General features: G+C 35.3%; 7 protein-coding genes and 2 pseudogenes across 10 annotated transcripts; 4 read left to right on the top strand and 5 right to left on the bottom strand.

Moving 5' to 3' along the window:
* Positions 1 to 2,790: 2,790 nt before the first annotated feature.
* On the top strand, positions 2,791 to 7,266 carry LOC125222771 (aldehyde dehydrogenase-like). The gene is made up of 10 exons (XM_048125566.2): positions 2,791 to 3,080; positions 4,534 to 4,602; positions 4,698 to 4,794; positions 4,957 to 5,163; positions 5,458 to 5,573; positions 5,769 to 5,873; positions 6,062 to 6,234; positions 6,337 to 6,427; positions 6,517 to 6,666; positions 6,927 to 7,266. Exons 1-10 carry the CDS (start codon positions 2,814 to 2,816, stop codon positions 7,158 to 7,160), a joined length of 1,509 nt encoding a protein of 502 aa, XP_047981523.1. The 5' UTR covers positions 2,791 to 2,813; the 3' UTR covers positions 7,161 to 7,266.
* Positions 7,174 to 7,919, bottom strand: LOC148933775 (pyridoxal 5'-phosphate synthase subunit PDX1.3-like). The gene is made up of 2 exons (XM_089061457.1): positions 7,611 to 7,919; positions 7,174 to 7,212 (listed from the first exon to the last, which is right to left on the bottom strand). The coding sequence occupies exons 1-2, from the start codon at positions 7,917 to 7,919 to the stop codon at positions 7,174 to 7,176; spliced, it is 348 nt and encodes a 115-aa protein (XP_088917583.1).
* A 14,090-nt stretch (positions 7,920 to 22,009) lies between these two features.
* LOC125220705 (aldehyde dehydrogenase-like) lies at positions 22,010 to 27,237 on the top strand. The gene is made up of 10 exons (XM_089057985.1): positions 22,010 to 22,241; positions 24,157 to 24,225; positions 24,327 to 24,423; positions 24,572 to 24,775; positions 25,060 to 25,175; positions 25,333 to 25,437; positions 25,621 to 25,793; positions 25,909 to 25,999; positions 26,089 to 26,238; positions 26,823 to 27,237. Exons 1-10 carry the CDS (start codon positions 22,044 to 22,046, stop codon positions 27,054 to 27,056), a joined length of 1,437 nt encoding a protein of 478 aa, XP_088914111.1. The 5' UTR covers positions 22,010 to 22,043; the 3' UTR covers positions 27,057 to 27,237.
* A 1,393-nt stretch (positions 27,238 to 28,630) lies between these two features.
* LOC125222054 (SWI/SNF complex subunit SWI3C-like) lies at positions 28,631 to 34,297 on the top strand. Of its 2 annotated transcripts, XM_048124458.2 has the most exons (8): positions 28,631 to 28,878; positions 29,402 to 29,974; positions 30,688 to 31,223; positions 31,541 to 31,892; positions 31,977 to 32,050; positions 32,640 to 32,745; positions 32,837 to 33,000; positions 33,423 to 34,297. In XM_048124458.2, exons 1-8 carry the CDS (start codon positions 28,863 to 28,865, stop codon positions 33,909 to 33,911), a joined length of 2,310 nt encoding a protein of 769 aa, XP_047980415.1. In that variant the 5' UTR covers positions 28,631 to 28,862; the 3' UTR covers positions 33,912 to 34,297. The 2 variants fall into 2 exon arrangements, with proteins under 2 accessions (XP_047980415.1, XP_047980414.1); XM_048124457.2 differs by lacking the exon at positions 28,631 to 28,878 and having other exon boundaries at positions 29,365 to 29,974.
* Positions 34,298 to 36,224: 1,927 nt separating this feature from the next.
* On the bottom strand, positions 36,225 to 39,396 carry LOC125220751 (putative late blight resistance protein homolog R1B-16; annotated as a pseudogene). Its single transcript, XR_016134378.1, has 2 exons — positions 36,683 to 39,396; positions 36,225 to 36,510 (listed from the first exon to the last, which is right to left on the bottom strand). The product of XR_016134378.1 is annotated as a putative late blight resistance protein homolog R1B-16 (transcript).
* A 1,163-nt stretch (positions 39,397 to 40,559) lies between these two features.
* On the bottom strand, positions 40,560 to 42,357 carry LOC125219210 (mediator-associated protein). The gene is made up of 4 exons (XM_048121123.1): positions 42,074 to 42,357; positions 41,385 to 41,463; positions 41,212 to 41,295; positions 40,560 to 41,130 (listed from the first exon to the last, which is right to left on the bottom strand). Exons 1-4 carry the CDS (start codon positions 42,200 to 42,202, stop codon positions 40,757 to 40,759), a joined length of 666 nt encoding a protein of 221 aa, XP_047977080.1. The 5' UTR covers positions 42,203 to 42,357; the 3' UTR covers positions 40,560 to 40,756.
* Positions 42,358 to 46,994: 4,637 nt separating this feature from the next.
* On the bottom strand, positions 46,995 to 49,664 carry LOC148933774 (uncharacterized; annotated as a pseudogene).
* A 3,461-nt stretch (positions 49,665 to 53,125) lies between these two features.
* LOC125218878 (Pentatricopeptide repeat (PPR) superfamily protein) lies at positions 53,126 to 55,350 on the bottom strand. 2 transcript variants are annotated; one of them, XM_048120667.2, is made up of 2 exons: positions 53,706 to 55,350; positions 53,126 to 53,488 (listed from the first exon to the last, which is right to left on the bottom strand). In XM_048120667.2, the coding sequence occupies exon 1, from the start codon at positions 55,303 to 55,305 to the stop codon at positions 53,929 to 53,931; it is 1,377 nt and encodes a 458-aa protein (XP_047976624.1). In that variant the 5' UTR covers positions 55,306 to 55,350; the 3' UTR covers positions 53,126 to 53,488; positions 53,706 to 53,928. The 2 variants fall into 2 exon arrangements, with proteins under 2 accessions (XP_047976624.1, XP_047976626.1); XM_048120669.2 differs by having other exon boundaries at positions 53,724 to 55,350.
* Positions 55,351 to 63,985: 8,635 nt separating this feature from the next.
* LOC125218269 (amino acid permease 3-like) lies at positions 63,986 to 66,385 on the top strand. Its single transcript, XM_048119905.2, has 6 exons — positions 63,986 to 64,269; positions 64,517 to 64,750; positions 64,845 to 64,938; positions 65,023 to 65,237; positions 65,315 to 65,454; positions 65,545 to 66,385. Exons 1-6 carry the CDS (start codon positions 64,161 to 64,163, stop codon positions 66,205 to 66,207), a joined length of 1,455 nt encoding a protein of 484 aa, XP_047975862.2. The 5' UTR covers positions 63,986 to 64,160; the 3' UTR covers positions 66,208 to 66,385.
* Positions 66,386 to 70,992: the final 4,607 nt, after the last annotated feature.

Here is a 70,992-nt window from a genome sequence, read left to right as displayed (position 1 = left end):
ATATTCAGCAAGGTAAAAGGAATTTTATTTTTTTTCCAAAAGGAACATATAATGTTATTTCTAATGTCCTAAACAGATAATGCAATGACATAGACACACGAAGTTTATATGCGATATTCAAATCTTCTGGATGGACCATTGAGTCGCAAAAGTGGACAGGCCTTTGGTTTTTGGGGAGGCAAAGAAAAAATTCCAACGATCACAACAATACTACCAAAAGTAGCTAAATATTTTTCAGATTTTTACATGCACAGTGTACATTAATCATCTCTAATTTCGATCACTTTAAATCATTAAATTCTTCTCTGGTGTTGAGTCTTCCTTGAAGGAAGAATAGCCAAACTTAATTTTGTGCTCTCGGTTGGGCAATGTTTCTTGAGGCATGTCTCCCTTCTAATCAGTGGCGTATCCAGAATTTTCAATTTGGAGATGCAAAAATAATTACATAGACTTAAAATTTCAAAATGTAACTAATCTTTTTTATTTTCTTTGTTATGCTTTTTCAATTATTTTTTTAAAATAAAGTCTTTGTCTTTATTTTTTTTATCAAAAAATTTCATTTTAAATAAAAATAAACTATTTTATAGTATCATGTAAAAAATAAAATTGAATTAGATATGATATGGATTAAAACAAAGTTAATTTGGAGAAGAGAAAGTCTAAGTAAAAATTAAGAGTAGGAAAGAGCTCAAAAGTCTCAAACTCGAGTTTATAGGCTGAAGAAAGAAGCAACTTACCACTGGGCTACCGACAAATTTTGTAAAAATTGGACTACACATTGTATTAATGCACAAAAATTTTCGGGTGCAACTTGTTCCAATGTATATATGCCAGTGCTTCTAATGAGTTCTCTTTCTCTATGAGTTTAATAGGCGATAAAACAAAGTTAGAAACCGAGAACCAAATTGATATATTAATCTCCAACCATAAATTGACGATCTAGTGTTAATTAAGTGTTGTCGATGTCACGTGAATTTCGTACTTTTTATACTAATGGAGTACTGGTTAACACTCAAACAATTAATGGCTCACTATTTAAAATCAATATTTATGGCAACCCATATTTCAATCTATAATGAAAGTTAGGTCGAAATAAAATATGCCAACACATGATATATATCAATTAAATTTTTGTTCACATAATTGAGCATCAATAATTAATTTTCTTGTAACCACCGACGACATGGTGTCAAATAAATTTCATGCGGTGCATAATTCATACAAATATTAACACAATTAATGTTTTACCGTTCGTGAGAATCATGACAAACATTAAAGTTAGAATCCTAGCTAGAAATATATATGTTGAAGTTGTATTAAGCATTTTGTCGAACACTTTGAGTCTTTGACCATTGTTGATATTAGCTCAACCCATTTGCCAAGATTTTTCAGAGAATATTAATGTAGATCATACGAACTAAAAAATAAATGTATAATAATTAATTAAAATGACAATTGTGTATATGATCTAATAAAAAATAAATCGTTTTAAATGAATTTGCTAAAAAAATTGTTGGCCCTTGTTATATCCATACTATATTAACAAACAATTACCGATGACTGATTGTGATATCTTATGACAAGAACATGTGACACATAAATATGGGAATTTAAAGCCGCATTAAAAATTTGTTTTATTAAGAGTTTGTTGAATTCTTGTAGTTGTAGCCCAATTACGAATTACCCATGCTATAAGGAAATATCAATGTATGGTTGAAAGCAACCCAACACTTATCACTTGGTCTTACCATATCATCTATTCATCTTGGAGTTTTATCATGTCTTGTAATGTAGAATAGTATTTTTAAAAAAAAATGGATACTCATAAATATATGATAAAATATGCTTGATTGAGATGTTTAAGTTATATAGAGTATATAATTATAATTTCAATATCCAAATATTTCTAAAAGTTCATTAATGTGATTAAAAAGTAAATATATAGAGAGATTCAAATGAAAATCTTCAATATCATCACATCCCCTTAATTAATTTGTGACCCGTTTCTTAATTTACGTGTTCAATTTTTATTGAACATAATTATAATTAATTTGTGGCCCGTTTCTTAATTTACGTGTTCAATTGTTATTGATACATAATTAATGGAACACTCTTATCATCAATAGAAAACCAATCAAACATGAAACAACAAAGCCAAAAACGAATATTGCTTCTACAAAGGACTTTGGTCCCACATTTGGTTCCTGTCAACTTGTTAGTAGTATTAACTTTTATATTGGTCGATTTCAACTGTTTTGCAGCGATGATCAATTACTACCATACTATGTATGGATATTCAAGTTATAAATTTATCAATTTTCCATTGTAGGAACTAGAAAATTCCTATCCCTATATCTATAGGCCTCTATAATTTCACATGTATTCTTTTCATTGTTCATGTTTTCAACGAAACAACATCGTTATTCTTTTATAAACAGACGTTTAACGTGGTAGGAGTAACGTCGTGGTATGATACCTCGGTTGGCATATCAGATATAATTTCACCATAATTTTCGCTCGGAGATAATTGCAAACTTCATAATTTTTTCAGCCGAATATTAAATTTAACAAGAAACAGATCGCTCATATGTCATGATTTATTCAACAATTAACCCTTATGGAAATTAAATTAAGAAATTAGGAAAGAGGATAGATCACGAGTGTGTGAAATGTTACACACAATGACACAATTGACATAAATGAACATGCATAGACCTAAGTAGTACTAGTATAATAAATAAAAAGTGGAGGAATAAATTACAAGACGACATGAATTACTATAAAAGGATAGCATATGGAAAAGCTACGCCCTTATGCTTCCACCTTGTGGGAAAATCGCATTAACATCGATCATATCCTCTGCTTTTGGAGAGACAGAGAGAGAGAGAATGGCTGTGGGAGCGGAGGCGGCGGTGAGGGAGCTGAGAGCCACCTACGCCACCGGAAAAACGAAGAGTTTCGAGTGGCGGTTTTCACAGCTGAAAGCTATACAGAAGATTGTCTCTCTTCACAACGAGGAAATAGTCGAAGCTTTGCGATCTGATCTCCAAAAACCGGAATTTGAAGCAGTTATTCATGAGGTAGGATTCATATTCATGCTCATGTTCATGTTCATCATGTTTGTTTGTTCTTATATTGTTAATCTTGATTGAATTAAATATAACCAAATTTGGTTTGAATAAGTTTAAAATTCTATGAATTTTAAAGGTTGTATTGCTCTAGATGAATTCTTTAATATGCAACTATATAGCCGGTTCGGTTTTGAACCGGAAATTGCGGTTACGTTTCTAAGGGGGAGTGGGACCGTAACCGGACCGCCAACATATTTGATCGGCGGTTGTTAGTTAATTTTTTTAGTTGCGGTTACTATTGGCTAGTTTTTACTGATGCTTTGAAAATATTGGAATCGAAACTGGAGCGAGAGAACCGATAAGACAGTTTCAATTCGAACTGAGGAAAGGGCAATTCCACTTTAAAAAATTGTAATTGCGGTTATTAATGTTTATTTCTAGTTTGGGCCAAAATCGGCTATTAACAATATTGGAGTCTAGACTGGACGTATGGTTGAAGATTCTCATAATGGTGATTATACTTCTACTTTCATTTACTAAAAAACTTCAATACTTTAACCCTATAGATGACTATATGTTTTTATACAGAGATTTAAAATTAATGGGATTTTAAAAGATTTAGGATGTTAGTGAAGAAAAGTTCATAGTTGAAAAATAATTAGGAGATAAGTACTATATATACTCTCTCAAGGTATCACCCAACCTAATTAAACACCACTTCACAATATTAAAATAATATTTACATCACCACCATCCTAGTTTTTGGGACAGTTTTACCATTTGCTAAAGAATGATAAAAGCAATATAATCAAGCAAGATGCATGTGACATAATGTGGCTCACACATGATAATTGATGTGTATATATATATTGTATTTGTGGTATCATTTCTTTCTCAAAATATTTTTTACTCCTTCACCGCCTATAGCTCTATACTTTTTCTAGAATTACAACCACCTATATTTATTGTTACTAGGTAGACAATGATGTTTTTCAATAATTTCTCTGCGTACATATCGAGATGATAAAATTGATATTTATGTTATCTACTTGTAGATTTCAATAATACTCCGTGTTAAAATTGATGATTTATGATGATGACAATTGACAAGAACCATGTGGAGTCCATGCCAAATTTCATGTGTTAGTTATTTCCTCTACAGGACTCATTTAAAGAGAGATTTTTTCATATTTTTATTTTTGTAAATTTATCATTTTATAATTTTATACTATATAATTAGAACTTGGTATAGTATTATAGGCCTCAAGTTCCGGATATTATCATTTTTGTTGTGATTATATTTGTTCAAAAAATAAATGGGAGGATTATATTTGTATTCGTGGCCTCAATAATTTAATTATATATTCGTGGCATTAAGGAGTAACTATACTTGAAAAAAGTCTTTGTTTCTTCATGTCTCTATATTCGTGGCATCAATAATTTAATTATATTTATGATGTAGATTTCTGCAGTGTCAGCATCATGCAAATTGGCGTTGAAGGAATTACATCGATGGATGAAGCCACAAAAGGTAACATTTAACACACTTAATAATCAATAAATCATCAATTTTCTTTATATTTTATTTTTTATTTTTTCATCTTTGAAATATTTGTACTTTTGCAGGTGAAAACATCGCTAATTTCTTTCCCTTCGTCAGCCAAAATCGTCCCAGAACCTTTCGGCGTAGTGTTAGTTATATCGGCTTGGAACTTTCCATTTCGTAAGTCTGAATCCAAATCCGAATCTTGACCCGTCTTATAATTAATGGTTTTTACGGTCTCAAACGAGACTCTTTTTATTTTATTTGACGCGTCACTTAATTAATTACTACTCCTAATTACCCGTACGTTTCATTCCATTCTCATTTCATTCCTTTGGTAAGTTCTATCACTTGATCCGGTGGTCGGAGCCATTGCTGCCGGCAATGCTGTCGTCTTGAAGCCGTCGGAGAGTTCCCCCGCCACGTCATCGCTGCTCGCGAAGCTCGTGGGCAAGTACATGGACGCATCAGCGGTGAAAGTGGTGGAGGGGGCAGTGGCCGAAACCACTGCTTTGCTAGAACAAAAATGGGATAAGATATTGTACACAGGTAATGCTTGCTAAAATCTCCTAGTCTCATATTTTTTTCATTTATCTCACTTGCGTATAAAATGATGCCTTTTGGTGATATTCAAAACGTCGTTGTTTAATTAAATAAGAAAAAAGTATCTTATAGAAACGGTGTTGTTTGAGCATCATCAAGAGACATTATTTTATACACGAATTTGATAATTAAGAAAATTACTATACAATCAGAGTATTATATTTCAAACCTAATGAGTCCAACTAAAGTCGACTAAATTTCGTGATTTGTTAATTTTAAACTTATCCCGCAAATTTCCAGGAGGTGGCAAGGTGGGGCGTATCGTGCTAAGTGCCGCGGCAAAGCATCTTACACCAGTGATTTTGGAGCTTGGTGGGAAATGTCCAGTCGTAGTTGATTCCACAGTCAACTTAAAGGTACGTTAATAATCCTCCGAAAATTAATTGTTCTACTTTTATTTGATTTGACACAAGTTTTAAGAAATCGAAAAGATAGTCAGTAGAAAATAAAGTTGTGGAATGTAAATCTATTTTTTTACTAAAAAATAAGTAATAAAAATGAAAAGGTAAATTTCTTATAATAATGTAAATTTCTATACTTTGCTTGAAAAGGTAGCTGCAAGAAGAATAATTGGAGGCAAATGGTGCGCCAACAGTGGCCAAACCTGCATTGCCCCAGACTACATAATCACTACACAAGACTTCGTTCCTCAACTGGTAATTACTAATCTCATCAAACCCTAATTTCTTACACAAATTTCTATATTCCGTCTATTAAAAATTACTTCAACTACATTTTCTTTTTTCCACTCACAATTTATCAATTTTGCACTAAAACTTGTTATCCCTAAATTCTTTAATTTTTAGGGAACGGAAAAAGTATTAATTGTCATTGATATATTTAGGTAAATTCTCTATCGGCTCAATTGGATAAGTTCTTTGGAAAAGAACCTCTTCGGTCGAAGGAATTGTCAAGTATCGTCAACATCCACCATTTTAACCGCTTGTTAAAATTACTAGATGACAACGATATTTCTAAGAAGATCGTTCGGGGAGGTGAACGTGATCAATCCAGTCTGTAAGTTTTTTAAATTTAACCTAAAACCGAGCACTCAACCTTACCAACTGATGTGCGCTTCGTATCACAACCAAATCCTCATGCATGTTGTTTATTTTTCAGCAAGATTGCTCCCACGATTGTATCGGGCATCTCAACCGATTCTCTCCTCATGGATGAAGAAATTTTCGGTCCTATACTTCCCATAATTACGGTAAAACATGTCATTTTATTCGATTCCCTCTTAATTAAAGTAGAATAGTACATGATGATACTGAATATTGCATATCTTGGAAAATGAAGGTTGATAAGATTGAGGAGTGTGTTGGTGTGATCAATGCTAAAGAGAAGCCACTTGCTGCATATCTCTTTACAAATGACAAGAAATTGGAGGACAAGTTCGTTGGAAACATTTCAAGTGGTGCTATGATCATCAATGACACCGTTCTTCACGTAAGTGATTTATTCCTTGTATTTAAGGGTCGACGCAGAAAAAAATAATAGTATGGGCTCCCATTAAGCCTATTTGCTAATGTTCATCTCTCATATATCTATCATTTACAGTCTGTTCATAAAGGAAACGACGATTAAATTTTTTGTTATGGGACAGTTGCGAATAAATTTTAAATCATAATTTTTCTAAGTGATTTTTGAAGTTGTTAATATAGACTCGAGTTTGACCAAACTTTCATGATTTTACATTTCGATTGCAGTTTTTTGAGGCAGGATTACCGTTCGGAGGCGTAGGCGGGAGTGGGATGGGAGCATATCATGGGAAGTTCTCATTTGATGCTTTCAGCCACAAGAAGGCTCTTCTAAAACGGGGTTTTGTCCTTGATATATCGGCAAGGTACCCACCGTACACTCCAGGAAAACGCCGTTTTCTCCGTGCGGTTATACAGGGCAATCTTCTTGACATTATTCGATCATTATCTACTTGTTGGTAAAACTCTTCCATTTTTAGCTCAGGCTAAGAATGGCTACTACATTATTCTGATTCTGAAACACACATATCAGATATTTTATCGATTTATGATAAATCTAATTATCTCATGATTGATTAACGTGACAAAAAAAATAAGAAAAAAAATTAGTTATCTGGACACATTGCTACATAGTGTGTGACATCCCTAACCAGAGACATGCATCATTTTGCATATTGATATATATTTTTTTAATTATCATTGCATATTTATTATTTGTTGTATAATAAATATTATATATATATATATATATAGGTTCATGATCAATTGAGATTTTTTAGGGTAATTGAGAAATGAGATGCAATATCAGCCACTCATTTTTATTAAATGAGTGGTCCAGATTTTGCCACACAAATAATATTTTTAGATTAATTTATTATGAAAGGGCAGAATGGTAATATCATTATAATTTGCCAATCTCGCCGGCTCACATTCCCCAAACCCCTTGATTTCCCCCTGCGTCCGGATCATGGCGGAGCCCTCTCTTACCCACTGCAGCGCCTCCCCCAAATCGCGGCAGCCGCACACAAACTTCACTCCGAAATTGTGCTTGTTCATGAAGTGATTCTCGTCGGCGATCCTCAATTCCTCGCTCTCGTCGATGTAATCGACCCCAATCTGCTCCAGAATCTGCGCCTCCACGAAATGGCCGACGCGCGCCTTCGCCATTACAGGAATTGACAACGCCTGCTTGATCTCCTTGATCAGCGAGGGATCCGCCATGCGTGAGATCCCGCGGCGCGTCGGAGTAGGATTGGAGACGACGCCGCAGTTGTGAATTATAAGTGCGATCACGATCATGAAACGCCTTCGACGAGTTGGTGATTGATCGATTTAATCGCTCGATTATCCTGTAAGCAGTTATTTTGTGATTGTGATTGTTGGATATGTTGTAAAATCTACTGGAAATTCAATTGGAATACGAAGATTTTGATTTGATTTGATTGCTTATTGCATCTAATCGGTAAATTTGGAGGCGATTGCTCTGTTAATTAGGCTTTTGTTGTTTTGCATTTTGGATGAATTTCAAAGTTTAGTATGATCTCACGGCTCAATTGATGAATTTCCCGTATGTTATTTTCCCCTCAACATTGATCTCTGCTGCCTAATTGATAAATTTCAATGTTTAGGAATTTGTAATTGTTTTAGGATAATGAGAACTGAAAATGAGCAATAGTTTGCTGGAGAAAGATGTGGAGAGTCATGTTGTGGAAGGTGTGGGAGTTGTGGATGAGATGGAGCTGTGGGTGATGGTGAGAAGGGTTGAGTTTAGGTTGTATTTTTTGTGTATTTGTTCGGAGCCATGCTGGGTTTGGTGTTTGTCAATATTTGTAGATTTAAATTTGCGTGTGTTTAATTGTACGATGAAATTTGTGAAATATATGGATGCAGTTTTTAATTCGATTATGTTGCTGGAATTTTTGAGTTGTGTAGATAAGGTGTTTGTGATATTGCCTAAAATAGTATTGTTGACATAAATTATATAAGTTGTTGACATGAAAATGTTTATTTTTTACATGAATTATATAGCTCGTTGACATAATAACGTTTGTGTTGACATGAATTATATAGATCGTTGGTATAAATTTTATGAAAAATGTTGTTGACATAAATTTTATGTAAAACATTATTGTTGACATGAATTATAAGTAAAACATTGTTGTTGACATAAATAATATACGTCGTTGACATGAAAATATTTGTTGTTGACATAATAGTTGACATAAATAAAGTTGTTGTTGACATCGTAGTTGACATAAATAAAGTTTGTTGTTGACATTGTAGTTGACATAAATAATGTTTGTTGTTGACATTCGATATTCTCGCTATTGATATGTGAATTATAAGTGTTATTTGTTAGTTGTTGACATTTTAATACGAGTTGTTGACATTCGATATTCTCGCTATTGATATGTGAATTATAAGTGTTATTTGTTAGTTGTTGACATTTTAATACGAGTTGTTGACATTCGATATTCTCGATATTGACATGTGAATAGTAAGTGTTATTTGTTAGTTGTTGACATTTTAATACGAGTTGTTGACATTCGATATTCTCGGTATTGATATGTGAATTGTAAGTGTTGTTTTTTAGTTGTTGACATTTTAATACGTGTTGTTGACATTCGATATTCTCGGTATTGATATGTGAATTGTAAGTGTTATTTGTTAGTTGTTGACATTTTAATACGAGTTGTTGACATTCGATATTCTCGGTATTGATATGTGAATTACAAGTGTTATTTTATTGAATGTTGAAGATTTGAATATTTGATGATTTGAATATTGAAGAGATTTGAAGATTTGAATGTTGAAGATTTGAAGATTCGAAGATTTGAACATTTGAATGTTGAAGATTTGAAGATTTGAAGATATGAATGTTGAAGATTTGAAGATTTGAAGATATGAATGTTGAAGATTTGAAGATTTGAATGTTGAAGATTTGAAGATTTGAAGATATTAATGTTGAAGATTTGAAGAATATGAATATTGAAGATTTGAAGATTTGAATGTTGAAGATTTGAAGATATGAATGTTGAAAATTTGAAGATTTGAATATTTGAATGTTGAAGATTTGAAGACTTTGTAGCTAGAATTTTAGAGAGGAATTTAGAAAATGATTTCAAACACAATTTAATGAAAAGACAATTATACCCCCTTGTTGACATAATGTAGTATTTGTTGACATTTTATTAATCTTGTGGATTAGTGGCCCATATTGCATCTCATTTCTCAATTTAGCTAAATAATCTCAACCTAACAAGACCCTATATATATATATATATATATATATATATATAGGGATGTATTCAAATACTTTTCATATTTTTTGTCCTTTTTCCTTCTTAATCCTAGCCCACGATTTTGTCATCTGACGGTTAGATTAATGTCACGTGTCATTTAATAATGCACATTTTCATTCTAATAATGCACAACGGCTAATAATGCAACATTATAGACTAATAATGCACATTTTCATTCTAATAATGCACAGCGGCTAATAATTCAACATTATAGACTAATAATGCATTGATCACAACCATCCAATTCAAGGATCCAAGGGCTGAGATTAAGAAGGAAATATGACACTTAGGGTGTAAAGGAGCCTAACGCACCTCTCTCTATATATATATTACATAATAAAAAAAAAGTATAAGTGTGTGTATATATAAGTATGCGTATGTGTGTTACTTTAAAGTTAAGAATAGTTGTATACAATAATCTTCTAAAATATTAATATAGGTAAGTTCTCCTTTTATTATTTTATATATTTTATGTACATATTGGTACGTCCAATTTAGGAAGCTTTTTAATTGGACGATACCTTAGCCACCATATTTTTATAATAAAAATACATGTGATGATACGTGGGAGCTAATAGAGAAACCATGCATGTATTTTGATTAGGTGGATAAATTTAGACTCAATGACTAAGCTTTTTAGGACACCTTCGTCGAGAAAGTAATTAAGAAAATAAGGAAAAAGAAGAGGGAGGAGACGGAGAGCATACAGTATAGAATCTGAAAATAAAAATAATTGCATGGTTTGAGCTTATGTAATTTGAGGGTCATAGTGCAGGAGACGGGATCGTCAGCTAGTTTATATATCACATTTAAGGTGTGTTAAATCACACTTTTAATTTTACATATTTTATGTGATGAATTGTTATGTGTTAAATTTGAGTAAATATTTGAATTATATGATGTGAGCCTGAAATGATTATGTGTAGAGCATTTAATATTGATGTTATGAATGATGTGGATATGTGATTTGTACAATGAATATGTTTATCTATAGTATTGAAGTTATTGATGGATTATATGGATATGTAATTGGTGCAATGGATATGTTTGATGTATAATATTGAAATTATTCGAGTCATGAGATTAAAGAGGATATGTGAGATATACAATGGCAAAAGACCTACGGGTCATATACAATGATAATGGACCTACGGGTCAAAGAAAATATGCAAAGAGGGGCCTTCGTGGAAAGGTCAAAATGCAAAGAGGGGCCTTCGTGGAAAGGTCAAATAATTAAAAAGGAACCTGCAGGTCGTATACAATAGAAATCCCGGGCAGATACCAGGCGTGCTCAGTCACTGAATATTAAAAGGATCATAGAGGCATATGCATATGAATATTAAATTATTTATGATATTTATTACTTCCGGTGATATATATATATATATATATATATATATATATATATATATATATTGGTGAATAATTGTGTTTGATATTTGTATGTGGAATTAAAGGTAAGGTTTATATACACTGAGTTGTGGCTCATATAAACCACTAATATTTTTCAGGAATAAGATATCAATGATGCGTGGGTTGATGTGAGTTACAGTTATTATAAGGGTCGGCGGCTGACGCGTTTTGGCAACCTTCTCTTCCTCATCATTTTTGCTTATAGATCAATTTATAGTATATAGAGTGGTCAGAGGGTCCCACTGCTTTTCATAATGTTTTAAAATATGTACTTGATAAAATAGTGGTTTTTCAAATTATATAATATGTGTGCTTTTGAAAATTTTGAATTTATTTATAGTAAGTGCAAACCGATAAGGCTAATTTCATGCATCGGTTATATGGTGAAAAGCGTTATAATTTGCTGGGTCTAACACGTTTCCTAAGCTAGGTGTGTGAGAAAAATCGCTAGATCGAGGAAATGCTGAAGGAGATGGTCTAGCAAAGGAATGAAGTGAAGTGAGCAGAAATTAAAAGAAAAGAAGGCGTGACGAAGGGAGTCAATAGCTGAGGGCAACAAAGTCTATCTATACCTCGCTGGGCCACACTCCAACGCCTATATATAGAAGAGCATGCAACGCACATCACATCACTTTTTCACTCTCTTTTAGCTCACACACATAACACACACTTGGGAATGGGAGATCTGGGGTAGTCGGGTTACGATGGGTTCATTTCTTTAGAAGTTTCGCAGTTGCAACACCGTCCGCGTGTGGACGAAGATACAATCTCTTTTAATTTCGTTTGTTTTGCACTTTTGCGGTCGAACTTCACTTTTGGGAGTCGACTTGGCTGTTGATGATACTCGTTATCTTTTCGCTTTTGTTGATTTGTGTTTAGTTGTGATATTTTGAGTTGATTTACGTAGATCTCGCTGCTGAAAGTTTATTTTAACATGTATTATGTCGATCTCTGTTTTATTTTGATGTTGTGGTGTTTGATATGGGAATTCGGTGATAGATCTATGGTTATTGACTGATTGGAGGTAGTTGTTCGAATCTGAAGTGATGAAGTGTTTCTGTTGGTTGGAGTTTGTGTCGGACGCTTGGATCCGGAGTGGATTTAGCGTCTGAGGTTGGATCCGAAGCGAGAAAAGGAAATTGTTAAATGGATTTGAGTTTTCTTCTTGTTTTATGCTTTACTTCGTCTAGCGTCTACAGATCTGTTTAGTTCTTCGTTGTTATGCATAAATTTGAATTAGATTTAGTTTGCTCTGCTCTGATTTCATTCATGTTGATTTTCTTATGAGTTTTTACGAAATTTGGTTGTAGAAGATGATGTCGCTGTTAGATAGTACTCGAGTTAGTTATTCTGCCAGCTTTTCGTTCGTACTCTGCTTTTTCAGTCATGGTCCCCACAGTCAGTTTATTTCCTAGGTCTAGGTGATTGGAGTAGTTTTCTTAGATCTAGTGGTTGAGCAGTTAATTTTCTCGCAACGTTCTCTTGTTATTTTGCCTAGGTCTAGCTATTAGCGTAGGAGTTTAAAGATTCTCAAGTCAAGTTTAATTTGTTTTCCTCAACCCAAGAAAAAATGCGTGGCAGCAGCCAACACCAAAAACAATTCCAAATCCTTGAGCATGATTATTACGCATCCTTCTCTGTGGGATCGATCCCTACTTCCTTATACTAGGTTTAGTAAAGTGGTTGATGGTTTTTGAAAGAAGTGCTATGTGTGTCCGACGACCTGTGACCAAAGAGTTCCTAGACCGCGTGATCTAGTGGATTTGCTGGACCTAGGGAACCTGTTATTTCCTTCTGAACGCACTAAGAAAATACCTACTTTCACATACGCAATAAGGGTTGAGGTGTGACAGTTTAGGTAGTATCAGAGCGGGGATAGAATCCCGCTGGGACATAGTATTCATGTAAATCATATGATACATTTCGGTTATTAGTTTCATTTGCATTTCAATTATCATGAACATCTGTCACCAAGGAGAGAAGGGTTAGCCGCCCTACATTGTCCATAATTAGTGCATTTCATATACATGTTGCATCATATGGGGATTACCAAGGCTTTTAGAACAAAGAGTACATGGACCAATGATGAGATAAAGAGGTAGAAAATTTAAAGAGCTCGGAAAAGTAGAATTTGTTGATTTTATGGGACTAATCTATTTGAGGCTGGGATATAGTCAAAAGTGATAGAACCGGTGTTCAATCAGATGAGTTGTATGTCAGAAGAAGGTTTTGATTATAGGGTATCTCTTCTTTGAAGCAATACTTACTCTTGGTGGGAAACAGTCCCACAAGCTATGATACAACATCTGGTATTCAGTTCAGACGATTTTTCTAGAGAACTCAATGCTAAATATATGCAAAGAAGTGTATTGTGATAAGAAGCAGAGAAGGTTTTGTCTTTAATCAAGGAACGATGTTTGTTGATTATTAGCTGGCATTGTTTCAATATACATGGTTTTCTAGAGAACGTGTTGCGAGTTAATTCAGTAGAGCTGCTAGCGGATATTGATTCTCTTGTTCATACACAAGTTTTGATATTATTACGGGTATATATTGGTATTCACTTCATCGAACCAAGGTAGCTTGTCAAGCAAAAGAAATGGTAATATAATCATCGAGACGGGATCGAGTGATATTTATATTGTTCCAGGTTTTCTTATATTATCTAGGTCGCCTTTTTGATTTATTGGAAGTGCAGATTTATCTGGATTTTCACCTTATCAGGAGACATATTTCTCTATTGAGCACTGCATTTATGTTTATTTATATTTATCAACCGTCTTCATTAGAGTTTCAAGAGTTGAAGAAACAGTTACAAGAGTTGTCAGAGATATGTATGACTTAATGTTTTACCTTGAAGAGCACCAATATTATTTTTGAAGAAGAAAGATGATACACTGCGACACTATATATACTGTTGGAAGTCGAATCGAGTGACAATGAAGAATAAATATCTATTACCGAGAATAGAAGACTTATTTGATCAATTTCAAGGTATGCAACTATTTTCGTGTACTGATTTTCGATCAAGATATCATCAGTTGAAGATAGCTAAGGAGAATATTGCAGAGACACCATTTTGAACTCAGTACGACCATTATGAGTTTTGGTTATGCCTTTCGAATAAACTATTGCATCTACAATTATTTATGGCATTGATGAACAAATTCTCTCAACTATTCCAGGATCCGTTAGTGATTATTGCTATTGACTTACTATATATTCATGAAGTACAGATGAACATGTTAATCACTTGCAGTCAGTATTACAAGTTCTGCGAGATAAACAGATTATTGCAAGGTTGAGTAAATGTGAGTTTTTGCTAGAACATGTTGTATTGTTGGGACACGTGGTGTCAGGTCATGGAATAGAAGTGGATCTACAAAAGATTGAACTGGATTTCAACTGGAAATATTTCTCGATTATTATTCAATTGATAATAAAGTTAGAACGACAAAATTCTTCTTTTATATGGAGTGCAGCATATCAAAAGAGTTTTAATGAGTGGAAGCATCGGTTGAATATGTCACCTATTTTGGTTATCTCCGCATGTACAAGATATTATGTTGTTTATAGTGATGCGTTGAAATATGGATTTGGTTATCTTTTGACCTAATGGAAAGTTTATTGCTTATGCGTCGTAACAATCGCAAGTACAGGGAGTTTCTTATTCTGATCAAAATCTGTTATTAGCGACATTATTTTTCTTTGAAAATTTGGCATCATTATCTGTAGGAACGCTTATATGGTATTCTAGTATCTTATATATTGACAGAGATCCGCGGTTTACTATCTTAGTCTTGATAAAGTGTTTTTGTAAGTTTCACCTCAGAAAGGAGTTATGCGATTCGAGGAAAAAAAAAAAGTAAGTTGAGTCCTCGTTATATTGGGCCGTATGATATTATTTAGATGATCGTAGAAAAACTGACCAAGTTAGCACATTTCTTACCTATACGTTGGATTTCTTTGTTATATTACTTACCTGAAAAGTACGTGAAAGATGCACCACAATTATATGGTATTCTATCTTTTATGTCTAGCAGAGGTCCAGATACAATCTATGGAGACATGATTATATTTTAGTAATGTTTTTCATCAACAGAAAGATGGTAAGTCAGAGAGAATTATACAGATGTTAGAGAGAAATGAATCTTGCGGACAAAATTCTTAAAGAGGGGAAGAATTGTGACATCCCTAACCTGAGACATGCATCATTTTGCATATTGATATTTTTTTTTGTAATTATCATTGCATATTTATTATTTGTTGTATAATAAATATTATATATATATATATTACATAATAATAAAAAAAAGTATAAGTGTGTGTATATATAAGTATGCGTATGTGTGTTACTTTAAAGTTAAGAATAGTTGTATACAATGATCTTCTAAAATATTAATATAGGTAAGTTCTCCTGTTATTATTTTATATATTTTATGTACATATTGGTACGTCCAATTTAGGAAGCTTTTTAATTGGACGAAACCTTATCCGCCATATTTTTATAATAAAAATACATGTGATGATACGTGGGAGCTAATAGAGAAACCATGCATGTATTTTGATTAGGTGGATAAATTTAGACTCAATGACTAAGCTTTTTAGGACACCTTCATCTTTAAGAAAGTAATTAAGAAAATAAGGAAAAAGAAGAGGGAGGAGACGGAGAGCATACAGTATAGAATCTGAAAATAAAAATAATTGCATGGTTTGAGCTTATGTAATTTGAGGGTCATAGTGCAGGAGACGGGATCGTCAGCTAGTTTATATATCACATTTAAGATGTGTTAAATCACACTTTTAATTTTACATATTTTATATGATGAATTGTTATGTGTTAAATTGGAGTAAATATTTGAATTATATGATGTGAGCCTGAAATGATTATGTGTAGAGTATTTAATATTGATGTTATGAATGATGTGGATATGTGATTTGTACAATGAATATGTTTATCTATAGTATTGAAGTTATTGATGGATTATATGGATATGTAATTGGTGCAATGGATGTGTTTGATGTATAATATTGAAATTATTCGAGTCATGAGATTAAAGAGGATATGTGACTGTCTTGCTCTGGATCTGATATACAATGGCAAAAGACCCACGGGTCATATACGATGATAATGGACCTACGGGTCAAAGAAAATATGCAAAGAGGGGCCTTCGTGGAAAGGTCAAATCAAAGAGGGGCGTTCGTGGAATGGTCAAAATGCAAAGAGGGGCCTTCGTGGAAAGGTCAAATCAAAGAGGGGCCTTCGTGGAAAGGTCAAATAATTAAAAAGGAACCTGCAGGTCGTATACATGGAAATCTCGGGCAGATACCAGGCTTGCTCAGTCACTGAATATTAAAAGGATCATAGAGGCATATGCATATGAATATTAAATTATTTATGATATTTATTACTTCCGGTGATATATATATTGGTGAATAATTGTGTTTGATATTTGTGTGTGGAATTAAAGGTAAGGTTTATTGTAACGCCCCACTTTTTCAAACCCTAATTTTCGGGTTATAAAATTTTTGCATTAAATGCCTTAAATGCTATGATATGTGAATTATTTGATGAGTGATTAATTGCATAAGTGTCTTTGTGACCTAATTGCGTATGAGAATGGAGTTTGAGTTGAATAGTCAACTTGTTGAAATGTTGACGTGGCTATTGAATAGTCAAAGATGTGGAAAAATGATGTGGCCGTTGAAAGGTCAATACGATGAGAAAATGAAGTGAAAGTGAAGAGATGATTGATTTGAAAATGTGAATTTTTGATGCGGAGTAATATAATTGTGGGGAATTATTTTTCCTAAGGGATGAGTGAGAAGTTAATAGGAGCATTATTGAAAAAAATGTGAAATTTTCGGCCATCATATTTATTGGAAAAGAAATCCTATTTTTTCTTGGATTTAATTATTTGTTTGGGATAATTATCCAAATTAAATCCAAAGTCCAAATACTCTATAATTCCTACATGGAATTTTCGAAATTATCACCTTGGATATTCATGAGATTTTCGAAAATCTCATCTAGAAAGGAGGGAGGATTTATTTGTTATTTTACTTGATCCCTTATTTATTCTATTCCATGAATAAATATAAATATGCTAAAATATCCTAGCATATCTTGCCAAATCTAAGAAGATATTGTCATATCCTAATTAAATTAGGATTTGAATTTATTCCTTGTGGGAAGAGGAAATACACGCCACTTTTCCTTTTAATTGGGGAAGAATATTATTATTTTTCTTGCTCCGTGATATATTATTCTACTCCGTGAAATATTTGAATTAATTATAAGCTATTAAAATAGCCTACAAAATTCGAAAATCCTCTTACTTCTCAACTAATTAACGCCACTTCCCCAATATCTCTCCCAAATCTTTTATTTATTTAATTATTGGGATATTATTATTGGCACTCTATAAATATGAGAAAGAGATCAAACCCTAGCACACCAAAAACCGGCGCCCCACTCCTCAACAATTTCGAAAATCTCTCTCCCACTTTCTCCATATTTTCTTCGAGTTTTATTCAAGATTTCTTCATCAATTGAGAAGAATTCAAGTGAAATTCAAGAGATTATTGAAGAATCAAGACTAATTCCTTGTTTCTACCGTTCGTTCTTTTGGAAAAGGTACTTTAATTATTGATCTCCTCTTCTTCTACCGATTAATCGGTATTCTTGAGTCCACATGCATTTAGATGAGTGAAGGGGAAAAAAAAATTGATGAAATTTGGGATGCATGGATGTGTGTGTGTTTTTGACCGTGTGTGTGTGTGTGTGTGTGTGCACGCCTCGGTCGGCGTGCACAAGTGTGATGATCGTGTGCGTATGTTGTGTGTGTGGAACACTCATGCGTGACATGATTTAATGGTGAATTTGGAGTTGTTATTTGAATAAAAATGATATGCTAATCATACATTGATTTTGATTGATGATTTTGAAAATAATCGATGGGAAAAAGGGAAATATGGGAGACATGCATGATTTGAAATCAATGATTGAAACTGATTTGTGATACGCCTAATTTAAAGGTGATACTTCGCGCTCTCAGCGTGATAAACGAGGAGAAGAGAATTCTATCGAGCTAAACCTACGAGGTGGGCTTTCTTTTAAAATAAGGACATTGTCCTAAAATGATATTGATGAGAATGAAAGATGTGTTATCATGCCTTGATTTGTTTTGTCGTGCCTATCCCTCGTGGCTATGCCACTATTGATTTAATCGAATTCGGATCCTTGTAGAGCCGCAAACTCTACTTGGGTTAGTGTACACCAATGTTAGACCGAGAGTCAGCGTACGGGTTGGCCGGTCTAGTGACCTGGATTGCGGCCGCATTCCTTGTCATGTAAAATGAGGATATGGTAAACGTCGATGAGAAAAATGGTTGCGCGACCGTGATATTTGAGAAAGAAGATATTTTGGTGCCTCGGGTCTTTCTAAAGTTAAAACCCCGATGGACACTTGAAAGTGGCATGATAATTACTATTGTTGATAAAACTGTTTTCGGCAATGAGCCCATTGAGTATGTTTATCGTACTCAGCCCTGCATGTGTTTTCCTTATGTGCAGGTTGAGTGGTGACGAGCGGGCGGCGGTGTTGAGTAGAGAATAATAAGATGATCTGTTGGTACTTAAGGTGTCGTTGTGTCCTCATACATAGCCTCACTTCTTTCTTGGTCGCTTCCGCTATGCTATGCTATTTTTATGAAAACTTATGATCTATTGTTGGGATAAATACTGTTATTTCGTGGGTATATTTTGGGTATAGAACACTTGGAAATATTTTGGAACCTTTGCTACTTTGGAGCATTTATGGTGATAGCCTTTTATTGGATTTCTTTGCTAAAGCATTAATTCTTTTCCTATTAAATTGTTCATTAAATGCTTTGGTGAAAATCTCTTTTCAAATGGAACCCTAGCCTATGATCTTGGATGCATTTAAGTCTGTTTAGATAACGATCGCCGCATTTATTATACCCTAGATGGGCGGGTCGTTACATTTATATACACTGAGTTGTGGCTCATATAAACCACTAATATTTTTCAGGAATAAGATATCAATGATGTGTGGGTTGATGTGAGTTACAGTTATTATAAGTGTCGGCGGCTGACGCGTTTTGGTAACCTTCTCTTCCTCATCATTTTTGCTTATAGATAAATTTATAGTATATAGAGTGGCCAGAGGGTCCCACTGCTTTTTATAATGTTTTAAAATATGTACTTGATAAAATAGTGGTTTTTGAAATTATATAATATGTGTGCTTTTGAAAATTTTGAATTTATTTATAGTAAGTGCATACGCAATAAGGGTTGAGGTGTGACATAGTGACTTTAGACAATTATAAGAGAAGAAAAATTAGGACTGAGATAGAGAATATTTTTACAATTATGATTGGCAGACATACTATTTGACAATATGTCGGGACCATTAAATTTCTACTTGATGGAATATTTTTTTCTATATTCGACCTTATTTTGTATAGTTATTACAAAATTCTTAATCATGGCAAGTAAAATAGAAAATTGCCAAATGCTATAAATTAAATCTTAGTATCCAATAGTGTACATGGGCTTTTTATGGATTTTAGCCCATTAATTTACCGGGCCTTTGAATCCTTTGAGCTACGCCTATGTCTAAGGGAAAGAATTACTAGCTCTTTTCTCTCATTAATAATGGCTCAATTTTTTTAGACAGTCTCATTTCAAATGTATCGGTCCATACGAAAACCGGGGGCGCATCGTGTGTGTGTGTGTGTTGCACCCGTAAAAATAATTTCATTTTTTTCTTTACATAATTGAGTTTAAACAAGTTCGCTACCATGGTTTTATAGTTTAAACAATCATTCGTAATCTCTATCCTTTTGAGACTTTGTTAATGGGACGAATGAAGTATAAAATCTTTCAATTTAATGGAAAATGATCATTCAACAATTTATAATAATTTAATATCAAATGTCCCTTTACGATTTACCAATCTTAAATTCGGTTGACATATTAACACATGCAAAGGAATAGAATCTTATAATCATTACTATTATTTATATACCGATCAATAGAGATGTAATTGGATAATTTGGATTCATATATTGACGCCAATAAACTGAGAAAAGACTTATTAATTAACTACAAACAACAAATCAACAAACAAAATAAAGCTAAATTAACTATTTATCGTTATTAATTATATTCTTTTTTTTTAATTATATGAGTTCTACCATCGTGCTAACACAAGATAAACCCCTTATTAATATATTACTATTGAAATAATGATAACTTTTAAAATGATTTCAACATAATTGATGAATGTACGTAACATGAAGTAAAACCAAAAACTTTATATAGTGAGCATGGTTAGAGAGATTCAAATGAGAATCTTCCTTATCATCACATCCCCTTAATTAATTTGTGGCCCGTTCTTAATTTACGTGTTCAATTTTTATTCAAACATAATTATAACTAATTTTTGGCCCGTTTCTTAATTTAAGTGCTCAATGTAATTGAAACATGATTAATGGAACGATGATAATCTTATATCTGGGTGTACTTCAAAAATAACTCAAATTAGAATTACAACATCTTTTCAATCATATGCTGCCACGTGACATATATAAGCTAAAAAAAGGTTATTAAGCAATAAACTTAGTGGATGACTTAGATGAGCGGATTGCATAAAAGACTGTTCATGTTGCATTAAATGCAATTTATTTTGCATTATAGTCTATAATGCAAAATAACTTGCACTTAATACAACATAAACAACCTTTTATGAAATCTGATATAATTCTAATGTGTCATCCTTTGTTGCTTAATATTATTATTATATTGCGTATACCTGCTATATGATAGCATGTGGTCAGAAGGATGTTGTGACTCTAAGAATCAAAGTACACTAGTGCTCCACTCTTATATCTTCCATAGAAAACCAGTCAAACAACAAAACCAAAACTGAATATTGCTTCTGTAAGGGACTTTGGTCCCACATGCATTTGGTTCCTGACAATTGTTAGTATTAAATTTTATATTGGTCGGATAATTATAAATTAATTATTTCCCCATTTTAGAGAAACCAGAAAATCCCTAACCCAATATCTATAGACCTATGTAATTTCATACGTACTCCGTATTCTTTTCTGGATTCCAACCCCAAATCAAGTCAACTACGTGTAATATTATTCATGTTTTCACGAAACAATATCTCTGTTTTTTTATAAACAGACGTTTAACTTGGGCAGGTTTAACTTGGCAGGAATAACGTCTATGTATGATATCTCGACTATCATACCATATATAATTTCACCACAATTTTTGCTCTGAAATAATTGCAAACTTCATGATTTTTTCGGCTGAATTTTAGAAGTTACAAGACCGACCAAAAATTCGATCAAACATTATGGGAAAAATCAAATCAAGAAATCAGGCAAGAGTTTCACGATCGACTGTGTGAAATGTTAGTTGTTACACACACTCACATATTGGACCTAAGTACTAGTATAATAAATCAAAAGTGGACTAACAAATTCAAAGGCGACATGAATTACTATAAAAGGATAGGATATGGAAAACCTATGCCGTTCTGCTTCCACCTTGTGGGAAAACCGCATTAACATAGATCTCACTAACATAATGGCTGTGCAAGCGGAGGCGGAGGCGGCGATGAGGGAGCTGAGAGCCACCTACGCCACCGGAAAGACAAAGAGTTTTGAGTGGCGGTCTTCGCAGCTGAAAGCTATAAAGAAGATCGTATCTCTTCATAGCGAAGAAATAGTCGAAGCTTTGCGATCCGATCTCCAAAAACCGGAATTTGAAGCAGTTATTCATGAGGTAGGATTCATGTTCATGTACATGTTCATCATGTGTGTTTGTTCTTATATTGTTAACCTTGGTTGAATTAAATATAATTAATTTGGTTTGAATTAAGTTTAAAATTCTAGGAATTCTAAAGGTTGTATTGCTCTAAAATGAATCCTTTAATATGCAACTATATATAGCCGGTTCAGGAACCTTGCTTTTGAACCGGAAATTGCGGTTACGTTTCTAAGGGGGCAGTGGGACCGTAACCGGACCAACAACATATTTGATTGGCTGTCGTTAGCCAATTTTTTTAGTTGCAGCTATGATTGACTAGTTTTTACTGATGCTTTAAAAATATTGGAATCGAAACCGGATCGACAGAGTCGACAAGACAGTTTCGATTCAAAGTCAAACTGATGAGGAAAGGGCAATTCCACTTCAAAATTCTAGTTTGGACCAAAATAGACGATTAACAACTAATTCTCAATCCCAAAATATTGGAATCGGTACCGGACCGGTGGTTGAACATTCTCATAAACACTGATTATACTATTATGCTCATGTACTAAAAAACTTCAATACTTTAACCCTATAGATGTTTTTCTGTAGAGATTTAAATTTATTGGGACTTTAAAGAATTTGGGATGATAGTGAAGAAAAGTTCATAGTTGAAAATTAATTTGGAGATAAGGACATATTTACTCTCTAGACTCTAGGATATCACCCTACCTAATTAAACACCACTTTACGTAAAATATTAAAATACTTAATATTTTACATCACCACCATCCTAATTTTTTGGGAAAATCTTACCATTTGCTAAAGAATGATAGTAATAGCTAATTAGTAGTAGTACTACTTATTAAGCAAGATGCATGTGACATAATGTGGCTTTTAATTATTACGATTAAGATTGTTTTGTTGTATAAATGGATAGGGCCACACATGATATGTGTATCAGTGTATATATTTTAGTTTGGCGTCATTTCTTTCTCTAAAAGTTTTGCTGTATAAATTGATATGGCCGCACATGATATGTGTACATGTATTGTACTCCCTCCATCCCAGAGAAGTTGACATACTTTGAAAATGGCACGGAATTTTAGGAGGTTTTGTTTTGTATGTTAAATGAAGAGAGAAATTATAATTTTTATATTCATGTGAGAGAGAATTTTTTCCAAAAAGAGAAATGTGACATTTTTTGTGGGACAAACTAAAAAGAAAAGTGTGCCAACTTTTCTGGGACGGAGGGAGTATTTGTTGTATCATTTCTTTCTCAAAATATTTTTTACTCCTTCACCGCCTATAGCTCTATACCTTACAACCACCTATATTTATTGTTACTAGCTATACAATGACGTGTTTCAATAATTTCTCTTTGCGTACAAATCGAGATGATAAAATTGATATTTATGTTATCTACTTGTAGATTTCAATAATACTCCGTATTAAGATTGATGATTTATGATGATGACAATTTCATGTTTTAGTTATTTCTTCTACCGGACTCATTTAAAGTAAGATTCTTTTAGTTATTTGTTGTGATTATTATATTTGTTGAAAAAAAAGGGAGAATTAATAAAATATGGAGAGAAAATTGAGTCGCATGCACTAACATATGAAGCTAATTATTGAAAATAGTACTATTTGTTTCTTCGTCTACATGTTTGTTCCTTACTAAAGACTTTGTATTCGTGGCATCAATAATTTAATTATATATCTGTGGCATCAATTTAAGGAGTAGTACTACTATACTTGAAAAAATGTTTCTTCGTCTACATGTTTGTTCTTTTACAAAGATTTTGTATTCGTGGCATCAATAATTTAATTATATATTCGTGGCATCAATTTAAGGAGTAACTATACTTGAAAAAAAGTCTTTGTTTCTTCATGTCTATATAATTAGCTAGTGGCATCAACAATTTAATTATATTTTGTGATGTAGATTTCTGCAGTGTCAGCATCATGCCAATTGGCGTTGAAGGAATTACATCGATGGATGAAGCCACAAAAGGTAACATTTAACACACTTAATAATCAATAAATCATCAATTTTCTTTATATTATTTTTTATTTTTTCATCAAGCTAGCTTTGAATTATTTGTACTTTTGCAGGTGAAAACATCGTTAATTTCTTTCCCTTCATCAGCCAAAATCGTCCCAGAACCTTTCGGCGTAGTGTTAGTTATATCAGCTTGGAACTATCCATTTCGTAAGTCCGAATCCGAATCTTGACCCGTCTTATAACAAATGGTTTTTACGGTCTCACGCAAGACACTTTATTTTATTTGACGTGTCACTTAATTAATTATAAATTACCCGTTCGTTTCATTCCATTCTCATTTCATTCCTTTGATAAGTGCTATCACTTGATCCGGTGGTCGGAGCCATTGCTGCTGGCAATGCTGTCGTCTTGAAGCCGTCGAGCTCCCCCGCCATGTCATCGCTGCTTGCGAAGCTCGTGGGCAAGTACATGGACGCATCAGCGGTGAAAGTGGTGGAGGGGGCAGTGGCCGAAACCACTGCTTTGCTAGAACAAAAATGGGATAAGATATTGTACACTGGTAATGCTCGCAAATTCTCCTAGTTTCACATTTTTTCATTTATCTTGTTTGTGTTTAAAACGATGTCTTTTGGTGATATTCAAAACGTGTTGGTGAAAAAAAAGGAATAAGAATGCATCTTATTGAAATAGTGTTGTTTGAGCATTATCAAGAGACATTGTTTTATAAACAATTTGATAATTAAGAAAAAATACTTTACAATTTGATAGTATTATATTTCAAACCTAATGCTACTAAAAAAATTCATGATTTATTAATTTTAAACTTATTACGCAAATTCACAGGAGGTGGCAAGGTGGGGTGTATCGTGCTAAGTGCTGCGGCGAAGCATCTTACACCAGTGATTTTGGAGCTTGGTGGGAAATGTCCAGTCGTAGTTGATTCCGCGATCAACTTAAAGGTACATTAATAATCCTCCGTCCGAAATTAATTGTCCTACTTTGATTTGACACAAGTTTTAATTAATTGAATAAATAGTTAGCAGAAACTAAAGTTGTGGAATGTAAATCTATTTTTATTTTTTACTTAAAAATAGTAAGTATACTTTGGTTGAAAAGGTAGCTGCAAGAAGAATAATTGGAGGCAAATGGTGCGCCAACAGTGGCCAAGCCTGCATTGCCCCAGACTACATAATCACTACAAAAGACTTCGTTCCTCAACTGGTAATTACCAATCTCATCAAACCCTAATTTCTTACATAAAATTTCTATTTTCCGTCCTTTAAAAATAATTCCCTTTTTTCCACTCTCAATTTATCAATTTTGTATTAAAACTTGTTATCCACAAATTCTTTATTTTTAATGGACGGAAAAAGTACTAACTCACATTGTCATTGATATATTCAGGTAAATGCTCTATCGGCTCAATTGGATAAGTTCTTTGGAAAAGAATCTCTTCGGTCGAAGGAATTGTCAAGTATCGTCAACATCCACCACTTTAACCGCTTGTCAAAATTACTAGATGACGACGATGTTTCTAAGAAGATCGTTCGAGGAGGTGAACGTGATCAATCCAATCTGTAAGTTTTTGTACTTGAACCGATCGAAAACCGAGCACTCAACCTTACCAACTTACCAACTGATGTGCGCTTCGTATCACAATCAAATCCCTCATGCATGTTGTTTATTTTTCAGCAAGATTGTTCCCACGATCATATCGGGCGTCTCAACCGATTCTCTCCTCATGGATGAAGAAATTTTTGGTCCTATACTTCCCATAATTACGGTAAAAACATACCATTTTATTCAATTCCCTCTTAATTAAAGTAGAATAAGTACATGATATTGATTATTGCATATCTTTGAATAATGAAGGTTGATAAGATTGAGGAGTGTGTTGGTGTGATCAATGCTAAAGAGAAGCCACTTGCTGCATATCTCTTTACAAATGATAAGAAATTGGAGGACAAGTTCATTAGAAACATTTCAAGTGGTGCTATGATCATCAATGACACCGTTCTACACGTAAGTGATTTATTCCTCGTATTTAAGGGTCGACGTAGAAAAAAATGATACTATGGGCTCCCACTGAGCCTATTTGCTAATGTTCATCTATAAGGATTATATTAAGGTAAAAAATTACTACTCCCTCCGTCCCGGCTAAGATGACACATTGCTTAGCCGACACGGGGTTTTAGGAGTTATTGGTTAAAATGTTTAATTGGAGAGAGAGAAGGTGAGTGTAAGTATTAAAGTAGAGAGATAAAGAAAGATGGATATGTTAATAGGAGTGAGAAAAAGTGGTTGAGTGTATTAATTGGAGAGAGAAAGTTACCAAAAAAGGAAATGTGTCATCTTAGTTGGGACAAACTAAAAAGGAAAACGTGTCATCTTAAGCAGGACGGAGGGAGTAGTACTTTATAACATTTTCTTTCTTTTCTCATGTCCATCTTTTACTGTCTATTCATGAAGGAAACGACGATTAGATTTTTTTGTAAGGGATAGTTGCGAATGATTTTTATATTCATAATTTTTCTGAGTGATTTTTTAAGTTGTAAATAAAGACTCGAGTTTGACCAAACTTTCATGGTTTTACAATTCGATTGCAGTTTATGGAGGCGGGATTACCGTTCGGAGGCATAGGCGGGAGTGGAATGGGAGCATCTCATGGGAAGTTCTCATTTGATGCTTTCAGCCACAAGAAGGCTCTTCTAAAACGGGGTTTTGCCATTGATATATCGGCAAGATATCCACCATACACTACTGGAAAACGCCGTTTTCTCCGTGCGGTTGTACAAGGCAGCCTTCTTGACATTATTCGATCATTATCTACTTGTTGGTAAAATTCTTCCATTTTTAGCTCAGGCTAAGAATGACTACTACATTATTCTAATTCTGTAACAATTACATAAACAAAGAAGAGAATAAATAGGCCTGAGATAGAGAATATTTCTGCAATTATGATTGGCAGACATACTAAGTGACAATATATTTGGACCATTAAAATTTTACTTTGATGGGATATATTTTTTCTATATTCGGCACAACATTTACATATTTTATAGTTATTACAAAATTCTTAATATTGCAAGTAAAATAGAAAATTGCCAAATGAACAAATTAAATCTTACTAGTATCCAATAGTGTACATGGGCTTTTTATGGATTTCTAGCCCATTAATGTAGCGGGCCTTTGATCCTTTAAGCTACGCCCTACGTCTAAAGGAAACACTTGCTAACTCTTTTTTCTAACTAATAAATAATAATGGCTCAATTTTGTTGGACCGTCTCATTTCAAATGTATAGGTCCTTATGAAAATCGGGGCCCATCGTGCGTGTTGTGCTATAATTTCATTTTTTATTTCATCTCTTTTAGTTTTTCTTTACATAATTGAATTTAAACAAGTTCGCTATCATGGTTTTATAGTTTAAATAATCATTCATAGTATATGTACATAGTTCTTTTGAGACTTTATTTTAATGGGACGAATGAAGTATAAAATCTCATTTAATGGCAAATGATCATTCAACAATTTACAATAATTTAACATATTTGTCGTCTTGTTTACTTATTTATTAGCAGTTATGATGAGATTATCTCATACAAGTTCCAATTAATATCAAATGTCCCTTTACGATTCACCAATCTTAAATTCGCTTGAAATATTAACTCATGCAAAGGGATAGAATCTTATATTCATTACTACTATTATTCATATCCGATCAATAGAGATGTAATTTGGATTCATATATTGACGCCAATAAACTGGGAAAAGGCTTATTAATTAACTACAAACAACAAATCAACAAACAAAATAAAGTTAAATTAACAATTTGTCGTATATTTTTTTTATCATGAGTTATACCATCATGCTAACACAAGATAAACCCTTATTAACATATTACTATTGAAATAAAGATAACTTTTAAAATGATTTTAACATAGTTTATGAATGTAACATGAAGTAAACCAAAAACTATATATATTGAGCATTGTTTTGAGCCTAGCAAACTAAGATATTGAAAAATGAATTTCCTTTTTTCACTGTTTCTACTCATGTAACTATCTCTCTAATCTACATTTCGTCCTTCCATGTTTTTGTGTTTGTCTGACCAATGCTTTATGTAGATTTTTCCACATATCAACTCAACTTCATTTTTTGCCTAAAATTGATCAAATGAGATTGATTGATAACTTCATAATATATCATTCAAAATTTGAAAATGTAGACCAAAGTAGTTTTACAAGCATAGAGAGATCTAGTTTGCAAACAAACAAAATTCCAGGGACCAAAATGAAAATTCCCCACACTACAGACCCCTCTAGGTAATTATAATAAAGATTGCAACACAGCTGTTGCAGTAATTATAAAATAAAAATAAATAGCAAATGAAAACAAAAACATTTCCCCCAAAATAGAAGCTGCTTCACCCCCAAAGCATACTACAGTTTTTAGAGAGAGAAAGCACTACAATTTCCTCACCATTCTCCCCTCTCTCTCTCTCTTTCTCTCTCACGCACCAACACATACTCGCACACCACAATCTCAGCTCTCCACCTCACCAATCACAGAGACCCCACAAATCTCTTGCCCTTCCCTTAAACCTCAAACCCTCCATAAATCTCTCCCCCAATTTTTCTCTTGAGCAATGCCAGCTTCCTCAGGTAACTCTTTATAAACCCCAAAATTCTACCTGAATTTGCGCCGATTTGTTTCAGGGGACTTCAGATTGATGTGTCTATTAAGTTTTCAGCGTCGATTGGTTAGCGGGTTTGTGAAATTTTGCAAACCCCCGTTCATGTTTTCTGTGCCCGTGACCTGTTTGTGAAATTGAAGTTCAGCTACTTGAAATTATTGGTGAAGCTGTAGGATGTTATGTGCGTCTGTGGAATGCAATTGCCCTTTTTTCTGTGTTGGCTAGCAAAATTAGGTTTTTTTTAACTTTTGTTTTATTTACTAAAAATAAACGTTGCTCATGATAATGTCCACAATTCATGCGGGACTTATGATAGGAAGGTGAAATTTGAGATTTTCATTCACGATCAGGATTTAATCATGAAATGAAATTGTCAGGATTTGAAAAGGTTTTATTTTTAGCCATTGCTATACTTGTGAATCCTGTAAACAAATGAGTGCCATTCTATTTTCTTATTCTTTTGCCCTTTATGGCTGTATCTTCTTGTTTAGAAGCAAGAGCAAGGTGGAGGAAGCGGAAAAGGGACTCAGTAGCGCGTAAGTCCAAGCTGAAAGAGCAGGATGATGACATACTTGACGATAATGATGACGATGATGACCCAGATCTGGATCCCCCGCAGAACCATCTGGAAAGTGAAGACGATCCGCAAATTCCTAATTCTGATAGGACAGCCCAGATAATAGGAGAGAAAGGGGATGAAAAGTTGGTTGCTGGTGGACTGAAGTTATGTGAGTTTCCAGTTGCGATCAAGAGGGAGATATTTAGGCCCCACTCATCTGTCTTTCGAATTTTGGAATATGAGAGGGCTGCGAGATTTGGGGATAGCAGAGCCCAAGGGCAGAGTGGAGTGCCAGTGTTGGAGAATATTTCTTATGGGCAGCTGCAGGCACTTTCTGCAGTGCCTCGAGACAATCCATCTCTTTTAGGGGTTCCCTCAGAGGAGACTGCAAGTGGTAGTGGGGGTGGTTCGTATGTGATCACACCACCTAGGATAGTTGCAGGCTCTGGTGTTACTAAAAGGCTCGGGAGTGCAGGTCGTGTTCATGTTCTGCCAGTACATTCAGGTCGGTTGTGTGTATTCATTGTATTAACTTGAGTTTATTCCATTACTGTGCCTGCAATTAATATCCCCAAGTTAACTCATTAAGAAAGAGTTACAGTTCTTACTGATTAATTGGATTGTTTACATTAATGAAGTTTGCTCAAAAAAGATTTTAGCATTCAAGTTTGCTTTAGATATTCAGTAGTTTCATTTGGTTTATGATTTAAGGTTTAAGTGAAGTACTCAGCTATGTGAACCGAACATTTCATGTTTCAACAAGAATTTGTTGGTCGTCTCTTCAAGTTTATATGCTTTATGATAGTTTGGTTAAATCAATATGGGACATGTACATCTTCAGATATGATGGTACTGGTGCTTATATTCAAATTGTTTAAATAAATCTCCAAAATTTGCCTTTTTAAAAAAAAATCACTTTTGTCGAGCATGATTTGGGAAAACTGTTATCATATGCTCATTCTGGTTACTAATTGTATCTAGGCTATTCTGCTTTAATGGAAGTTAATTAGCTTAGTTAGTAGTTTTATGTTCATTTAAAATCATATGGTGTAGTTTCAATATGTCACTCTACATATAGAAAGCTTTCTCAATCTGCTTTGCTGGAATAGCTTATGTACGTGTCTAAGTCATTATTTATCTTGCATTAATCGATGTTTTCTAATAAGGGACTGTATCCAATTCCTGATTCTTTGTTTTAATGCCATTAATTTTAAACAGAATGGTTTTCACCAAGTTCAGTGCATAGATTGGAAAGACAAGTGGTTCCACATTTCTTTTCTGGGAAATCTACAGAACATACACCTGAAAAGTACATGGAGTGTCGGAATTTCATTGTTGCGAAGTATATGGAAAACCCTGAAAAGCACCTAGCGGTGGCTAACTGCCAGGGTCTAGTAGCTGGTATTGATAATGAGGACTTAACTCGAATTGTGAGGTTCCTTGATCATTGGGGGATTATCAATTATTGTGCAACTCCTCCTAAGCATGAGGCCCCAAAGGAGGGAACTTACTTGTCTGAGGACTCGAATAATGAACTTCGCGTGCCTTTAGCTGCTTTGAAATCTATAGATAGCTTAATCAAGTTTGATAAGCCAAAATGTAGGCTGAAGGCAACTGATGTTTATCCAGAACTTGCAAATCAGCAGGAAGAGGATTCCGACTTTGACAGTGTTATAAGAGAGCAATTATCCGAGCACCAATGCAACTGTTGTTCACGACCTATTTCTGCAGTGTACTACCAGTCACAGAAGGAGGTAAATGTGTTATATTTTGCTGTTGGCATGTCATACACATTGCTTAAATATTAAATGCTGTGCTCTTTCCCTTATTTTCAGTGTCCTGCCATTCCATATAGCATCATGCCCATGGTACTGTAGCTGTGATTTTGTGTGAGAAAATTCATGCCATCACATTTAAACTTTACTAGTAGGGATAATTTGTGTAATTGTTTGTAGCTTAACATATAATTATGGGAAACTGTACTCGACAATATGGAAACAAAAAGATTCATTGTTTCTAGACAGCAGGAAGGTGATCAGTCTTGTGTGTTGCTGACCCTTGATCTTGACAGGTTGATGTGAGACTCTGTTTGGATTGCTATCAAGAGGGTGGATTTGTTGCTGGTCACTCTAGCCTTGATTTTATGAAAGAGAATTACACGAAAGATTATGGAGATCTGGATGGGGATAGTTGGTCTGACCAGGAAACATTGCTGCTGCTTGAGGGAATGCAGCTTTATAGTGAAAACTGGAATAAAATTGCCGAGCATGTTGGCTCCAAGTCAAAAGCACAGTGCATTCTCCATTTTGTCCGTCTTCCTCTGGATGGTGCTCCACTGGACAATATTGATGTTCCAAGCACATCTGGTTCATCGAGTTTGAGCAATCATGATGGTCATGGAAGATCAGAGCCAAATTCAAATGGTAAGGATCAATGTCTAAGTTATGTTTTCTGCACATATAAGATGGAGTTCTATGAATTAAGTTTGGCACTAACTTTTTGCACAGGTACCTGCTTGGAAGGAGAGGACACTGAAAATAAATTTCCTTTCTCAAGCTCTGGGAACCCGGTCATGTCTCTGGTATTGCTCATAAAGTTATACTTTTTTTTTATATTTCTTTTATGGTATGGTTATCGTGTCCCTGCCTTATCACCTCTGCCTTTTAAACTGCATGTGTGGGTTTTTATATTCTCCTAATCGTTTTAGTGTCTATTTTCCAAAAACCATTTGGGGATTATTTAAATGACAGGATTTTTTTATTATATCTCTCTTGTTTCTCTAAATAAAAGTATTTGTCATTTACTTATCTTTTCCTTGCACATCTTGGAGGTTCCTGATTGTTGGAATTACATTTATTTCTTAAGGACCTAATAGTGAAACTCTTAATCTGTGCTATCTATTTAGTTTCTTCCCATGCCTCTTGCTGTGGCCAACTGAAAGCATTAAGAACTGAAATTTTGTCGAGTTTTTCATGTGATGGTAATGAAAACTTCTAAAATTTACCTAAACTTGTTTCCGGAAGTATCACAGCTATGCATTGTCCTGTCTGAAGCTCCACCTTTCATCCTTATGCTCATGTAGATGTGTTCTGTCATAAGAAGCTCAGAATTTCTTCTGCATACTGGCTTGTTTAAGCATGTCCTTGTAAGCTATCTGATGTTTTTTGTAGGTGGCGTTTATTGCTTCTGCATTGGGGCCAAGAGTGGCTGCAGCCTGTGCCCATGCATCTCTGGGTTCATTGTCTACGGAGAGTGGCAAGGAAGGGCATACTGGAGGTATGATTATTCTAATAAAAAAGTTGTAGCTAATCTTTTGTTGGCCTTTGATTTCTCCTATTAATATTTCTACCAAATTTAATCCGTGAAGGTCCTTTGAGCCAGCATGATGCTGAAGGTGCTACACTATCTGCTGAAAAAGTGATCTCTGCGGCCGAAGATGGTCTTGATGCGGCAGCCATGAAATCAAAACTTTTTGCTGATCATGAAGAGCGAGAAATCCAGCGGTTATCTGCTAATATCATAAACCATCAGGTACTGGCACTGTAATGATTATGTAGAATCTTATGGTTGGTTTGTCTGAAAGCTTTGGTTATGTTTATGTGGATTGTTTTGCATGGTAGGACTTTAGATGCTCTATGTGCTCAACTTAATTGTAATGCCTGCTCAAATTTCACCCTAATTTCCTGCTTCCATTGCTTGAGAAATTAAAAGTTGCACAAGTAGATCGATCAGGTTTTGGATTCTCACTTGAAACTGCTTCTTTCGTCTTACTTTTGATTAACTTCTATTCCTGCCACAATATTTTCTATATTCGGGCCAGTCCATCTTCATTACTTTCATATTTATGACCGTGATAGGATCCGAAATTTGCACTTCTATCATGGGTTCAGTCTGTTGATGTCTCATGATGCAATCTATGCTGACATGTGGTACTGCATTGATTGTTCTTTCAGTTGAAGAGATTGGAGCTAAAGTTGAAGCAGTTTGCAGAAATTGAAACCTTGCTGATGAGAGAATGTGAGCAGATGGAAAGGACAAGGCAGAGGATTGCTGCTGAACGCGGCCTCATGATGTCGGGACAGTTTGGTTCTGCTGGGGTGCAACGGCCAATGGGACTACCGGTTGTCAGTAACGCTGCTATGAACAATTCTGCAGGAAATAGTAGGCAGCAGCACGTTCAAGGCTCCCATCAACCTTTTGTTTCTGGATACGGAAATACCCAACCCATCCACCCCCACATGTCCCTGATGCAGCAGCAGCAACAGCAACATCAGCAACAACAACAGGGAATGTATGGCCTTGGTCCCAGGCTGCCCCTTTCAGCTATACATCCATCTTCTTCAGCCCCTAATGCAATGTTCAACCTGGCATCCAATTCTCAGCCTTCTCTCGGCCATCCTATGCTCAGACCACTATCCGGGACTAAATCTGGTTTAGGTTAGCTGGAGCATGATTACTACATATAAATATGTGCTTGGAGTTGGATCATCTTGAGCTTAGGTGTACTGTTGCAAAAGAGTTGAAAGTGGAGAAAGAACGACGTTTCCTTTGAACATTTGATTTTATCTAGATGTGCATGCCCGGAATGGAGTGGGGCTAACCTGTATACAGCTTGGATGTGCAGACCACCTGACTTCCTCTACAGAGAATGGATCAACTGCTTGGATATGAAAAAAGACTTGAAATTTCAACTAATTTGATTGTGACCATCACTAATTAGATGAGGAAAGAACGTGGGATTTTAGGAATGTACTATTCAGCTGTACAGATTATGTTGCAGGATACCATGAATCAATGAAATTGCATTTGATGGGTTTTAATTTTTTAATTTTGTATCCCTCATTATCTGCTACTGCTGCTGATGAAACTAGTTAGAATTGATGTCTCACAAATTAAATTCTAAACCTGATGCTTCATGCTTCTATTTGCTTCGTATGTTGGTTATGTTTTGACAAAGACTTTTTGAGCTTTATACTTGATTTGCCACCAAATCTCATCAAAATTGGGGATTTGTGAGAGAATCACTTGCAACACACCAAATGCAATCATGTAAGAATTACTAGAGACTTTGCAAGGATCTCCTTCTCTTCCATCTCAACGAGCTTCACTTGTTTCATAGCAGAATGAAGCTCTTGTGGCATCTTCTTATCCTCCATGTCCACGAGCTTCTCCAGTTGCTCCATAGGAGAATCAAGATCTCGTGTTATCCTCCATGTCCATGAGCTTCTCCAGTTGCTCCATAGGAGAATCAAGATCTCGTGTTACCTGCTGCAAATCTGGTGTGGATAATAAAGTGAATACGCAATTTGATCCGGAGAGCATATGATGAAGCATTTGGGATTCAAGGATGTCTTCTGCTTGGTGTGCTACTTCTCTAATTTGGCTGTGTATTTTGGTGAGAGAAGATATATCAAGGATCTTCTTAAGAGGAGTAGCTTTATTGAGAAGGGATTGGAGTTGAGGGTTGTTTTCATCAACGATCCATCGTGGTTGGTCAGGATCTAGGATTCCTTGGAGAATGGTGATGAGTGGTTGAAGATTTTAAGCCATGTTTCTGATTTCAACAAAGGAAGGAAAGCTAACTAATAACACTCAAATCAAATAAACATCAGCAAGTTGTGCATTGTGAGCTTAAATGACTGCAATTTGTGGCACATAAATTATTCTAATCAATCACATGCTCGCTCAGATATTCATCAGCTTCATAATTTCAGAAATGCAATTCATGCATAATCCAAAATTAAATCTGTTAACTAAAACATAATTCCATCTAAACGTAATCCATCATATTTCCAGTATACATAATCCTCCTGCAATCGATCAACCAACAGAACACCCAGAATTTTTCAATGAGAAAAGAAATTCGATTATTAGAAAAATTCAAATACCTCTAGAATCGCCCATCAGTCTCCTTGGAATCTTCGTTGAGATCAGGCTCTACTTTCGTCGGACTATTCGCGCCAAAAATTGCACCGAATTTCAGAAAAGTCGAGTCTTAAAAGCGTGATTTGGTGACAAAAAACTCTGTTTTATTGCGTTTATTTGCAGTTCAGACTGACTTTTTTTATTTAAATGTTTGAAATAGTTTATTTAAATAAAAAGCATGGACTTTTCATTTTATTTCCAAAATCACTATATGAGAAACCGCAATTAAATTCAAATCAAAATTGTTACTACTACTGATAAAAATAAAGTACAAACTATTATTACTCCCTCCATTTCTTAAACATAGAACTCTTTCTTTTTAAGTCAATTTTTTAAAAATAACAACTTTCAAACTTTCCATTTTTTGAAAATCTTTACACCCTTCTACATCAATTTATTTACCACTTATGTCACTACAATTAACAACTTAAAGTGGGTCCTATAATCCACAAACTTTAATTCCATTACTTTTTTTTTCCTGAACCAAATTTTGCATTAAAACTCGTGCCGTTTCAAATGTCTCTATTTTTAAGAAATGGAGGGAGTACTATTTAAATCTACACATTCTCACTATAGGAGTGGAGCTAGATGTATAGTCATGTAATCTTGACATTGTGGCGACGGAGCTTTGAGAAAAATGCAACCGAACATGAGACAAGAGTAGAGCCTCGTATAAAAACTGTACAAAAGAAATCAATTCGGATAAAGCAATCTAGTTTCAAATTCAAAGAGCAAAGTGATGAAGTAATCAAGGAATTCATAAAAGGCACGAAAATATAAGGCTTCATGGAATTGTATGAACATACCAGAGAAGCTCTGGAGTATTAATTTCATGATGAAGCTCGAAGTCGATATTCAAGAAATTGAATGCATCAATATCTTCATATACACGTAATAGTAGTGTTAAGAACAACACAAGGTGATCAAAGACATAAATAAAGTTCAGCAAAGAAAGTTGAAGACACAACAAGTAGCCTTGATAACAAGTCCAAAGTGTTGGGAAGTTGGCCTCATCAGCTTGCAAGAAAATAGTGAGTTGTGGCGTGCTGGCTCGTTCCATAGTCTCTCCTGCCCTCCATCTGAGGATAAAAAGCTTGTAGCATCCGACTCCTTACACTTGAACATTTTACGAAGAAGAAAAGATATATATAAATAAGATATTAATCATAAATGAAGTTGTCAATCCTACTTAAGCCCCACATGTTGCTGAAACCGCATTGCATTCACAATATTCAAGTTGCAGAAATGGTTACCTTCAAAAATCAAAGATGCTGAAATGGTTGGTTACCTTTTAATATCACCGATTGTGGGATCATGAGATGCTCAGTTTGAGATCTTCGTTGCCGTATTCAGATTGCTCCTCCAAAATCCTTTCTGCTGATGCCACTAGGGATTTGGTGCAAGATGCTAAATTGATTACTTGGAGAGTTGGAATTTCTCCGATGCCGCTAGGGATTTCCTCTAGTTCACAGCAGTTATATAAATAGAGGTGGCGGAGTCTAGGGAAGTTGGTCTCATCCGCTATCCACCGCACAAGCCTCAAATCTTCAAGATATAGAAGCTGCAGTGAACACAGCACATCTCCATCTGCTACCTCCCACTTTTCTTCTACTTCATATTTCATCTCATCGCTCAGAAATCTGCATGATTTTATCGTGAGCGCGTCCAGCTTATGTAGTGCACACAGAGTCCTCAACACTCTTGAATTTATTATACACTCATCCAGAACTAGTTTTCTGATATTACAAGGAAATATAACTAAGAAACGCCAATCAAAACTGTGTATGGTTTTGATACCTTTGCAACTTAATATTTCGAGTTTGTGAAGATGGCTAAAATCAAATGTAGTGGATTTCATTCGGTAGCGACCATTAATTGCCAATTTTTTTATATTTGGAATTCTTTTGAGGAAAGCATCCAAATTAGTTACCTCTTCAGCTACACCCACAACTGAAATCATTTGCAGCTTCTTCATAACACTATAGTTCATTTCCTCATCTTTTAACAACTCAAATCCTCCCACCTTGACATTTCTTAACTCAGAGAGCAGCAATAGCTCAGACAGCACAACAAACTCGCAACTAGGAGCAATCAAGGTTTGTAAATTCCTCAATCTTGATATTCCTCTAGGTATCTTTACACGTCTACGTGTCATAGGCCTTGAAGCGAAGCGGGGAACTAAGCCGACAACTAAGAAGCGTAAATTGATGAATTCAAATATTTCAGTTGGGAACTCAGTGAACTTGACATTAATGAGATACGACACCCTTAGCAATCTTGACAAGGAAAAGACACCAAATGGTAGCTGATTGCGGTGATTACGAATACATATAAAAGATCGAGTAAGTGACATGGACCCTATTGGAACATTAGCATTGACCATTCCATTTGATGAGTCAAATATGATGCGGCGTGTATTAGAGAATGTGACATTAATACAAAAGCTTGTCTTCAGCACATTTCAGAATGCACAGATCCCTCAACATATCATGCATGCTGTAGCTCTTTGGTTTTCCGTTCTTTTTGTATTTTCTAACCAAAAATAGATTCCTCTCTATTAGAGACTTTAGCCAATCCTCAGCCTCTTCCTCCAAACTTATTTCCCCATTTGATTTTACAAATCTTTCAGCAACCCACAATTGTACATGTGTGGAGCCACTAATCTCGAAGTCTTCAGGAAAAGCTCCCATGTATAAAAAACATGGTTTCAAGTGATTCGGCAAGTGGTTATAACTTAAAGACAATATACTGTGGCATTGCCAATCTGATTCACCAATTGCTGCAATTACATTGTCCCCAATTTTCTCCCAAACATCTTTTGATCTTTCCATCTTAGATAGCATCCCTCCAATGACACTGATGGCTAGAGGAAGCCCACTGCAATCACTGGCTATCTTTTGACCAATTTCTTGCAATTCTCTTCTCCAAACACAAGTTGGTGTAGCAGATTCCAACTTTCTAACCTGCTTAGCAATTGCACCCGATGATGCGAACTGAAAGAGTCTGCATAGTTTGCCACATCAGATTCCCTAGTAGTGATCACAATGCGACTCCCATTGTTGTTATTTGGGAAGTACATCCTTATCTCATCCCAGAATTTTGTGCTCCATATGTCATCTAATACAATCAAGTACTTTCTACCATACAAGATATCTTTTAACTCGTTAGTACGTTGATCACATTCGTTTCCAGTTATTCAACAAAGAAGGCTTTTTAGAATTTGTGGCATATTGTAATCTTGTGAGATAATGGCCCAAGCACGATATGCAAAGTGGCAAACAATCAATGGGTCTTCATAGAGCTTTCGAGCGAGAGTTGTTTTACCTATTCCACCCATACCAACGATGGGGACGATCTCCAGCTTCTTCTCCGTACGGGTCAGCCGATCCTTGAGTTGCACCAGATCTGCATCAATTCCCACCACAGACTCTTGGAACTCGATGAACTGCTAGACAACATCTTCTTGTCCTCCTTCTCCACGAGCTTCACTTGTTCCATAGAAGAATCAAGTTCTCGAAGCTTCTTGTTATCCTCCCTTTCCACGGCCTTCAACACTTGATCCACAACAGTATTCACAAGCTTCTCCGCTTGCTCCATAACAGAATCAAGATCTTGTGCTACTTGCTGCAGATCCGGAGTTGAAAGAGTGAATCTCACACAATTAGATCCAGAGAGCATGTGATGAACCATGTGGGATTCAAGGATGTCTTCAGCTTGATGTGCTACTTCTCTTATTTGGCTGTCTAGTATGGTGAGTGAAGATTTATCAAGAAGCTTTTGAAGAGAAGTAGCTTTATGGAGGAGGGAGTGGAGTTGAGGGTTGTTTTCATCGACAATCCATCGTGTAAGTGTTTGGTGAGGATCAAGGATTCCTTCAAGAATGGAGATGAGAGGTTGAAGATTGTAAGCCATTTTTCAGATTCTCTTGTTGGTTGGAAACACAAAGGAAGCAAAGTTTGTTGCAAATTCCAATCCAGAAAAAAAAGATGATTGAACCTATAACAACTGCTCATTGTTGACTTGAGGAAATGATATAAAATTGTTACATGGTTAATATATTGTATAGATGGCTAAAATTTTATTGAGGTTGTTGTACTTTGCCTGGAATCTATCCAAGATGACGACTCAGCTGCAGCTAACTTGCTAATCAATAGTAACTTCTGACAAACAGCTCATAGTTCATCTTGAGCAAACAATACCATCTCATTATTTTCTTTTGTTACTTCCACCACGCTTCATTTTTTATTTGGTTTATGTTCTAGCTTAACTAATAACACTCAGATCAAAATAGGAACATCAAGAAATGGATAAACCCCTTTCCCTTTGCAACTGGTGAGTTGTGAGCTTAAATGGCCGCAAAATGTGATAAGGCTATCATGATAATTATAAACAATCAAAACATGCTCAGCTTCTCATTTTCAGAAATGCAATTCGTAACTCTATTAATTGAAACAGAAAGTATGTGCAATGTCCATCTTTTTCCAGTATACATAAGCCTAATGCAATCAATCAATCAAACAGCCAACAAAACACCGAAAAACTTTGTAACCATAAATTCAATGAAAAAGAAATTCGACTATCATAAAATATTCGAATACCTCTACAATCGCCCATCACTCCTTGCGATCTTTCGTTGAGGTACCCGCCATTTTTAATGTGTTTCGAAGCTTGGGGTTTGTGTTTCAGTTTTTTTAAACCGTGCTTGGCGCAAAAAAAATCCATAAATGTAAAAATATGTGCTTTTTTCAACTTCAATTTGATGAAATGATTTTCAAATTTTTATCTAGTTTCACTTCTTCTTCTTTTTTTTATTACTTCTCTCACAATATTTACGAATCGACCAATACTCCTAATATTTTCACCACAATTTTTATATTTTTAGTCCAATTTTATTTTTACAAAATTCTGTAAAAGGAAAAAAAAAATGTAAGGCACAACCTGAACTCTTCACTTCAAGTTTATTATCTTTGGTGGTTCATAATTGTTTGACATATTTGCTAAAGTGCAACTATTGAAAAATTGGAGCAGTTAACATATCAATGCAAAACAGTATATGTAATTTTCTTTTTTTAGATAAAAAAAGAACCTGGAGATAACTATAATGGATATAATAGATACACAAAATGCAAAATTATGCAACCGAAAATAAAATAAAACTTAAGCAATAAATGAAGAATCCAGTGACACTAATTGAACTTTCAAATTTTCTACATAATTCATTAAGTTCATAAGGGGATGCAAATACCAACTGATGAAAGGAATACAGAATTTAAATTCGAACAGCCCTGCAAAGTCTTTTTTCGAGACATGCTCTCATTTCGAATCAAGGCATGATCAAACGCACTGCTCAGTATCGTGCAGTTCACCTTTCGGTTTTTCTTTTCTTTTTCGACTTTGTTTCCTGAGAGTGCTGCACAGAATCAATAGAGGTAACAGCGCTGTTGGGTTTTCCTGAATCTTGCGCTGAATCCACACGTTTTCTCTTTGAAGACTTTGAAGGCTCCCCTGATTCAGTAACTGTACTCTTGGTTCTGCTACTTGGAGTTGAATAGCCGCTCATTCCTAGAGAGTTTCTAGTCTTCGTACTCCGACTAGGAGTGGCCAAACGACGACCAGACAAAGATGAGGTAGTCATGGAAGACCTCTGAGACATACTAATGTTCAAGATACTGGGTTTTTGCACTTCACTAGGGTCGGGGTAGTGAATCAGTGAAACGTGCCTGGAGATCTTCCCAGCTGTTGTTATACAAAATACAAAGATATGAAACCAATCACTGCACTACAAATTTTACCAACATGAGCCTTTAGAATATATACCAATTTTCGCCTCTGATCCTGAAGCCAGAAAGACTGTTTCCTTTGTACCTTGGGATTTCATGCTATACATTTCATACGATTTTCCTGCCAACAGATTTTCAATATGAAATATAGCAAACACACAGATACTAGGCATACTACTAGTGACTCGACAACAAGATCTCAAAAATTACCAGATGAACTCTCGAAGGAGCCTATATGTCCATCAGCCTGAAGGTTAAGGCACACTTGTTGCCCATCCAATTCAAGATTCTGAAATGAACAATAAATAAATCAAACAGGTAGAAGTATAAACTCACTTCTTTGAATTGATTTTAGAAATAGTAAAACAAAAGATGGAAATTCAGTCATTTCCTTTTTAACTTATTCATTTATCTAAAAAAACTGTATAACTCCAGCACTACTATAAAAATAGAAAGGACTCCTAATTGAAAAGATAATGAAGGAGCAATAATCCTTTCTTCTTAATTCTTATATTTAATGATTTTATCTTCAAAAACTTCTACAACACTCAAACAGGTGATTGGATTGTGTTAGAGAACAATGCAGCATCGTAATCGAATGGAGCAAACAAAACTAATATTTCTCGACAATTCAAAAGCACGGAACAAAGCCCTATTTATAAGACTCTACTAAAGAGTCAAGCTTGAAGAAAACTCTAACAAACTAGGAAAAGATAACCTAAAATAGCAAAATATGCAGGAAAGGGGGAATTGATTGATATCAGTTGGATGCTGAAGCACCATAGCAGCTAGCAACTAGTTGAGATAATTCCAAATTAGAATTGCAAAATCAGCAATAATTCAACACAATAAAAAATCTTAGTTTTCCTTGAATTGGTGCACAGGATGCACAACAATACCTGATCAAGAGGTATCTGAATGAGCCATAGCTCAGTCGAGTCCGTGGAGTCGAGATTAATCAAAGGTTCCCTGTCATCGTCCACAAAATCTCGACCTGGACGGTAACTTGTGTCAACGGCATCATCCATATCTGCACACAAACGCAAATTATTTCTGAAAATTACAAATAAAAAGTCCTCTTCTTTGCGTATTTTTGAATTTGAATAGACGGCCAAGGGATGAAGAAGAAAAGCAAAAACGCTTGAAGAAGACGAGAGCTTTTATTAGGTTTTATTTGTAGGTGTCAAATGGGCTTTGGGCTGATAATTTTAGAATTTTTATAATATTATAAGTAAAATAGAATACCCTAATTTAAATTTATATTAAAATAATACCCCCTACTATATTAAAATCGATGCTGAAGTTTAAATAATAATATTAAAATATTTAATTTTATATATAACTTTTTATAAGTTTAACTTAATGCTAGTAGATGATAACATGTCTATCTAATAGTGAACACAAATATTATAATCCCTCCGTCCAAAAAAACATAGGACATTTCACTTTTCCGTATTCATTTTAAAAAAATGATAATAAATAGCTAAAATGAAGAGAAAGTAAATTACCATAGAATAATGTAGAGAAGAGTTTTATCTTTATTATTCTCTTTTTTTTTTTCTCAACTTTAGCTATTTATTTGTCAATTTTCCAAAGTGGGTACAGAAAAGTAAAGTGCTCTATTTTTCGTGGACGAAGGAAGTATAAAAAATACATACTCCATATGATATAATTGAAGACGAAGTAGCAATAGTACTTAGTCTAGTTCATTAAAGCGGTAATAATTGATTTCTATGATATGTTTAAGAAATACCAAATGTCAATGAAAAAGAAGTTTTTTTTAAAAAAATTTTTATCACATGTGTTCCGAACTCACCTTCGGTGAAATCGGATTAATCCTGCTCGACCAGGCTTGCAGATTAAGGCCAAAAGTCAATTGGATTAGGCTTGCGGATTAAGGCCGAAAGTCTCCCAGCGGGTGGCAGGGTTTGAACCCGTGACCTCAAGATCACCACAGCTCCGCGCTGTCAACTGCGCTATAACCCGTAGGTAATGAAAAAAGTAGTCTTGATAACGAATGATCTCAATATTTTAGAACGGCGGTGTTTAGCTATTTTTCGGAAAGAATATTTTTATTGAACCAAATAACTAAAAATAACATAATTAAAACTAAATACATAATTCAAAATTTTAAAATTCATAATTAAAAAAAATCAGACCCATTGCCCTACGTAACGGGCTCGCTCAAGCATGCATATGTGCGTGGGTGCCGCGTGCTTAGCGTCTAAGCACGCCCATGTGCTTAGTTGCGGGCTAAATTCTATAAATGGGGTGGTCTGGAAAAATGCTTCCACCAATAGGCTAGTTTTTTTTTTATTTCTGAGAATGGGTGTTACGCATTCTTAGAATGCGTGTTTAAATACGCATTCTTAGAATGCGTATTTAAACACGCATTCTAAGAATGCGCAACTAAGTGATTTCGGCAGTCAAAACACAAAGTCAACAATTCAAACTTAAAAACGCATTCTAAGAATGCGTATTTGAAATACGCATTCTTAGAATGCGTATTTCACCTAAATATAATTCTCTCCCAGAACAGAATCGGGCAGAAGCGAACGGAACCAGCGATCTGCCGCCGCCCCTCCCGCCGATCTGCCGCCGCCGCCGCCGACCTTCCGCCTCCTCCACGGTATTTATATCTCTCTCTCTATCCATGTTTCCCCTTTGCCCTAGGGTTTGTATATAATTGGGTTTTTTTGCAAGAATTGAAACAAGAAATGCAAATGCAAATAGAACAATGGTGGAATTGGGTTATTGTGCATTCTTTTGTATGTATGAATTATGAATTGATTCTTTAATTGTAGCATGTAGATTGTGACACATTATCATGCATTAATTCTTTATTAGGCAATGCAAATAGAACAATGGTGGAATTGGAAATTAAATTGATGCATAAATTTACTTATTTCAATTTAGATTTGCCTAGTAGTATGTTATTGTGCATGTTCAATGCTAATAAAATTTAATTAATGTATATATAGCAATGGCATCATCATCAACTGGTGAGGATCCTTTGTATTGTGGTCCCGAAGACCCGAGCGTACTTTACTTGCAACCGTATCACATAACCGAAAGCATAATCTCTGAGAATGATACAGACCCCTTCCAACCGCGCAAATTGGATAATAACATTTTTCAAGCTCAAATGCATGACCGTGTGTTGGGGCATATAGAGCGGATGGGGTTTGGTGGCATATGCCACTGTGGAAAACCGAAAATGTTGGACGCTTCACTTATCGGGGCATTGATTGAGAGGTGGCGTCCTGAGACACACACGTTTCACCTTCCAGTTGGTGAAGCTACAGTGACCCTTCAGGATATCGAGGTGCTTTGGGGTTTAAGGGTCGATGGTGAACCAGTTATCCTTCCACAAGTGAACTACCCGAGGCAGTACTGGATGGAAACGTGTTTGTCACTTTTGGGTATTGAACCAAGTCAGGCTGAGTTGAAGTTGGGAGGATTTAATGCCTCTACACTGAAGGAGGTTGTTAGCCACCGTCTTGACGACGATCTACCTGAGCATTATTACATGCAGCATGCACGTATATTTGTACTACTCCTGCTAGGCTGTTTGATCATCCCAGACACTTCGGGGAGAAAAATTCCCTTCCACCATATTTTGTTACTAGTTGACGAGGATCAGTGTTCACAACTGAGTTGGGGTGCAGCAGCGCTTGCCACTTTATATCACTATCTTTGTGAAGCTTCATGTCAAAAGAGGAAAGATATCGGTGGCCCATTGGCCCTTCTACAGATGTGGGCTTGGGAGAGTATACCCAATATTCGACCCGAGATTGTTGATAGGGTTGAGTATGATGGTACGACACCTTGTGGCATAATGTAAGTTAAACCTTTATTCTTTGTCAATAACTTAGCTATATCACGTGATTATAATTTTTTCGTATTATTTGGAATAATGAATTATTGTTTTGGAATAATTAGTTGGAGGGGACGATTGAATGTGAGTAGAGCGCCGCTACATGTCCAAAGTTATTATAGGGAACAGTTGGCTCATTTGCATGACAATCAGGTGCCACTTTTAAAATATTTCATAATCTCCTTGCTTGAAAATTTTACTTTTATTAACCTTTTTTCTTTCAGTTTATTTGGGAGCCGTATTTGGGTCGTCCTCTACCAGATGAGTGCAAGCGTGGGATGAATGTTTGGGGATGCACTAACTACCTCATTTGCTATCATATTATGGAGCCGCATTGGGGTCATCGAGTTACGTGACAGTTTGGCTTCCCCCAACATATTTTTCCTAATGAGACTCGATTCCACGTGTTTGAGAGATGGGAAAGTACGCGGCGAGGTAAGTCAACCACAAATTGGGTAGCTCATCATGCTAACTACATCCAATATTGGAGTAACCGGGGAGAAATAGAACAGCGAGTGTATCCAGAAGCCTCGAATACGGACTACATGAATTGGTTTCGGACCATCACTGTAACTTACATTACTAGACCCGGCATCCATGGCCAGCCAGGCATCCATGAGACCGCCTCTACACATACGATGATGGTAATAAGTTTTTTTTTTTAACATTGTGTTTATAATGCATTATCATTACTAAAATGACTTTGTTATGTGCAGATGGAGACGTTGGTCAATGTCTACCATTGCCTTAATGGATCTGAGACGGCATATCATCCGGACATCCAACGTGCTCTGAACATGGTGTCGTCTTGTATGAGAACATGTGGGGAGGCTGATCGTCTTGATTTTGTGCCTACCCAGCGATCAGCGATTGACACTACAAGACCAATCATTCAAAAGGGTAGGCGCGAAGGAAGGAGAGGTGTCCGTATGGGCGGACCGGGGTCTAGACGGGATGCAAGTTTATCGCAGCTGGGCTCGGGATGCAGTGACCCACCTCGTGCTTCTTGGCATGCTGGATCCTCTTCACAGATGAGGGGTGCCGATTGTTATGCTGATGTTAACCTGGATGAATATTTTGGAGTCAGATTACAAACACCGGAGGAGGATGAGGCTGAAGTGGATGATGATGCTGAGGAAGATGAGGCACAAGAGGCCGCTTCAGATGATGATACTTGGCGCGAGTCACGCACAAAGGCTCATCATGACTCTGGGGAGTCGGCTCGTAAGGACTTAGAGGCAGCTTCCTCCAGTAAAGGATTGGCGCGGACTATAACAAAATTCTTTACTAGGAGAACATCTTCGCGTACATCCAAAGGGGTAGCTGCAAACAAGTTTACACCAAGTGGTTACAAGTAGTTTGTGGTTGTTTGTTAGACGTAAACATTTGTGATATTCAACTTAACTACATTTTGTTTAATTTTTAATCCATTCTTCCATAGTAGTAAATAAAGTCCAACTAAATGAAAATAGTAATAAATAAAGTCCAACTAAATGAAAATAGTAGTAAATAAAGTCTAGTAGTAAATAAAGTCCAACTAAATGAAAATAGTAGTAAATAAAGTCCAACTAAATGAAAATAGTAGTAAATAAAGTCCAACTAAATAAAGTCTAGTAGTAAATAAAGTCCAACTAAATAAAGTCTAGTAGTAAATAAAGTCTAGTAGTAAATAAAGTCCAACTAAATGAAAATAGTAGTAAATAAAGTCCAACTAAATGAAAATAGTAGTAAATAAAGTCCAACTAAATAAAGTCTAGTAGTAAATAAAGTCCAACTAAATAAAGTCTAGTAGTAAATAAAGTCCAACTAAATGAAAATAGTAGTAAATAAAGTCCAACTAAATAAAGTCTAGTAGTAAATAAAGTCCAACAACATCAAATACTAGTAAATAATGTCTAGTTACAAACCAAATAAAGTCTAGTAGTAAATAATGTCCAACTAAATCACACAGTGCTCCCCGTTGTGCAGTTACGCCTGTCATGCCCTACTTGTCTACAGATCTTACAACTCCTCTGTCGCCTGGGTTGATCAGGTTCATTTTCGTCCATCTGGTTCTGTATTCTTGCTTTTCTATACTGACCGCGGGAACGAGGAACAAATTGCCCCACTGAACACTCCAATGTCCATGGTGGTATCTCCCAGTAGTCCTGGTGCCTAAGTGAACGAAAACCAAAAGAATACTGTTTCACCCAATTTGACTTCAAGTAGTTCTTACTCACAAGGCGTAGAATGTTATCTCCTCGATCTCTAGCAACTGCCGCAGCGTGAGAACAAGGCAACCTCCACATCTGTCATTTCCCACAACTACACTTTTTTCTCAAATACTTGACCTCATAAGAGTTTCCACCCTTCCCTTTGGATCGTGCCTCCGATAAGACATCATACCTGCCCGCCAGAGTGTTGACTCGTCTAACCACATGTTTTCGGCCTCTTGCATCATTTTCAGTCAATTTGTCATGCGCCCACGGAGTCAACTCAGTTTGGCATTGTGCCGCTTCTGTTGATCTTGTCTGGAACCACTTAATTGTTCTCCAAAATGTTAAATCGATACAAGCCCTAATAGGTAGATCTCTGGCTCCTTTCAAGACGTTGTTATATGCCTCTACCATGTTCGTCGTTGCTTCACCCCATCTACGACCTTTGTCGTATGCCATTGTCCATTGCTCTGCATCAATACGCCCAAGGTACTCAACTGCCTCTGGGCTAACATTTCCTAGGTGGCGTCTTTTCCTGAAATATTTTCTCACCTTTGTGGCTATCCCCATTTTCCACACTAGACCCTTCACCCTCACACCCTTGTGATGCTGCAACACATTTTTCCGTACATGTACTAAGCAAAATCGGTGTATTCCTCGGGGTGGTTGTTCCCATATATCAGACTCCATTGCATTCAACATTCCCGGGTGTCTATCAGATATAATGCAAACATCTCTATCGCCTTTCATAACATGAAGTTTGATTAACTTCATAAACCAATTCCAACTATCACTTGTTTCATTATCAACAATTGCATAAGCAACAGATAAACACTTCTTGTTTGCATCAAATCCAACAGCGCAAAGAAGTTTACCTTTGAGTCTGCCCCGCAAATGAGTTCCGTCAACTGCTAGCACTGGCTTGCAAAGCTGAAAAGCCTCCACACACGGCCCGAATGCCCAAAATACATACTTGAAAAACTTCCGTGTCTCGGTACTATGTCGTTCATCATGATGCCACTCAACAATTGTTCCACGGGTGCGCTTCTGCAACTCAATCATATAACTAGGCAAATCTTCGAATGATGACTCCCATCCACCAAAAGCAAGCTCTATAGCCATCCTCCGGGCATACCATGCTTTCTTGTAGGATATTTCAACATGATACTTTTGCTTCACATCCTCAATAATGGAATTAGGTGTATACCCGGGGTCCTTTAGAATATGATGCTTAACACACAAAGCCACCATATCTGATGAGACGTTGGCGTGGTCCCTGGAGTTGGGATTACCTACACAAGTGTGTCTATCAGTCCATTGTCTGATTTCCCATTTGCGGTCGTGCTTCCTCAATATTGCCCGAAGTTTCCAAATACAACCTGTTTGATTGTGTCGTCTCCTATTTGAGCTCGTGCTCTCCGACTCTTTGGGTGGCTTCAGAGTTTTGCATTCCACATTCCACTTTGTTGGTTTACTTTCCACCACGTAATATTCTTTTGTGGATGACTCCAAATGCCACAAAGTAACAGCAGTCTTCAATTGTAGCTTGGTATCAAATTTGGTTCCTAACCCAATCCGTGTAGGATTCTTCTCATCCCAAAACCAACTGCTAGATTCGGAATCATCATGGTTACTTTCATAGTAGTTACCTTCTGTCGTCGGTAGAGTACGAAAATAAGATAACCCTGGATGCTCATACTCCTGCCCACTTGGCGGGACTACTGGGACGTACCTACGAGGCACATTCAATGTCTCATTGTCGGATGCATCTTGGTTTGCTTCTGATTCTTCACTCAATTCAGGTAGGGTTGTTGATTTTTCTGACACAAGGTCTTCAGATTCAGAATCGTCACTAACTTCATTATGGGGAGATAGTCCCCCATCCCCAAAACGAGACCCACCATCCCCAAAGCCAGACCCATCATCCCCAAAACCATACCCATCATCACCAACATTATCCGGATCGCGACTAACTTCATTATGTCCAGATGACCCATCATCATATTGTACTCTATCTTGAACTTGTCGTTGTCCCCTTCTAGATTGATAGACAACGACCGTATGTGGAGTACGTTGTTGTGCTAAATTAGCTTGATAGTCAACAAATAACTCAATTTGACCTGATTGGATAGCTGTTGCAAACATATCCCTCATATATGCATCGCAAAGTCGAACGCCCACAAAGTGATATCCATTACCCACTTGAATTGCACGTTTCCATGTCAAACTAATCATATACTCACTCACATTGATTCCAATGCAATCACATATTCTGCTAACCAACTCATTATATGGAAGAAACTCATCTAAGACAAGATATGCATTTGCCACGGGTGGCTCATAAGACAAACCAATTCCTCCAATTTGTACTATTCTTCCATCCCAATATAAAAGGACACAAATAGATTCTGTGTCCATAATCCTGCAATACATACACAACTTTATCTCAAAATTTAAATACTTAAAAATAAACTATATACCAAATCTTACGAATTAACAATTCAAAAGACACTACTTACCAAATCTTAGTATTTAATAACACACATTGAACATACAATTTATACCAACAACCTAAATTTTTTTTTTAGCCACAAACCCTAGAATCACAATTTTCACCATAAACTATGGATATAATGCTAAATTAAGAAGAAAGCAAGTAACTTACCTTGAGGGAGAAACAATTAGATGAATTTGGGCGATTTATGCAAGAATCGGACGGAAATGTGGCATTCTTGGAAGAGATTCGCGGGCAAGAAGGCTGGAGTTCGCGCAAGGGCAGAATGCTTTTGCCCGATTCTGTTTTGGGAGAGAATTATATTTAGGTGAAATACGCATTCTAAGAATGCGTATTTCAAATACGCATTCTAAGAATGCGTATTTCAAATACGCATTCTAAGAATGCGTTTTTAAGTTTGAATTGTTGACTTTGTGTTTTGACTGCCGAAATCACTTAGTTGCGCATTCTTAGAATGCGTGTTTAAATACGCATTCTAAGAATGCGTATTTAAACACGCATTCTAAGAATGCGTAACACCCATTCTCAGAAATAAAAAAAAAAAACTAGCCTATTGGTGGAAGCATTTTTCCAGACCACCCCATTTATAGAATTTAGCCCTTAGTTGCGGATGCCGTTAGACTTGGAGAACTCTTTCTTACTTTACACCCACACTAACCAAACTGCAAAAACCACAAAAATTGTTTAATGCTGATGTAACTAAGTTATATAACACACTAGATTCATTGAAAGTTGAAACTGAATCATTTAATACTATTAAACACAGCATCACTTTGAGAAATAGTTAGATAGTTAGCAGAAATATCTAAAAGAGGTAACATCTTTTTAGGTCCACGAACTTTGTCAAATTATCATTTTAGGACCGTGAACTTTGAAAATATCATTTTAGGTTCGTGGACTACAAACTAATATCATTTGAGGCATTTTAAACTTTTTCCGGACGAAAATGCCCTTAAGGCTTTTAAAGGGCAATTTGGACAATTCTTTCGCTGCTCATCTTGCGTCAAAGACGTAGAGTCTAATAATATTTTTAAATATACTATTTAATTCAGTTACCATCCAAATTGAATTTAAATATAATTAAAATTTACTGTAAAAAATATGTGTTAGTTTTTCAATTATTAGATGACTAATTATTTAATGATAGTGAATTGGGACTTGATACTTTATTTTAATTTTTTAATCTAAATTGCATTTTAATAATTTACTATAGGTGATGTGTGAATTCTATTTAGTTAATTTGTTTTGAAATTAGATAGCTATTAATTTGGATTGTCATAGGAGATGAATTTCAAAATGGAGATCAATTAATATCTAAATTGAATTTAAATATAAAAATTTTCCGTTAAAAATTGTTGGATTCTATGTCTCTGTCGCGAGATGATTGGCGAAAGAATTGTCCAAATTGACCTTTGAAGGTCTTAAGGGAATTTTCATCCAAAAAAAAATCAAAATACCTCAAATGATATTAACCCATAGTTGATGGACCTAAAATGATATTTTCAAAGTTTACAGACCTAAAATAAAACTTTGGCAAAGTTCGTGGACTTAAAAAGATATTCTCTCTATCCAAAAATGGATTGTTTTTAGCTGCATTGTGTGACAGAGAAGGGAAGATAAGGGTCCATACATATGTAACATTTTGAAGTGTAATTTCATCTATTTTTTAGGTGATATACTATGTATTGTTACTTAATGAAATTCCTCAAAGTCGGAGACTTTTTTTATGAATGAGCTCAGAAAACACAATATTGCTCTAATGTGTATGTGTTTGCGCTGCTATAAAAACTATTGGCACTTGGCAGTGTAAGTTGGCATCAAGATTTTGTGGCACCCAGAGCACTGGCTTCAAACCAATAAAATTAATTTTTTATTGATTTTTATAGTAGAATTATCTAGAATTAAGTAGTAGAATATCTAGATATTCTAAGTAAAAATACTATAGAATTCCCTAGATAGTAGATAGTATTATCTAGTAAATATCTAGATTTTTATAGAGAAAATTCTAGATATTGAATACCTAAAAAGTGGGGTGGAGAATAATAGAATTACTAAGGGATGCCTATAAACAGAGAAGAAAAAAGTAGTATCATTCGTAAGAAACTTGAAAGATTTGAGAAGTAAAGAGTTTTTTAGTTTCCCACGCCTCTCCTTAACCATTTCCCACCATTTCCAATTTATTTCATGCATTGTCATCTCAAATATTTCCTCCAAATTAAATTACTCCTCCAACATATATTTTATATTTGCGCACAAACGCAAATTATTTCTAAAAATTGTAAATAAAAAGACCACTTGTTTGTGTATTTTTGTTAGAGGAAATATACCAGATTTATGGAGACGGAATATTTTGTTTGATGAAAAAGAGAAGCAAAAATGCTACGCGCAAAAAAAAAACAATTGCTGCTCACGGCAGACCTGGGCGGCGGTGATACACAGAGTTGGAGGCATCGGAAAAAATAGGGTGAGGAGAGGGAGAAATGGTTTTTGGGACATAAATACTTGTATTTTGGAAATATTATTGTGTTTTACTAGGCTAGGCCGTGTTTATAATATTAATAATATTATAATTACAATAGAATATTCTAATTTAAAATTTTATATTAAAATAATAATATTATTAAAATTGATGTTGAACTTGATGTTAGATGATCTCATGTCTATCAAAAGAGAACACAAATATAAAAAAAAATACATATATAATACTATAATTGAAGTAGCAATATACTCCCATGTCTCTTTAGTTTTGTCACACTTTGATCGGGGTGGACACGGATTTTAAAAAACGTAATAGACAGTGAGTTGAGAAAGTTAATGGATAGTATGTCTTACTTTTATGTACTATAGCAGTATTATTAGTTTCATAACAAAATGTGAGTTGGAATTAATTAGTGGAATATATGGCAGGTCCCCTACAAAAAGTAGTAAAAAGTGAAATGCGATAAATTTTGTGGGATGAAAAAAAAAAATGACAAAATTTAAGGGATAAAGGAAATACTTTATTAAGGCAGTAATAATTGAATTCTCTGAGTTTTTATTTATTGAATTTTATATAGAAGAAATCCTAAATGTCAATGAAAAAGTAGTTTTGATAATGAATGATATGAATATTTCTCCGTCCCACAATAAAAGTTGTTTTGTCATTCCGGTTCATCTCATAATAAAAGTCATATTTCACTTTTACCATAAATTATAAGTAGGCTCCACATTCCACCAACTTATTCCAATCATGTTGTAAAACTAATATATATACTAATATATTCGACTAACTTATTCAACTCACTTTTCTTTACAATTCTTAAAATGCGTGCAATAACTAAATAGGACTCCAATTTTTCGGGACGGTGGGAGGTTTTTAGCTATGTTTCCGAAAGACTATTTTTATTGAACCAAATAACTAAAAATAGTACATAATTCAAATTTTTAAAATACATAATTAAAAAAATCAGAAATAAAAACAATGTACACCATATCTAGTAAATAGTAATCCTATTCGTCATCGAGGGTGAGTGTATATATATGGAAAAAAGGGAAAAAAAGAAAAAATAAAAAAATAGCCGTTTGGGTAGCAACGTGTCGGCGCACCCATTGGCCGACATAAGAGCTCGCTCAAGCATGCATATGGTGCGTGGGTGCCGCGTGCTTAGCCTAAGGACGCCCTCTGCGCTTAGTTGCGGATGCCCTTAGACTTGGAGAACTCTTTCCAATTTTCACCCACACTAACCAACTGCAAAAACCACAAAAAATGTTTAAAGCTGATGTGTCTCAGTTATATAACACACTAGAATCACTGTAACTGAATCATTCCCTACTTGAAATATTATTAAGCACAGCCTCACTTTGAGAAATAGTTTTATATTTAGCAGAAATGTCCAAAACTCATTCTAAATTAATGCATATATTCATCAAACCATTGCAAAAATATCTCAAGACCAAATTATCACCTTCAGTGAAGAACATACAGTGGGGTGAATCGCGAATGGCATAGCCACTAACTCCGCTCCTCGCCATCTTCGATGGAAGTCGACTTAGTCCCCAAGTTCTCGTCTACTCTCATACTCGGTTTTACCTTCATTGCTTGTCAAATCCAGCTTTCAATCCCACTCTCAACGCACCAAATCCATATACCCGGATAACCATACTCTCTCGGAACTGATCTCCCCTTAACTAACTCCACTCCTCAGCATCTTCCGTGGAAGTCGACTTACTCCCCAAGTTCTTGTCTACTCTCATACTCGGTTTCACCTTCATTGCTTGTCTAATCCGGTTTCCAATCCCACCCTCAATGCATCTACGCACTTTCTCATCCAACAAATTTATCTTCCCGGCTGAATCCAACGCATCACAAACTAATCTATAAGTATATTCCCTCGGAACAGATCCCCCCTCCACCAACTCCACCAGAAACTCCACTGCCTCCCCCAACCTCCCCACCTCACTAAGCGTGTGAATAATGGGCGTATAAGAACTCGAGCTTCGACCACCGTGACCCCTCCCCTGCATCCTCCTCAACATCTCGATACCCCTATCAACCTCATTCACCGCGCTATAGTACCTAATGAACGAGTTATAAGTAACCCGATTAGGCACACACCCCCTTTCCTCCATATCCTCAAACAACTCCAACGCCCTCCCTATCCTATTCGTCTTGCAACAGCCATTAATCAAGCAGTTATACGTCACCACATCCGGCACAAAGCCCTTAAAGATCATCAACCTAAACAAGTGATTCGCCTCCCACACCCGCCTCCTAATGGCCTTCCTAGAACCAGTCTCCATCGCATACCTACAATACGAACTAATCAAAATCGTGTAAGTAAACACATCGGGCGGGCATCTAAACCCCGGGAGCTCCATTTGCCCCAGCAAGAACCTAGCTTTCTTGAAAAAACCTACTCTACAAAGTGCATAAATCGCGTTGTTGTAAGCACAAACATCAGGCTTGCAATGAAACTGCTTCATTCGATAAAACGCAGACATTGCCTCATTCACCAAACCCTCCTCTCCCAAAGCCTTGATTAAGCAAGTCATGGTCACAGTGGTAACAAGATTGAAACTTTTATACCTCCCCGACATGTTTTTCAAGAAATCCCAAAGTAAATTCATTCGATTACCTTTCGCCAAAACGAGAGCCATTTCCCTGCAAGTTCGCTCATCGTGTTGAAACCCAAAATAGGTCTCCACCCAATAGTAGAAATCGAGTGCTTTTTCGAGGCCAAGATTCAATCTTTTTGGGTCTCTGTGAGCTGCTGGGCCGAGAACGAGAGCCCCTTTTTGGAATTTGATTGTTTCTTGCCGGAGGTTTCTTTGCCGGAGAGGGGAGCGGTGGCGGAAGGTGTTTTGGCGGCCGATTGATCTTGGGGATTGGAAGAGGTGTAATGGGATTGATCTTAGAACTTGAATCACTGTTTCTGAAGTCCAATTGTGGTGGTGGGGTGAAGGGGGAGTGATGAAGGGTTTGTTTTGGATTATCGCCGCCAGCACTTGGCCGGCTAGGTGGCTGGATTGGGTGGTGAAGCGGCGGCGGAGCGGCGGTGTGGACATGGAGAAGAATAGCTGGTGAAAAGAGTGGTTTATTACATCTGCATTTGATTTAAATTTTCTACTATGTTATTTTCGTTTGGGCCATTTTATTTTGATTGGCATATTTATAATACGATCTTTGTTTAGGCCCATTTATGTAACGGCCCACCATATTTCTTAATTTCATAATGGCCTGATATAGTTAATTATATAAGGAGTGGTTATCATGGGTCTTGACATTTTTGTTGTTCTTTTATAGCTATACATATTGTACATGGGTGGCATACTTCGAATCCGGGTGACGAAAGGAAAATGGTGTTGCGACATCAACCTGCATAGCGGCCAATGAGTCGTGAGCATGACTCGACCCCAAGGGCGGACACATGTGGAGAGAGGGTAGGGCTTTAGCCCCTAATGTATTTATATTTTTAATTTTTTCTTTCATAAAGTTTTATAATTTATTCATAATTTATACATATAATTAATATTATAGCCCTTGTTAGTAATTTAAATCACATAAAAAATTGTTTTCAAACAATATTTTGAAAATGTAGCCCCCTATTAATGCTCATTTCTGCGTCCGCCCCTGCTCGACCCCGATGCCTCCACGGCTTTTCTCAACAAGCGCGAGCCACCATCGTGGGTGTTCTAATAACTCGGACCGCATTCGAGATACACGCGATGTTTTGAAAATGGAATTATGTTCGATCGATGATGTATTATTCTATTCGATTTAGTTATAAAAAAACAATATACATTTAGATAAACTCTCTAATCACTCGAATTTCAGTATTTAAGATAACACTCATGTTTTAAAAATTGAATTATGTTTGATCGAAGAACTGATTTGTTGTTCGGTCCAATTTAGTTATAGAAACCATTCAATTACCAAGATGGCAATATGCAATTGACCTGCAGTCAAAGCTTCCAGGCTCCAACTGAAAACACGTGCAGCGAATGGCCGTACAACTTCGTCAGGCTTTACACTAGAAATAAGATTTGACTTTGTGGGCCCAGAATTTCAACAAGTATTGACCGTCCAATGCTTAGTCAAGCAATCGGAAGGCTTCTGTCATATTCTTCGTTCCCTTTCACCTACATATAAAATCTCATTTAACTTTATACCAAAATTTTTAAAATTGGTTGCAAAATTTAGAGGATAAATTTCACTTTTATAAATAACTTAGTAGTATTACAATTAAATGTAAGTGTAACTAGAGTGTAAATCCAAATTAGTTTTATATGGTTCTCTTTTGTCAAAAATGAAACTTTAAATAGTCAATATCTAGTGGATGGAGGGTGAATGTCTAGTGGATGGGGGGAGTATTTTTAACTACTACTCCCTTCAAAGGCGTTTTTTGTTAATACATAGTTCAAGGATAGTCAAGTGGATGGTGAATAAAATAAAATAGAATAAAGTATGAGAGATGAAGAGAGAATAAAGTAAGGAGAAAAAATTCAGTGGTCTCGGAATAACACGGTGGAAAGCATATGTGGTATACCCTACCAATAGTATTTTGACAAATAGATGTGCATATTGGTCTCACCTCCAACTAAAATGACATATAGACACACACGCAATTATGGAAATTTCTCATGTGCATACATAGATAATATAGCTCCATATACACACATATATGCACATTAATTACCATCCAATTACCATACAATTAGTTAACGGCAAAAAATTGGTTTGATATGAAAATTTCGAGAACCCAATATATACTCATTAACTACGAGAAAATTAATTAGGGTATACCATCAAATACTATTGGTAGGGTATACCACATATGCTTTCCACCGTGTTATTAAAAAATTATATACTAATTAAATAAAAAAATTATTAAAAACAAAATAAATTGATAAAGTAAAAAAAACTAATTAATTAGGGTGCTAGATTCTAAGTACCATCAAAAAAATTATTAGTGAATTCAGTTGATTTAATTGTTTGTAGTAAGAAATAAAGTTGACTAATTATTTTTTTATACATAAAAAGGCTCCGAAAAAGTCTAGCAGACATGTCCAGCGATCAAATCTCTCAAATAAGAGAAATGTCATAATTAGCTCAAGAGCTACTTGACAGACCACCAACAAAACATTTTAGCAAACACGCCCAACAACCAAGAAACGACAAACCAACCCTAGACAAATAGCACCCCATAGTTGTGACTAATTGATGCTACCACTTAACCGCTAACAATAAAAGTAAACAAAATCTTCAGAGAAAATTCCATTGATGGGAAGAAACGTGGGTGGGAGGATAAACTATCATATTCTCTATTTATAAGTGGGTAAGTGTCTCACATTACTTGGAGTTATTAATTTATTATTAATCTCTAGCTGACAAAATCTAGGAAATCTAATGATACATATGAATCTTACTTCTTAGGTAATATGTTATTCACATTCATACAAATTCTAATAATTTAGTCCCACTATTATTTACCTTAAATTTACTTTGAAGCATATGGTGATATAATTAGTAGTTCGACAGTCGACATGAGAAACATGCATGTTTAGGTGCCAAATAGCCTATTTATTTATATGTTCAAGATAAGTTAATCAAAAAGAATCAAGCAGTGATCACCTTTTTAGATGCTTATCTCAAGTGGTATGCAAAGCATTAAGGTTACAACTTTAAAAAAAGTGTGAAGTTTTTTAACTGAAAATTCCAATAATTTAATCTCTTTCATTATTGGATTATAGTATTAGTTTGATTATTCATCGCGCATGTTAAATTGTTTGTGGATCATAATATGAGATCAATGACATCCACACATTTTAGATATAAGATGGGTGCGATAAACTATTAAGGTAGCAACTTGCAAAAAAGTGTGAATTTTTATTATTGAAATTTCCAATAATTTAATCACGTCCATACAATTCAAATAGTTTAATCCCATTATTATTAATCTCTTCCATAACATATGAGATCAATGACACCCACTCTGTCTAATTAGACTTAATTAAGATTGGCGAGGTACACTCTTAACTTTCGATATTTTAGGGATAAATGCCAAAAAAGAAGGTGTAACTTATTAATATCTCCATATATCTCGTATAGAAAACTATTCAAATAACTATCAAAAAATACATGCTATAATTAAATTGAAAACTATCCAAATAAATTTAAAAAATAAAAAAATAAGTTACATAGATATAATTAGACGCACTGGTTTAACCATTTTTCTCTAGAAACTACTAAACATAATTTTCAATGTAATTTGACACCAAATACATCTTTATATATAACCGCTTAACTGATTAAAAATTCATACCCCATATAACTAAACTACATTTCATTATAAAAATGCATATGTAACAGAAAATACCAACCCACCAGGAAAAAAGTTAAATATCTTTCAATCTACCATGATTAGGTAAAATGCTTTTTATCTTAAAATCAATAAGTTTACCTAAGTCATTTAATAAGTTGGTATATTCTCGTGATCTTTAATCATTCCTTTGCTAAAAATAATATTACTTTACAATAGTTAAGTGGAAAAGTTATGCTATCTCCAAATTTATAGGTAAATACTAGAAAGAATGCTTCTTCCACTTGGACATCATAACATTAATTTATTTGCTTTGGCATCTCGAAAGGTCTACAATACCATTATAAGATAGAATTTCTTTCAACCAAGGAGTTAGATTCCATGAATCATTTCTAGTAAGAAAAGTTGGCTACACATTAGCCGACTAATGTAGGTATAAAGTTTAAAGTTCGTAAAAAGAAAAGAAATTAAAATTCTTTTGGAAAATAATTAATAAATTAAATGTTTAAAACATATAGTACTTCTAGCAAAAAAGGAATATAAAATCGAAGATAAAGTTGAATTTGGTTTCTTTTTCGAGAGTATTGAATATATATATATATATAGCTAGGACTCTAATTAATAGTACCACACCATTCTAAAATGTTAAACGCCGAAGAACATTTATAATATAACTTTAAGTTCATTAACTAGTAATAACAAATTTATAATTAATCCCAGATTTTAAACTACGCTATATGATGTCACTATATTGAATATATATATATATATAGCTAGGACTCTAATTAATAGTACCACACCATTCTAAAATGTTAAACGCCGAAGAACATTTATAATATAACTTTAAGTTCATTAACTAGTAATAACAAATTTATAATTAATCCCAGATTTTAAACTACGCTATATGATGTCACTGTTTTTTAAGTGTCTGAATTCCCTACCATTAATGAACTACAAATAAAGTTATAATGAACCCCAATATTTTATAATAATATTTTCGACGTTTATCGTTTTAAAACTAGTTTGGTACTAATACAACGTCATAATATATCCATAACGATCAATCAATATTATAGCAGTCAAATAGATCAATTTCGATCTATGCTTATTATTGAAGTACGTGATATTACAAATGTCAGTAGATTATTACTTCTTCCGCGAAATATTGTCTATTTTTGTCAGTTTGGTCCGTCCGCTAAATGTTGTCCACTTCACATTTTTAAATTTGGTGAATGGACTTTCTATCATTACCCTCACATTTTATTATAAAACTAATATAAATATGACACCTACATTCCACTAATTTTTATCACTCACTTTTCTTCATATTTCTTAAAATCTGCAGCAAATTAAACGTGAACAACATTTCACAGACGGATGGAGTATATTGTAAAGTATGCGATATTACAAATTTTTATTTGACCTATCATATGCCTACCCTTATTCGTGGATGGTTGGGTAATAGGAGTAGAATATATGTGGGTTTATGTATATACTCCCTCCATTTTATATCATTTTGTAATTTTGGTACATTCCATAGTAATAAAGTCATTTCTCTTTTCAGTAAAAGTAACACATTTTTCCACACCTATTTTACTCTCTCTTATTTTCTCTCTTCATCCCTCTACATTTTTCATTTTCCATTTTATTATTCATTTACTTAACTCACATAACACAATTTTTCTTAATCTTCGTGCGAAAAAGAAACACCTCCATTATTATTGGACGGAGGGAGTATATACGAATAGGAGTATTTGTCTGTAAGTTCTTTAATTTCTGCAACTTATAAGTTGGCATATAGGTTTTAAAATTTATTTTTAAATTCTTAAACTATTAATTTTTTATGAATCTGCGATTAATTAAAATTTCAATGTTAACATTGATATCTAACTTAGTTTGACTTAACGTGTAAAATCATATCATAATTGTCTTAAAATATATAAAAGGAATGTCTACAGACAAAGTCACAAAGATATAATAGGGTTTATATAAAGTGAAAATAGAAAATAAATTTTTGAAAAGCATAGTTCTATTGTCACAAAGTAATAGCCGCATCTTTAAGAGGAGATGGTATATAATAAAGGTATATTATCTATATAATTCCTCAAAAAGTTAAATATATCCTTCCAAAAAGAAACATGCTCTAAAGGAAAAAGGTAGTATATAGAAAGGTAAATGATTTTTTAAAAATAAAATAATAGTATAAAATGCATTAAAAAAACATAAAGTGTGATACCTTCTCAAATACATTCTCCCTTGGAGAATGGTTTTTCATGAAAAGAAGACAAATGTGGTAGTTATAAAATTTTACCACTCCATCAATGAAGAGGTAAAGATACCTCTTCAAAATGGAAAAAGGTATAATACCTTCTCATATACCTCTCCCCTTTGAGAATGAATTTTCATAAAAAAAAAGATAAATATGATAGTTATATTAATTTATCTCTCCATTTATCTCTCCCCTTAGAGATTGCTCTTAATAATAGTCAGGGAATCATACATGACAGAATAGGATACTTGTTAAATGTCCATATAATAATGGCAACTGTATTTATTTATTTATGCAATAATAAATGGAATATGCTAATGTTAACCAATTTTGGATTGTATTAAATAAATGAATTGTCGATTGATAATTAATTAGAATTCATACCGAAATTACTCAGAGTCATAATCATTATCATTATATAATTATAAACTATAGTAATTTTTTTCCTTTTATATTTCCCTATTTGCTTGAACAACTATTTACCCAACACTAGGGATGTCAATGTAGCCCGCAACCCCTGGACTGGCCCGAATAACCCGTCAAATTAATAGGGTTAGAGCTGAAAATTTCTAGCCCGATAAAATTAAAACCCGATTAGCCCGCACCCGATTAACCCGCGGCCTGTTAAGGCCAGACCCGAAAACCCGATAAAATTTCTATTATTCTATTTTTTACTTCTTATTTGACACTTCATTGATTAATTTTATAATATAGATAACTAAAAAAATAAATTTTAATTTTATATTAAATATACAAATTATATATTGAATATTTATTAATATAATAATTGATAAATAAATAAAAAACTTTAAATTCACTTAAAAAAATTATTTAAATTTCTAAAATATGCATTAAAATTTCACGATATATCTCAAATATTAGTATTTGATCATGTTTATGATTGAGTTTGAATATATATCTCAAATTTATCATAATTAAATATTTTACATTTTATGAATATTCATCATTATTTGTTGGATTGATCGCTTGTTAATCTTATCGGTAGCAACCCGATTAGCCCGCTGGGCTAGCCCGAAACCCGAACTTTTAGGGTTAGGGTTGAACTTTTATAACCCGAAAGAATTCACAACCCGATTAGCCCGCACCCGATTGACCCGTAACCCGAGTAAGGCCGACCCGAAACCCGGTGGGCTGGCCCGATTGACATCCCTACCCAACACACATTACTACTTACTAGAATAAGGAAGGTCGGGACAAAATATGAGAAATTTCATAAATAAAATGGATTAAATTCGTTAATCTTTCGAAATTTGGGATTAAATTTGCCGATCCGAAACTTTCGGAATATGAGATCGTGGTATGCGAATTTTTCAGAATAAGAGATTTTCGATTTTATATGTTCTTCTTATCTTTTTGTCTTCTGAATTGACCAAACTACCCTTAATATTTTCACCCCGATTTTGATACTCCCTCCGTTTCTTCATAGTTGAGTCATTTTTCCATTTTAGGAAGTTTCTTCATAGTTGATCATTTCCATATATGGTAACTTTTTTCTCTTTCTTACTTTACTCTCTTTTACTTTATTCTCTCTACTTTATTCACTTTATACTTTATTCTCTCTACATTTTCATCTCTTTTACTTTTTTATCTATTTATTTAACACACCCAACATTCCTTTCTAAAATTCCGTGCCGAAAAGTTCCGCCTCAACTGAAACAGAGGGAGTACCTCTCATTTCTCATTTTTGGAAGCTCAACATTCTTCAGGCTACTAACAAATAGGAATGTCTAAAATATCTAATTTAACTATAACAAAAATATCTAATTAAACTATAGCTCAAAAAATATCGGGTTCAACTACTCTTTGCAGGTAATGAGGGCACACGTTTCATCTTTGAATAAACGTGTTTCATATTAATAAGTGCCACTTGTGATATGAGTGCCAATACCACTCACTACTACTCCTACTAACATTGTTGACTTACTTATATTGAAATGAAATCACAATGTCACTTCTATAATTCATTAATTCCATTTATCTAAAAATATACTAGTAACTCTTATAAATGTGTTGCTCGAGGAACATCTATTACTTTAAGTTTTAGTCGAAACTAAAATTATATTATCAACTAATGAATAGTACATCTTTTTTGTTATTTGGGTTTTCTTGATCTTTTATTTAGGTAGTTGGCTGACCTCTTCTTGCTACTAAGCAAACATGAGTTTTTTTTTCCAGTTGAATTGAAGTTTGTAAATTGCTCATCGACTTTCCTGCTATGAAATGAGCATTTCATAGAAAACAATATATTAGCAAAAAAAATTGTACCTATGACCTTTTGAATTGGAATAAAATCCAATCATTTAACATGACTTAAATGATTGTAGTATAATATTGTAGTACTAGTAAACGAACTTTGTATTTTTCTAGCAAACGCCTTATTTGGGTATAATATTGTAGTACTAGTATACTACTCCTACTATGTATATTTCGGACTTTTACATGCATAGTAAACGAGCATTTAATGAATATAATTAATACGAAAACATTTGCCAACTACGTATATCTACTAATGGCTTTTAACTAGATACGGAGTAGTATTACTTTTACTTTTTTTTGCTTTACTCCTAAATTAAAACTTAGTTTGGATTATATAATTGAGGAATTATTTTCCACGAGAGCTCCAAACGCTCACCATTTTTAAGAATCAGTGAAGTTTGTGACGAGCTACGTACAAATTCACCATTTATACTAAGTGGTCATTAAATTCAAGTAACAAGTATTTTTAATTGTTCCAACTAAGATGTCTTATTTCTATATTTTTTTATTAAAATAGTACTATTTAAATATTTTTTTTATCTCCATTTAAAACATTCAACAACTTCAGCTAAAATTTAGTACTAGTACTGTTATGAATTTGGTCATATTAAATGAAGAATCTGGTTGGGTTGAATGAGACGATTTAAGAATTTAATTCAATTTTCCCCATAATTTACTTTCAATTTTCACATAGCAATTAAGATGCCAACTTTATAAACATATGTGCCAATTTAATTGATTACAATGAATCCTCAGCCAATGTGCTCCACTGTGCCACATCACCCAATCTCTCTCTCTCTCTCAAGAATGTGCCACACACGCGTTTCGACCAACATTTTCTCCTATAAATACCAACCAACACAATGCCAGATTCATCAACAATCAATACCATCAATTTCAATTGCATAGAGAAAGAGAGAGACAGTGATAATTGACTTCTGTTCTTACAGAATCCTCGGAAAACTTGAAACATTGTCTTCACTCGTTTCACACACACAACTAAATTCTCTTCATAATCCCATTCTTCTTTAGTGCTGTTTCCCAACCACACGAAAATGGGGGAATTATACCATCATAACAACCAAATCTTCGACATCTCAATCGACGTCCCCCATGGCGGCGCCACCAAGCTCTACGACGACGATGGCCGTCCCAAACGAACTGGTAATCCCACAAACAAAGACCTCTCTTTTCTCACTCCCACCTTAAAAAGATTCAATTTTTATATCATTTCTCACTTCCCTCTTAAAAAGATTCAATTTTTATAAGTATCATTTCTGAATTCCCTCCTAAAAAGATTCAATTTTTATAGTATCTTTTCTCACTTCCCTCCAAAAAAGATTCAATTTTTGTGCCGTCTCTGTCGATTTTTTCCTCAATGGCTAACTTTTGTTGGCATATATATGTATAGGAACCCTTTTCACGGCTACTTCACACATCATAACCGCCGTGATCGGATCGGGAGTTCTGTCTCTGGCTTGGGCCACTGCTCAATTGGGATGGATTGCGGGCCCCGCAATGCTCTTCATGTTCTCCTTTGTCACATACTACGCTTCCACCCTTCTCGCCTCATGCTACCGCTCCGGCGACCCCGACACCGGCAAGAGGAACTATACTTACATGGATGCTGTTAGGTCCAACCTAGGTTTGTGTTCTTGAAATGTTTGGAAAATTTGTGGAAATGTGGTAATTTTGGCTAAAAATGTGAGTTTGGGAGTAATTTTGTGTTGGATTTTCAGGTGGGGTGCATGTTAAGCTATGTGGGGCAGTTCAGTACTTGAATCTCTTTGGGACTTCTATTGGCTACACCATCGCTGCTTCTATAAGCATGATGTAAGTTTTGTGTATGTGTGTTTGAGATTATTGGATATGTTAGTGTTTGGATGTGTTTGTTGAAATATTTGGAATGTGGAATAGGGCTATTGAGAGGTCAAATTGCTTCCACACAAAAGGGCATGAAGATCCTTGCGAAGTCTCTAGCAATTCTTACATGATTGCATTTGGTGTGTTGCAAGTGATTCTCTCACAAATCCCCAATTTTGATGAGATTTGGTGGCTCTCTATTGTTGCTGCTGTCATGTCCTTCACTTACTCCCTCATTGGCTTAGGCCTTGGAATCTCCAAAGTTGCTGGTATGTATACTAATTTCCATCTCCAATTCTTGATTCTTGATTCTTGATTCTAAAGTGTTTGTTATGTGTGTTTCTAGAAAATGGGCAAATCAGAGGAAGCCTCACAGGAGTGAGCATTGGTGAAGTCACAGAAATGGAGAAGGTTTGGAGAAGCTTCCAAGCACTTGGAGCAATGGCTTTTGCCTATTCTTACTCAATGATTCTCATTGAAATTCAGGTACATTTCTTGAAAAAGAAACCTCTTTTATTACTTAAATCATACTACTATCATGTAATAATCTTACAAAACATTGTTTATTCATGACAGGACACAATCAAATCCCCACCATCTGAGTACAAGACAATGAAGAAGGCCTCCATGATAAGTGTATCTGTCACCACCATCTTCTACATGCTCTGCGGCTGCTTTGGCTACGCAGCCTTCGGTGACATGTCCCCGGGCAACCTCCTCACCGGCTTCGGATTCTACAACCCCTTCTGGCTCCTGGACATCGCCAACGCAGCCATAATCATCCACCTCGTTGGTGCCTACCAGGTCTTCTGCCAGCCCTTATTTGCCTTCGTTGAGAAATTCGCACAAGAACACCTCCCAGAGAGCACGTTCTCCGTCATAAACAAGGAGATCCCGGTCCCAGTCCCAGGCCTAAAGAGCCCCTTCAAGCTCAACCTGTTCAGGCTTGTGTGGAGGACCGTGTTCGTGGTGACAACGACCGTGATCTCCATGATCATGCCGTTCTTCAATGACGTCGTGGGGTTACTCGGGGCGTTGGGGTTCTGGCCCCTCACGGTCTTCTTCCCGGTCGAGATGTATATCAGTAGCCACAAGATTCCTAAGTGGAGCTCAAGATGGATCTGTTTGCAGATGTTGAGTGGGGCTTGTTTGATCATATCTATTGCTGCTGCTGCTGGCTCAGTTGCTGGAGTTGTTTCTGATCTCAAGGTTTATAAGCCTTTCAAGACTAGCTATTGAGATCATTGGTTTGATTCTAAGATATGAGGAGTTGCAAGATTAGTTTTTTTTATTATAGAAAATTCCAATAATTTAATCACGTCCATACAATTCAAATAGTTTAATCCCATAATTCCCATTATTATTAATCTCCCATAATATGAGATCAATGACAACCACTCATCTTAGACTTAATTAAGATTGGCGAGGTACACTCTGAACTTTTGATTTTTTAGGGATAAATGCCAAAAAAGAAGATGTAATTTATTAATATCTCCATATATCTCGTACAGAAAACTATACAAATAACTATTCAAAAAATACATATAATTAAATTGAAAACTATCCAAAATAATAAAAATTAAGTTACATTATTTTTTATTATTCACATGCTCGAGCCAAGAGAAGCGAGCTATGCCGTACAACCAGAAACAAAACAACACCTATGAAGAGGCTGGATTTAGAAGCTAATGATGGTTAGCGAAAGCGTGTTCTAAAAAAAATGAAGAAAACCCTCGGTCCAGGAAATCCGCTAGACACTGGGTCTAGGAATTCAGAGAACCTTGAGCTACCTGTCGTTGGGCACACAATCACTACCTTAACTCCATCTTCAAAACCCTCAACCCGCTTTAATTAAGAAAACTAGTACGTGGAAGTAGGGATCGAATCCACAGAGATAAATGTGCAAGTAAACATGTTCAAAGACTCGGGAACTATTTTTTTGTTGGTTCCTGCCACGCAATTTTGGGGTTGAGCTTTAATTCCTAGACTTGATAATTGAAATATTCTACTCTAACAGCTAGATCTAGGCAGAAACATAAAAACATGCATATTAATCGAAATATAGCGAGACAATTACTAGATCGAACGAACAATTTCCTGAATTAACCTAGACCTGGGAAAGCAACTAAATGTCAGGACCATTTTCTGAAAAGGTAGAGTACGATCGAAAAGCTGCAAAATAACTAACTAAAGGACTAACTAACAGCGACATCATCTTCTCCAACATTTATCATGAAACAACCAGTTAAAACAGAGCAAGAACGAAGATCAAAGCAAAGTAGACGGAATTAAACCGATAGAAATGAAGAACAGTTAAAACTAAAGCAAATCTACGGCTACTAGACGAGGTAAAACAAGAATACAGAACTTAAACAATCGAATGAAACAAAAACAAATAGATCCAACTACGGAACGCTTAATCCACTCCGGATCCAAGCCATCCACAACAACCAAACATCATTTCCACCTCCGATCCTCACTAGTCTATGTAGATTCAACCGATCGACAACATATTTCTTACAAACCAACTCCAAACTCAGATCAACCAACAATAATCTGAAAATCCAACCCAAAACAACACGATAAGATAAACGAAACATAAACAGACATATCCATTGCAAAATATGAAATATCGAACGATAGAAACAACACCAAAGCCGAGCCTCGAACAACGAGGGCTCGGCGAGTACCAAAAGTAGACAAAAAAATAAAGACAATTGTTTCTTCACCTCCGTAGAGACGGTGTTGCACCCAAACTTCCGATGAAATGAGAACCCCCCTACGATTTCCATCAAGTGTGTGAGTGTGTAGAAAAAATGGAAAACTAAGCCAGGAGCTGGAAAAGTGATGATTCATGTTGATTGCGTGCTCCTTTTTATAATGGATAGAGCTTCTAGACTGTTGACAAACTCGCATTTTAGTGTCATGATTGGTGTGTTGATATGCTTAATTGTTGAGTTTTTGTGCTCAAAATGGTTATTTCCAGCCAATTACTATATGTTTTGGAGTTCACGTGTTTGTTGAGTGTTTTAGACAAAATGGGAAAAAATGGGGTGCAAGAGGGTCTCACCCGACCAGGTGGAATTTAAAATCATGCGCAATTCCAGAGAGCTCGGAAGAAGTCCCACCCAACCGGGTGATTTTACAGTACAACAATTGTACCCGGCCAGGTGGCACAATTTGGTACCGAAAGAGTCCCACCCGGCCGGGTGATTTTCCAGTACAATAAATCCACCCGGCCGGGTACATATTTCTGGCGATTTTCTGAAGTGAAACACGATTTTTTGAAAGAGGGGAATAAGAAAGAAAAGCTAGGGCAACTCTACTAATTCTCTACCGCCATGAAACACACAACCCATCTCTCTCAAGCACTCTTGGAAGAAAATTGAAGACTCAAGCTTCAATTCCTCCGCCAATTGTACTCCGTATCATGTTTTCCATTATTTTCTTTAGTTTAGACTTGTTTTCTTCCATGAATATGAGTAGCTAAACTTCTTTTATGTAGTATTCTTGGTGAAGATGCATTGATTCATAGTTTTAATCCAATTGATTTTGTTATTATCTAGCTCTTGTAATTGTTTGGTTTATTCCTGTGTTTTTTTCCTGTTAATTGCTTGATCACCAATTGGTAGTGTAGGGTTTTTTAGAGTAATCGGGAGGTGAAAAAATTAATCTGGAAATAGGAATAATACACACCTTAATTCAATAAAACTCGGAAGAGTTAAGATTCTGAGTGGGTTCATTAATCTAATCGATCTGTTGGGAGTTAAGTCTAAGAATTAGAAGGGGACTTCAATTGTTACACTTAATCTGCGGATTTCTCACCTTGGGAATGGGTTAAATTCATATATGTGATTGATTCAACAATTCTGGAGACTTTAAATGGTAATTGAATGTCTGTTGGGTTAGGCTATGAGTTGTGCATCGGATCCTTGAATTCTGCATATTTTTCCATCTCTTTCTACAACTTGCTTCTTTATTCTCTTGTTTAAGTGTTTTCTTTTTAATCTTTGATTTATATGCTTTTAGTAGTGTTAGTTTCAAACCAAAAATCTGGATCGTCTGGATAGTAGTTGAAATTTGTTTGTGGTACTTAGATTTACACTTAATTGTCTATGTGGGATACGATATACACACTTGCGGGTATTATTTGGGTAAAATAAAGTTCAGTCAAGTTTTTGGCGCCGTTGCTGGGGAACGAACCGGGTCACCCGCGTGACAGGCGAGAATACTTACCACTCCAATCATGACACTAAAATGCGAGTTTGTCAACTCCCCCAAACTTAGACTCTTATTTGTCCTCAAATAAGAATAAGAAATCATGAAGAACAAACTCATGCATAGAGGTGGGATTGATGTTTTGCTTCAGAAAATTTTTCAAACAAGTTCTAATGTAGGATACATACAAGAATCAACCAAACATTAATTGAAGCTACTGTCTCGTATGTCACCTGGTATCAATGCTCTCACAAGGTTTAGGAAGTGTGATTTTCTCCCTTTTATTCTTTCTCACTCAAGTGTATAAGAGGTACCATAAACACTCAAATCAAGTAACATGTAATGCTTACCATAGGCTTGCTCAACGTCAAACGTCACCTCTGTCTCCTCTGTTCTGATGTGAAAGTGAACCTAAGATCAGAAAGGTCTTTATTTGGGTTGCAATGTAGGTTCTTTGGACGGTAGGGTGAATTTAGGCTATAGCGACTAAAGAATATAATTGAATCACACATCTCCACAACAACCATTCCCCCAAATGATTCTCAATACTTGGCTTTATCAAGCTTCCCTCCAAGACCCACTTATTCAAAACTCCATCACACTTTCTATTTATTTACAATACTTCTCTCTCTCTCTCTCTCTCTCTCTCTTTTCTTCTTCTAGACTTCGTCTAGCTTATACCACCTTTTTTTTTAAAATTTTTTTTATATACATATATATACATATCTTCCCATCCTTTGTAACATTGTGTTTTTCTCCCCTCTTATAGGTTTTTCGAACATTCCCTTTCAACTATCAAACACATTTTTGGCTATGAAGGCTAACTAGGGATTTTTTAAGCGTATAAGGATAATCAAAGAATGCCTAACTTCACCCCTTAAGTTCACATCCACTATATAGACTTGACATGACGAGGAGCAAGTTCTAGAAACAAAAGCAAGTACCCAATCAAATCACACATGAACAAAGTATGGCTCAAATCTCACCGGGATTAGCATTGACCAAGCAAACAAGCACTTCACTCGCAATTAAATCATGAAATGATCACGCACTCCCTAACCATTCTAACCACAATTTTTAAGACAAAAACAATTATCATCATAAGCCATCAACCCCGTACTTAGCATCAATTATCTTACATTCATCCATATTCGAATTTGAGTCCCACAGGCAAGACTTACACCAAATGACACCAAATAAAACATTAAAAAGAAAAAGTCTCAAGAACACAAGTACACATCATTAGCAAATAGAGAAAGGGAACAACCAATCCACGTCAGAACCCCCCCCCCCCCCCCAAACTTATTCAAGACAGAGGATAGAATAAGTTTGAAGAGAAGTGGATGGTTGAGATACCTCTATTCGGCCAGCGGTGGGAACCTCGTGTAGTAGGCATGGTAGAAGGCCTGGCGGTTGGCATCACTAGCATCGAAATGAGTCTGTAGCTGCTGAAGCTGCTCTCCATAGTGATCCAGCCGAGTTCCAAAGTTGTCAAGTCGAGTGTCGCACTGGGACCTCCATGCCTCGGTGTTCGCGTTCCACTGCTGTGCCTGGATCCACCGGGCCTCCTGCTGGTCTCGGCTCACCCGAAGCGATCGAACTCCTGCAACAATTTCCGCCAAGTAACTGTCGTTGGATGGCCTCCCTCGTGGTCGACTCCTCTTGGGCTGGTTGCTCTGGCCTTCTTCATACTCCGTGGCGGGCTCTTCATCATCCTCGTTCATAGCTGCTGGGGCGTTCTCTATCTGCATGAGCTCCTCAGGGATATGCGGTTGCGGAAGATAGGCGGGGTCGACATAATTGGGC

The sequence above is a fragment of the Salvia hispanica genome, chromosome 1 (assembly GCF_029641045.1).
Source record: "Salvia hispanica isolate PSC_SH4W2 chromosome 1, Shi_PSC_v1, whole genome shotgun sequence".
Classification (NCBI taxonomy): domain Eukaryota; kingdom Viridiplantae; phylum Streptophyta; class Magnoliopsida; order Lamiales; family Lamiaceae; genus Salvia; species Salvia hispanica.
The sequence above is the reverse complement of the archived record's forward strand: the minus strand, read 5'-3'. Positions and strand labels throughout refer to the sequence as shown.

Excerpts from the sequence above, each read along its gene's own strand:
- LOC125222771 (XM_048125566.2), top strand. The coding sequence starts at position 2,814 with ATGCTTCCACCTTGTGGGAAAATCGCATTAACATCGATCATATCCTCT. Across the intron at positions 4,795-4,956 it reads GGCTTGGAACTTTCCATTTC|TTCTATCACTTGATCCGGTG; the intron begins GTAAGTCTGAAT and ends TCCTTTGGTAAG. Across the intron at positions 5,574-5,768 it reads ATTCCACAGTCAACTTAAAG|GTAGCTGCAAGAAGAATAAT; the intron begins GTACGTTAATAA and ends TTGCTTGAAAAG.
- LOC148933775 (XM_089061457.1), bottom strand. The coding sequence starts at position 7,919 with ATGGCGGATCCCTCGCTGATCAAGGAGATCAAGCAGGCGTTGTCAATT. Across the intron at positions 7,213-7,610 it reads AATGTGAGCCGGCGAGATTG|AATCAGAATAATGTAGTAGC; the intron begins GCAAATTATAAT and ends TGTGTGTTTCAG.
- LOC125220705 (XM_089057985.1), top strand. The coding sequence starts at position 22,044 with ATGGCTGTGCAAGCGGAGGCGGAGGCGGCGATGAGGGAGCTGAGAGCC. Across the intron at positions 24,776-25,059 it reads GGATAAGATATTGTACACTG|GAGGTGGCAAGGTGGGGTGT; the intron begins GTAATGCTCGCA and ends GCAAATTCACAG. Across the intron at positions 25,176-25,332 it reads ATTCCGCGATCAACTTAAAG|GTAGCTGCAAGAAGAATAAT; the intron begins GTACATTAATAA and ends TTGGTTGAAAAG.
- LOC125222054 (XM_048124457.2), top strand. The coding sequence starts at position 29,380 with ATGGCTGTATCTTCTTGTTTAGAAGCAAGAGCAAGGTGGAGGAAGCGG. Across the intron at positions 31,224-31,540 it reads ACTACCAGTCACAGAAGGAG|GTTGATGTGAGACTCTGTTT; the intron begins GTAAATGTGTTA and ends TGATCTTGACAG. Across the intron at positions 31,893-31,976 it reads ATCAGAGCCAAATTCAAATG|GTACCTGCTTGGAAGGAGAG; the intron begins GTAAGGATCAAT and ends CTTTTTGCACAG.
- LOC125219210 (XM_048121123.1), bottom strand. The coding sequence starts at position 42,202 with ATGGATGATGCCGTTGACACAAGTTACCGTCCAGGTCGAGATTTTGTG. Across the intron at positions 41,464-42,073 it reads TTCAGATACCTCTTGATCAG|AATCTTGAATTGGATGGGCA; the intron begins GTATTGTTGTGC and ends TGTTCATTTCAG. Across the intron at positions 41,131-41,211 it reads AGGATCAGAGGCGAAAATTG|CTGGGAAGATCTCCAGGCAC; the intron begins GTATATATTCTA and ends GTATAACAACAG.
- LOC125218878 (XM_048120667.2), bottom strand. The coding sequence starts at position 55,305 with ATGTCCACACCGCCGCTCCGCCGCCGCTTCACCACCCAATCCAGCCAC.
- LOC125218269 (XM_048119905.2), top strand. The coding sequence starts at position 64,161 with ATGGGGGAATTATACCATCATAACAACCAAATCTTCGACATCTCAATC. Across the intron at positions 64,751-64,844 it reads TGCTGTTAGGTCCAACCTAG|GTGGGGTGCATGTTAAGCTA; the intron begins GTTTGTGTTCTT and ends TTGGATTTTCAG. Across the intron at positions 65,238-65,314 it reads TGGAATCTCCAAAGTTGCTG|AAAATGGGCAAATCAGAGGA; the intron begins GTATGTATACTA and ends GTGTGTTTCTAG.